This window comes from Emys orbicularis, chromosome 11 (genome assembly GCF_028017835.1).
Source record: "Emys orbicularis isolate rEmyOrb1 chromosome 11, rEmyOrb1.hap1, whole genome shotgun sequence".
NCBI lineage: Eukaryota > Metazoa > Chordata > Testudines > Emydidae > Emys > Emys orbicularis.
This window is the reverse complement of record NC_088693.1, coordinates 60,591,028-60,663,116: the sequence shown is the minus strand read 5'-3', so window position 1 is coordinate 60,663,116 and position 72,089 is coordinate 60,591,028. Positions and strand designations below refer to the sequence as shown.

The following is a 72,089-nucleotide window of genomic DNA, read 5'->3' as shown; positions in this document are numbered from 1 at the left end:
GATGAAATCTTGAGTAAAAAGGGAGGGGGGAATTTTTGCAAATATTTTTTCCAATCTTTTCGCCAGCACCAACCCCAAGTTTCTGCATTTTAATTTTTAAAATATCAACTGTTTCGCAAAAACAACAACAATAAAGCATCTCCTACTTTATCTAAATGACTTCTTCACCAATGTGTTGCTAAGCCTGAGCGAAAAATGTTAACGTTGCATTTTTAGTAGAAGAAACTGCAAGTAGATAGACATCTTTCTTGCTAAGCGTTTTCCTTTTGTCTGCAATTTTAAATGGCCGTGATATTAGCCCTCTTTTTATGATTTTCAAATGACAGCAACAAAGTTGTCTTGTAAAAATACAGAAATAAAAGGCCTGATTCTCATTGACACTAAATTCTTTCCTACACACGAAAGCTGTACCGCTTCAGCTATCCCAGTACAGTTAAAACCATATAATCCCCCTGTGTGTGGGTGTAATTAGACTGGTATAAATGTGCTTTATACCATGTAGCTACCCTCGTGTGGGCAGGGAAATAACAACATTGGTCTGTCAGTTATACCAGTATAACTGCGTCCGCACTAGGGGCTGTACTGGTATCACTCTTGGTTTAAAAAAAAAAAAAAAAAAGTTGCATCCCTATTTAAAAACAAAATTTAGGTGAGATCAGGCCTTAGGTAGGGTGACCAGATGTCCCGATTTTATAGGGACAGTCCCAATTTTGGGGTCTTTTTCTTATATAGGGTCCTATTACTCCCCACCCTCGTCCTGGTTTTTCACATTTGCTGTCTGGTCACCCTAGGCCTTAGGCCAGACTGTTCTGGCAGGGTAAAGGGACCTTAAAGCGAATCCAAATGTAATTGACACTCACTTTAAGGCAACCTTACAATGACAGGTTTTAGTGTAAATGAGAATGGGAGCCAATACATTTTGTCTTGTTGAGCTAATGAGATCCTGTGGGGCTGGCTGCCTACATATGGTGAGTATGGGTACTTGGAAAATGTTGCTTCTATACTGAATGCCCTTCATAAAACTCTTGAAGCTGTGCAAAGTGGTCGCCTTCTGGGAAATGGGGTGTAGAGCATTTTACAGTACATGCCTGCAGTGACTCAGAGCAGCTCCCCGTACCAACTGTAACCATCTTCACTCATTTGACTGTTTAATCATTTTCTAGCTGCATTACTTTAAAACCATTCCTCCTTCTCTCCCCCAGTTTTCTCTCTTCTGCGTTTTCCTTTTGTTCATTTCAAAATGTACCTTATCTTCAGAAATATCAAGTTCTCACTGTGATAGAATCAAATCGTGCCATCCTGTGTGGTGAGATCAGCTAGGAAGATCGAAATGGTTAAATATGCTTGCTCATGACCAGAATTACTGGCACTGCTCGGCATACAGCGCTCTGACAATTATTTTGTCAGCAAAAAAAAGTGATGAGCCAGCAACCCCCCTAATGGCTGCAGAATGTGAGCAGCAGCAAATAAGTGCGTTCTGCTGAGGACAAACCAACGAGCCACGCTGAGGACACTGCTCAGCAGGTGAGGCTGCAGAGCACAATTAAATGAGCCAGGCTGAGGCCTGGTGTTCGGCTGAAGTCAAATGAGCCTCACCTGCGAACACCAGGGCTTTGTTTGGCCTAATATATTAGCTTTGCTCTGTAGTTTTATAAGCACATCTGTTCAGCACTGCACAGGAGGGATTCTTACGTGGGGGTTGGGACTGCAGGTGAGTCACCAGAGGGTGGCCGAGGAATTGTTATAAAAACAGTTTAAAAAACAAAACAACCCAGCAGCTGTTAAAATTCAGTGGCTGCAAGCTAATGGGAGGGATGAAGAAGCTGTGCTCCCTCCTCCACTTGATGCTGCTCTCCTATGTCCCTACTGATGCTCCTTATTTCACTGCTGAGTGCACCCCCATGACTGCACCAGAGTCAGTGTCATGGACAGGCAGGGGGAACCAACTGCTCACAGCCTCCACCAGCCCCTTGCAATGCTCAAGTGACACATCCAGAGCCCACCTAGTAGCACCCTCACACCATCCACCAACAATCTACTAGACCCGTCAGCTGATCTTAAAGAGCAACACCCCTGCCTCTTGCTTGTAGTATTTCCACTTGCCACTTCCATTTGGAGCGCCAAACTCTCCATCTACTTGCCTGCATTTCTATAGTGCCTATATGACCAGCTTCTAGGCTATAATGGGCTGGTCTTTCTTTGGAACTCATATCATTCCTAAAGCCCTTCACAATAATAGGTGTACATCCAGTGTTTACCTTTTTTCCCCTTTGTTTGAAAGGAAGGACACTGCACACATCATAGTTGGCTTGTCTGGATTACTATGCCCCTTCTAGCCAAGTGCCTCAATTGTTTCTTGGAAATCATCATCTGTGGTTGCCCAAGTGCCACGTTCATTGGGGTCCCTTGCAGACTTCTGCCACAGTAAACATGTTTTATGGAAAATATTGTGTAGCACAGGAGTTGATCTGCAGTAACTCTTTTATAGGTAGAACTGTGCTACTTACCTGCAACAATTCCTTAAACAATTGTTACATGTTTTCTTCTCATTTATAATTTCAAGTTTTGTGTGAAAAGTATTCCACCAAATGAAATAGCTGGCACCGAGTCAAGAAAATGGACAGCTGATTCCAATGCACTTCTACAAAGCTGCATTCCTTTCTGGTTTGCTGAAGTTCAGGACATATCCATCCTCTTGTCCAATTACCTGAAGCAATGCAGGAATCCTGCAGTAAGACAACAACGGCTTCTTCCCACCTGGGCCATTTGTGTTCACTTCAGGTGCCCTGTGAAGCTCAACCAGTCAATCAGCAAATAGCTTTGGACAGAGTCCTATCTTGGCGTGCAGCTGAACTGCTCTCAGCCCATGTCTGGGCGGGGAAGGACTCCTCGTGTGGCATAAAGCTCCCCTTTGTACTCTGCAGGCCTGATCCCAGCAGCTTGAGGGCAGCTCTTAGTCAATAGACCCAAAGGGCCCAAACTGCATCTGAGTAGAGCTGTATAGCATCATCCTGGTCGCACTTGTGTCCTAGCAGCAGGGGAAGGCATAGGGACTGCTGAGCTGGCCGCATGTCACCAGAAGAATCCCACTGTACCTGAGTGGTCCTCCAGCGGGTTGAGATTTACAGCCAGAATCTGCCGATGGTGTGGCACTGAGTATCCCCAGCACAGCAGAGGATCTGACCCTCTGTGTCCAAGCTGTTGTTATACACAGTGTGCAACTGTCAGGACTTCCTCAGTATCCATCGGATTAAAAAATCGACAACAGCATCACCTGCATCATCATTTATTTAGCAGCAGAAAATGATTATAGTGGTACATTACATTGACATTAGCTCTTAATCATCCTTTTATCTCATTAAATGTCTGGCTATTGCTGTATTTATTCCGGTGTGACCCCAGAGAAGAGAAGCTGTAAAATGTCTGAGCTTTGTGATGATACCCAAGAATAGAGAAAAGACCCTGATTTGCAACTACACAGAGCAAAAGAATCTTGTCAGTCATGTGTATAGCACATTCTATGTGAAAAACAAGACAATCAGACAGGGTTAGAAGATGCCTTGAGCTATTGCTTGAGTCATCCACATTTTGTTTGTATTTAAGTCTTTCAGGGCTTTGGCTCTCCAGTACACAGTGAATATATATTTAATTTATTGTGCATGTCATTTAATACTAAACATATGATCTATGATATGGCTGAGCTGAGGAAACTGAGATGGCTCCAGAGATAAATCAATGGAACGAACCTTTGAAATTGAAATTTATTTCTCGATAGTTGGATGACTCGGCACTGGAGATTTACTGGGCTTTGACCTCAGCGGCCTCAAGCAATTATTCCAGTATTTAAGTATAGGAAAATGCTACATTCACTCCGACAGCAGAAAGATGAAGACAGGGCCAATTTGGCAAGTACTGTGAAATATATATCTTGATTTTAGTAAGGCTTTGACACAGTTCTGCATGACATTCTCATAAGCAAACTAGAGAAATGTGGTCTAGATGAAATTACTCACGAGGTGGTAGACAGTATCCAAAAATAGTTATCAATGGTTCACTGGCAAAATCAGAGGGCATATCCAATGGGGTCCTGCAGAAGTCAGCCCTGGGTCCCGTATTAATCAATCTTTTCATGAATGACCTGGATAATGAAGTGGAAGTGTATGCTTATAAAATCCCCATCTGACACCAAGCTGGGTGGGGTTGCAGGCACTTTGGAGGACAGGATTAAAATTCAAAACAACCTTGACAAATTGGAGAATTGGTCTGAATTCAACAAGATGAAAGTGCAAACTACTTCACTTAGGAAGGAAAAATCAAATGCAAAATGAGGACTATCTGGCTAGGTGGTAGTACTGCTAAAAGGATCTGGAGGTTATAGTGGATCACAAATTTAACATGAGTCAATAATATGATGCAATTGTGAAAAAGGCTAATATCATTTTGGGGTGTATTAACAGGACGTAATTCAACCTCGGTAGTGGTGCAGCCTCAGCTGGAGTACTGTGTCCAATTCTGGGTGCCACACTTTAGGAAAGATGTGAATAAATTGAAGAGAGTCCAGAGGAGAGCAACAAAATTGATAAAAGGGTTGGAAAACATGACCTATGAGAAAAGGTTAAAAACTGGCCATGTATAGTTTTGAACAAAGAAGACTGAGAGGGGGGGAAGCTGATAACAATCTTCAAATATGTTAAGGGCAGTGATCAGTTGTTCCCCATGTCCACTGAATGTAGCACAAGACATAATGGGCTTAATCTGCAGCAAGGCAGATCTAGGTTACATACTAGGAAAAACTTTCTAACTATAAGGGAATAGGCTCCCAAGGTAGGTTGTTGAATCCCCATCATTGGAGGTTTTTAAGAACAGGTTAGACAAACACCGGTCCGGGATGGTCTGGGATTACTTGGTCCTGTCTCATCGCAGCGGGCTGGATTTGACGACCTCTTGAGGTCCCTTCCAGCCCTACATTTCTATGACTCTGTGATAAGTAATAGCGATGTAGAGCTTGGGACGGGAACATCTTCCAGAGGCTGGTCAAGATAACTGTACATGACCAGTTTGTACATATGCAGCATTACACGGTTGACACCAGAGGCTGAATTCTGCTGGATCTATTTGCAACCATAGAAGGGTGATGGGGGGAGAGGTGAATGGTAACCACTCAAAGGATTCCAGAGCCATTGTGCCAGCATAGTACAGGATGGTTCAGGGCAACTAGAGGAGCATGCTGGGGACTCACCTTCCTGCTGCTTTATAAAGGATCAGTGTTTCCCCCCCCCCGCCGCCCCACATCTGTTTGGAGCAGCTGTCAGTAAGGATGTGGGGTGTTGCCGAGGGGCCGAAGTTCATCCTCCATTTTGGAAAGTGGGGCTTGGGATGGCAGGAAGCTTCAGTCTGCAGTCAACACCAGGCTCTGGCTGTGGTTGTACTAGTGTTAGGTAGAGTATAAATGAAAACAATGTGTTAAATACAAGTCCTCTGTGCCTTAATGAGGAGACCAACACAGCCCCTCCTGCCAACCACAACTGATAGTAGTTAGACAACCAGTGACCTGGCTACATCCCTAAGTCATCAGCCCATCCCACTTGCAGCTGTGACAGACTGGTCAGGGTAGTATCTGGTCCCCTCTCACCTAGCACACTTCTAGTGCTGCCTTTCTAGTGCTGGGGGAAAGGCTCCGTGCACCCCTTTCTCCCTACCCATCATATTAGTGCCCCATGGAATAAATCCCAGTATCATCAAATTTCATATCGTACATTATATTATTAACCTTTCCCCAACATTATACCATAGCATGAATATCACAATTTCAGAGTGCAATCATGAAACAAGAGCACACAGAAACGCACACCCCAGCATTAATGATTCATAATTCTACTGCTGAACTTATTTCTAGTACAGTTCGTTCTCTAGCAAACTTCATCAAGAGGGAAATGTGCATCATACATTTTCTATTCCATATTGCTTACTTTCATGGCAGGCCCCTCCCAGCTGCCATGTCAATGCACACATATAGATGATAGTCTCATTTTCACTGAGCTATGAGTTGAAATATTCATGAAACCCAGAACTGGGGCCCACAAGGCTCACTCTGTTGGAGCTGCATAAGTCCAGTCCTTCAATTTCATTCTCCACTGCACAATTAGACAAGTGGACGAAATAGTGCACTTCGTTATTCATACAGCAACAGTGTCATTGGGCCAACTTCTTCTCTGTTGCCTTGGTGAAATTTCAGTATAAAAATCAAAGATGTTACTCCAGATTTACACTGATATAACAGAGCAGATTCTGGCCTGGAGGCTCTAATATGTCAAACTGAGCTGAGTTAAATCATCCTTGGAAGGAAATAAGCTGTCAGATAAGTGTGCAAGCCAATAGAGGACTGCTTTTAAGGCCATGTTCAGACAGGACCTACTTCTCCTAGGAAAGTGTAGTCAATCCCAACCCCTTAAAGCAGTCTAATTTTCTAATAACTGTGTGGGTCATGTTCCTGGGGGTCTTTGAACAATGGCTGAAGTGGGGACACCAAGAACAGGTGTAAGAGGGACTGAAGAGGTAATGGGCAATGTTTGAACTGAAGTGAAAGATGGGAAAGATTTATTGTCCTGGGAGATGAGCTCAGTCATCACCCCTCTGGGGAGGCCTGAGTCTCCTCTCACCCTGGTGGAAATCAGGAGTAACTCTACTGACGCCATAGGACTTGCACTGGTGGATGTAAAACCTGGTGTAAGATTAAAACTAACTTGGCTACGTCTACATGTGCTGAAATCACATCTCTGATTGCCGTGTACATATACCCTCAGTGTCAGTGGCAAAAATACTCTGCGTTCACAGCCTCACTTGTCAAAATGTAATGCACAACTGTGACCAATAGATGGTGCAAGGTGGCTGTAAATAAATGTGCTAATCAGACCGAGTATAAGGGCAATACACCGAAAGTGCAGCTGGTGTTACGTCAGTGAAATACAATATAAAATCCTATTACTGTCCATGGTTGTATTTACAGAGATCCCCTAGGTACTTACAACGTTTCATACAATAACGTTTTTCTTTGCATTGATACAAGATAGCACCTTTTGTCCAATGATCTCATAACATTTTACAGATATTAATTCATTAAGCCCCATACCACCCCCATGAGTTTGGTGGTCTCCCGTTTTTACTAATGGTGATTGGAGGCCTGGGGATTAAGTGAAGGCCCCGAGGTCATTCAGTAAGTCTGTGGCAGAGAAGTGACCAGAAGGCAAATCTCTTGTCTCACTGTTCTAGAATTTAACCACAAGATCATTCTTCCTCTCCCTTCATTAACATTAAGATGAAGAAATTAATCCTTGGGAATATGTCCAGTGGCTTGTGTCACAGATCCTAGCAATCCACTAGGACTGCTACAAGGGGAATCCAAGCCTCTTCTGCTCTAGATCCCTAGGTGTTCCAGGCCCCTGGAGCCTGAATGGAGGCACTGCCTCAGTCTTGGGGTCCCTAACCACACTTTCTGAGTGCAGACCTCCTATCTGGCATCCCCCTCTGAATGTTGGACCCTGCTGTCCAGCTACCTAGCCCCTCTGAGTGCAACACTGACCTTTCTTCTTCCCAGGTACTTAAACACACCCTCTCCCAGAACTCCACCCCAAAGGTATGAAGCTTCGGGTTACAGTTTATCTCTTCTAGGAGCACACAATAGTAGTAAAGCAGTCAACGCACACACTTCTCACAGTCTAACACCTTTATGCTCTTTTATACTTAATCAATAAAGAACAGGAGAGTACAGATCATACTCAACAATAAATGCCACGCTCATCCCTTTCTATCTCACCCCTTCCTTGGGAATCCTTAGGAAGTCAGGACCATCAGTGTCCCCTGCCTCATGCAGACTATCACGTGGTGCCTGGTCTCTCCCTCATGGACGGAAGAAAATGACTCCTGAATGGACCAGCTTCTGCTCTTTTAAAACCTCCAACCCCATGCATCAGGTGTCCTGCCCTTGCCAGCTTTCCCACATGAGCACAAACTCCTGCCAGGTGACTGTTGCTAAGGTGACTTCCCTCGGGCTAATCCAGTTCCCGTGGGTAGGGAGCCCATCCTTTGTCTAGAGCAATTACATTCAATAGTCAAAGCACTGAACTTCAACAACTCTCCTGTTATGTTTTGCCACCACCCTCCGAAAACTCAAGCCTACACAGAAGACAGACCAGAGAGAAGGCAAAAGGCTGCACATTCACAATGGAGTTTGAAATCTGATATAGATACATAGGATTCACAATCTCATTCAGAAGTCCTACAGAGGTATCCCCAGATCATCACAGCTTTGAGAGAAGGAGAGAAGAACTCAGTTCTCCCGATCCTTGAAGGACAAGAGCATGGAAGGGTGGGAGAGATGAGTTGTCAGATGTGGTGAGACCATGCCACCTGGATGCAAGGATGGGCTGGTGGTCAGTGGCTCACCACCACTTATTAAAAGGACAAAGAGTGGAAATTATGTGTAATGCCTTTATGCCAGGTTTGGACTGTCAAGGAAATTCATGAAAATCCAGAGTTTTTCTTCCTATGAACCCCAAATATACCCAGAGTTTTCTGGAGTACATTGATTTTACCAAACTGAAATCATTGAGGAGAAAAACTTCATCTCTGTGATTACAAATGTACATTTCTTATTTAATTTCCAGTAGTTTATGTTTCTGTTCAAGAACTCAGCCTAAAGTTTTTGTCCAGTTATGCTGCGGAAGAATATGAGGTTTCAAGAAAAAAAATTGATCTGGCGAATTAAAAACAAAAACAAAAAAGCTTCCTTCAACTTAAATCAACCTGCCTTGTGTAGAGTGACTTACAATTATTGAAGAAGTCAAAAGATCATGGATATTGGTGCATGCAGGGAACAATTTAAAAAGACAATGGTTCTCATTTCATTCTGAAGGCAATGTGAGGTCTCCAGAATGGCACAGGAGAATAGCTAAAATTCAGGACAGTATTTTGGATATTTGCATTTCCTGTATTCTTAATAGAATCCACGCTTAACTCTTGAAGCATTTTTTTTCTGAATCACCCTACACCGCACAGGCCGCCCATGTGCAGAAGCTCAGTTTGTTTTATAATTCTAAGAGGGTTTTTTTCTTTTAACATTTCATAACCAAAAGTACATCAGCAACACAATAGTTTCTGCCTTTCAACCAAATGTCATGTTGCCTGAGCCTTTTATTTCTGTATTTAAAAGGTCACCAGAGCAAAATCTGGTATATTTTGACCTTTTTTTTCCCCTCCAAACATTTCTGTGTTACCAAATTTAGCAACTGAAATTAGCAACTGACCAGACCAGAACCCCCACTCTGAACAAAGTAAAGGCATCCTCCACATTTTCCAGTTGGACTCTATGTCTAGAGCAGATCAACCAAACCCATGGAGCCAGACAATGTCGAGATTTTGGATTCTGGATCTCAGTTTTGCATTTAGGTACCATTTCTATCCCAAATGATTAAGCGATAGTCAGAACCCTACTTAGTTCCCTAGGCAATACAAATGTTGCATTTATAATCTATTGACTGAGAGTAAAGAGAGTAAGTACAAGTTTTATCTGTGTCCTTCCCACCCTAGATTACTAGGCCAACACCCTAGAGACTAGATTACTGGGCCAACACCTTAAACTCATCTGGGTATTGTAGTTAGTGCAGAATGGTTAGCACCAGATGAGCAATGTTTCCCACAGAGAACAGATTTAAAAATTTTATTAAAGTTAATGTTTAAAATTAAGTATACACAAGTTAAGAGGGAAGGTACTGTACATCTGGGGTCCGGCTTGAGTTATGAGGGATGACAGGTATCAGTTACAAGGATCACGAGATACATACATATCACATAACCAGCATAGACCCAGATTGGGGTGTGGGAATTTTTAAAGCGTCAGTGGATAAGTGGGCTCGGGTACGCTACCCATGGAATGTATAAAGAGTCCAAGTCAGTATCAGTGTAGCGAATAAGTACATAGGTGTGTTGCGTCCCTTGGTTCGTCAGGGAAGGAAGTGGGTTATTTCCCTGGTCGGTGGTCTTGATTACTCAACGTGGTATTGACGGTGTCCCGTGATGTGTTCCATATAGATGTCTCTGGACCACCTGATGGTGTCGGACACCATGAGCTGTCTCATGAGCCGGGCGTAGCGTCGCCCAACTCCACATGCTCTCAGTACTGGCTCGTTGTGGGGGTCCCATGAGCCCAGGGCTCCCACGATCAGGGCTTGTATCTGGACCTCGTAGCCCTGCGCTCTCAGGATGTCGGCCAGCGGGGTATACTTCAACGCCTTCTGTGCTCAGGCTTCGTGGAAGGCCGGTGACCTGTTTTCAAATGGCACCGTGAAGTCTACCATGAGGACCTTCTTCTTTTCTGCGTCCATCACGACGATGTCGGGTCGCAGTCGGCTGTCTATCCTGGGGATGGCGGAGTCGACAGTGATCTTCCCCAGAGACGGCGGGATGGCTTTCACTACACTGGTGCTTCAACTGCTGCACTGTCAGCTGATTTCCTGGGTAGTTTATGTGATTTTGTCCTGTAAAACACTACATTACTTGTCTATATTACTGGCTGGATTGACGGGCAGTGATCGATCCAGCGGGGGTCAATTTATCGCGTCTAGTCTAGACACGATAAATCGACCACCGAGCACTCTCCCGTCGACTCCGGTACTCCACCAGGGCGAGAGGCGCAGACGGAGTCGATGGGGGAGTGTCAGCCATCGACTTACCACAGTGAAGACACCGCGGTAAGTAGATCTAAGTCGATCCCCTACCCTAGTGTAGACCAGGCTTTAGGGTCTGATCCACAGCCCACTGAAGCAGGCTAAATGATTTGGGTCCTGGCTATTTGACAGATACATCTCCGTTTGTGTAACATCTGTAGACCATCTAAGTCCTGTGGGAGAGCAGTGGTGACAAGGCATTCTTGCTGTGGACCCCTTAGCTGCTAGACTTGATTTCTGCCTTGGCTTGCCAGACCAGCATTGGTGGCCTTCAGGAGCAGGCTACAAAAGCCACATGTTCTGCCAGGCTTTTCCTGAGCTGACTGGGGGAGATGTTTGGGTGTAGCTGGGACTTGGGGCTGGAGTTTGGAGGCACTCCATTTTGGGCTAGGAAGAAAATTTTCTAAATGTTATGGAGCAGATCCTCAGCTGCTGTAAATCAGCACAGTTCCGTGGAGTACCTCAGCTCCGTTCTCTGATGTCAATGGTGTAAATCCAGGAGCAGCTCCAGTTCGTCAGTGGCGCTATTTTGATTTACACCACAGTGGGGTCTGTCCCCTCCCCCCTGTTTTAAGTTGACTTGTGGGGGTGTTTTAAGGAGATTGTGTAATGCATACTGGGGCTGTATCTGCCCTTCGAGAAAGGTCATTAGCATTTTGATTTGTTTGGATAATTGCATGTTTTTATGCTGTGAAAGTGCCCACAGCGCTGGTTGATAGGCGGAGTTAAAAACTGCATTAAATAATTACACAACCACTATAACAGAGCAGATGTGCTGCTATGGTTACAAGTCAGCTGGCATTTCCATTATAAAAATCTTATTCTGGGGACTGACTAGCCCAACCCATACCCAAATACATCTTGGCTGAAGGGTGCAGGTTACCCATTCAGGGGCTTCTCGATGCTACAATCTCTTCACTGCTTGTCAGTTTGGCATTTGAACATCCAAAATAGTTTCTATCCAGGTTCAGACATTTTTAAAAATCAACTTCTAGATAAAAACAATTTAAATGACAATAAATGTAGTTAGTCACTGATGTGGGCAAGTCATATTTGTTGTTAAAAAAAGATATGTTCTCTTTTGATGTCATGGAGACAGGATGAATTTAGCAGAGGGAATTACGTGTTTGGAAAGGGGCAGGTGATTAGGCAGCTACTCTAATCTGCCCCTTCCCCTGGGTCATGCCTGCTCCATCCAGCCTTTTCATCTCTGCCAATCTGGCTCTATGCAAGTCAACCAAAAGCTTACACCCGTGATGAGCCCTTGTCCTGATAGCTAAATTCCCAAACTCATAGTTCTGAATGACAGTAGATAGGAGCTTCCTCTTAGAGACCCTCTGATGAGGGGGGAAAGGCCCATCACCACTCTGATCATTGGGAGCGGGAGCTGTACAGTCACCATGTTAGTTGCTGGGGGAAGGCACGTCTAGTCACCACTCTCTAGCTAACAAGAGAAACCCCTGCCCCTTTACAGGACGGGGTCAGCAGTGATGTTTCTCTTGTCCATGCCCAAGTCATTTTTGGTTTTCAGCCCAACGTTAGAGATGAGGCCAGTAGGGGCCATGAAGTGGGTTTAAGCCCAAGGAGCTGTAAGTTCTCATATCGACCACTCAGCCCTAGCAGGAGAGACAGGGATGAACCAAGTGTAAGGTGACGTGAGGAAGTTCTTCCTCTGGCAGCTCTCCGTATCTATCCTGTGCCCATTAGTGTGGTACTTCAGTCACCTTATCCTGTGTAAACCATAGCTGGAGATAGCATGACGTGCTTAATTAAAGCTATTTTCAAAAGCAATTCCTAGATGCTGAAATATGTCTGAATATATCAGTGAAAATCTACAGTAGCAGACACACCAGTGCAGCTTGGGTGACTACACAACGTGAATGGGAAAATGCAGAAGTGGATAGGTATATGGTCGTTGCTGGTTGGTAACAAAAGAACAATGGATTTCTAAACAGTCAACCACTAACCAACAAGGGAGTGGATCATACGCTACAATAATACACTAAAAAATGCAAACAGTCCTTACATGAGTATAGGTTTCCACTTTAGCTTTAAAATAACGCAGAAACTTCCATTTGCCTTCTATCATAATTTATGTCCCTCCTTTCTTTCCTTCCTCATTTTCATATGAATGGAGATCCAGAATCAGGCCCTCCACTAAAATAAAGTGACTTCAGGCTGTGCTCTCAAAGACTTCTTAAATAAGAGCATCTGCAAATGATTTTCTCTATTCAGCAGGGAAATACAGGATGATCCAGCATTTAAGCCCCAGCTGGGCCTCTCTCAGGGTACATAAGGAAACTCACCAGTTTTTAAGAGAGTCAATGTCCTGATGACTTACTTAATTATTTAGATGCTGTGCCCAGATCTATCCCTTTAGCTCCTTGTATGGTGCAGTGGTTGGCTCTGATTGGTGCCTGTCTTATTTAAATCATTTTCAGTTGCTTGTCAGTTGGGAATCAGAAGTCCATATTGATTCATGTTTTGTTGCTTCACAGTATCTGACCCTTTGAAAAGTGTATTTTTTCCTCTGCTTCTGTTGTGGATGAAGTTTATTCTTCGGACACAGATGCTCTGTATGGATTTTTCCACTCTCTGTTAACAGTTTTATATTTTCTCAGGGCCCATACAGTAGCCAAATGGGTACTGATGGGCCATGTGGTTTATTTCACTCAGAGGTTAGTGTGTTTTGGGACCTCATCTTCACCTGTATATGCAGTACTTACCAAAGAATGCTCTACATCCGTGGTTGTCAAACTGAGGTATGTGTACCCTACGGGTACGTGAGCACTCGTAACAGCGGACAACACATTTTTATTTAGTAAGAGTTGCCAATCTAATCATAGGTATATTATGACCCTATTTCAGATGGGGTATGCAGTAGATTACATTATTTGGAAAGGGGTATACAGCCTAAAAAGTTTGAAAACCACTGCTCTACATCAAGTGGGTCGCTCACTTTTTTAGTAGAGAATTTGGATTGGAGAAGAAGGAATTGTTTGTCAGGCTCTGTGATTTATATTTTATAACCCAATTAGTGAGATCACATCGTGGTGTAAACAAATTGGAATTACCACTCAACATTATAGTGAAGAACCTACATGGAACAGAATAGGTTGCAGGGCACTGCTACTTGGTATTTTTCAGACTCTTCTTCCTGCGATATCAACACTTGCAAATGTAGAGCACAGGGCATTGTACCTTCTGTTTTAATTCAGCATCACAGCAGCTGATCTCCTTATACTGTTGAAAATATTTGAGAGCACAGTCGTGTGAGTGGATACTGATGGGCTGGAAGAAAGATGTGTTCCTCACAGTGGTTGCTCCAAAGAGGGGAAGTAATTTGAAAGAAAAGATTTTTGAATAACTGAGCGTCACTGAGACAACATATCTGATACTGAATTAACAAGAGCCTATTGGCAAGGTTCCCTATCACCGAAAATAGAAGCTAATTAAGCAGCAGCCTCTTCTACGGATGAGTTCTGTTATGAGACAATGGATAACAACATGAGTTAGAGACTACAGAACATAATGCCATTAAGATTCATTATTCCCCAGTGAAGCCTGCAACAAAGGGGACTGTTGCTATCAGAACACTCTATTAAGAAGAATCGCTTATAATGGCCCAACAGATAGGCCATGGGCACTGCTGAATGAAGTCAATACAATCCTAAAATTAAGTTCCTTGTAGGGCATGGTGGAAACACAGACCTAAATACTGCCCTTCGGTCAAAACCCTGCAATTCTTTGGAATTCAGCCTGGCTTGTGAAGAAAGGAAAATTCAATCAAATTTCCCCATCTGCGACAGTGGTGCAGATCTATTAACAGTTATCCATTTACCTCTACATACAATTTAGCTGAGGAGCAGGAGGCAAGGAAGGGAAACAGGTTTATTTCAGCATTGAGCTGCTTTGATTCTTTTCCAAATGTTTGCCCTCAGATTTCCTGGCACTTGCTGTATCAGACAACAGCTTAATCCTGGATTTTTTACGTTACGCCTAGAAACTAGTTTAACAACCTCCAAACCACAGATGACTTTCCTGAAAAATCTCACAGCAGCCTAGCAACTGGAGAGGGATAGCTCAGTGATTTGAGCATTGGCTTGCTAAACATAGGGTTGTGAGTTCAATCCTTGAGGGGGCCATTTAGGGATCTGGGGCAAAAATCTGTCAGGGACAATACTTGGTCCTGCTAGTGAAGGCAGGGGGCTGGACTCAATGACCCTTTAAGGTCCCTTCCAGTTCTATGAGATAGGTATATCTCCATATATTTATTTCCATCTTTAAGTACAGGACTGTCTTCTTTGCTCACAGGTGACTGCTCAATATGAAAAAAAAAAAAATTCCAGAAGTGAACAATGAAGCAATGAAAAAGTTAATGGAAGTGCAAATGGGAGAATGTCTAACCAATGAACCAGAAGCTTGAGGAATTCTTCTACAGAATGCTAGATATGGAGGGAAAAAATAATTACTATGGAAAAACATGGAACCTAAAGTCTAAATTTTGCACTCATTTACATCACTGTAAATCCTAAATAACTCCACGGATGTCGGGAGTTATTCCAGTTTTACAGTGATGTAACTGAGGCCTGGTCTACTCCTGAAGTTTAGGTCAGCCTAGCTACTGGCTGACGGCTGTGAAAAATTTCACACTCTGTGTGATACAACTAGGTCGACCCCACTGTAAACATGATGGAGGAATTCTTCCATCGACCTAGCTAGCGCCTCTCTAGGGGGTGGATTTACTACAGGGATGCAAAAACCCCTTCCGTTAATGTACTGTGTATGCTACAGTGTCATGGCTGCAGCTTTGCCTCCATAGCGCTTGTACTGTATACACATGCTGAGAGATGGATTGGGCCCCCCGTCCTATGGATTTCAAGTTAAACTTTGACTTGGCTGAAAAATCAGTGAGCTCAGTGAGAATCAATAAAGGAATTAGACATTTTCTGCACATATTCATTCCCTACTTTCTTATTCTCTACCCCCAATTAAAAAAACAATCCAACAATACATACAACTATTATTATTAATCATCTCTATTACAGTTGTGCCTAAGGGACAATCAAGAACAGGGCCACACTGTGCTACACAGAACAGCAAACAGTTCCTCCCCGAAAGAGCTTACAGTCCTAATAGACAAGAGGCCCCCAGGGCGGGGGGAAGGGATAGAACACACCAGCAGAGTGAACAATGGGTGGCAGCAAATAGCAGCTAATTCTATATTTGGGGGCAGGATGTGTGTGGAGAGGTTACTTAGGAGATCAGTTAAATGGAAAGAAAAGGGAAGGAAAGGCGGGGTGTGGAGGCCAGGGCAGGGGAGAAGAGGAGCAGGTGTGAAGTGAAGCAGAAAGTGAAGTGACTTGAGGGGGGGCAGGGAGTTGGAGCAAACAGCCAATCAGCGCAGGGCAGAGAAAGTCAGGTCAAAACTGTGGAAAGTTCTCTGACTGGTCACAGGTCCCTGCTTTGGCTGCTTCTGCTCCTACCAGCTGGACTCTCTGGCTGACTCCTTTCTGCAGCCTCCCCCCCAAGGCCACAAGAGGGTGGGGAGGGGAAGCACCACCTGGATCCTAGTGCCCTCAGAGAGTGGATGGGTCGCCCCTGAGCATCTCTGCATCCAAGGAGTACTGGGGGAAGAAGTGGAGGGCCCCCCACCATGCGCCCCCTCCCCCACCAAACTGCTTTGGCGGTTTCTGTTCCTATTGGCTGAAGTCAAAGCCATGCCAATTCTTCCCCGAGCTCATGTGCTTCTATGTCATTTCCCCATCCCCTACCCTTTGTCTGTTCGTCTTTTAGACTGGAAGCTCTTCAGGGCAGGGATTGTCACTTTCCATGTCTGTCCAGTGCCTGGCACAATGGGGCCCCAATCCCCCTCGAGTCATTGGGTGCCACCATAATATAAACATTTACTGCTAATAATAATTTATTTGGTTAAAATTAGAATCTGCCGTTACGCTAATTCTAAGCGCTCCATGGTACGCCTCCTGATGAAGAACAAAAGATGATCAGTAGCTGAGGGGCGGGAGTCATTTCATCCATGGTGGAGTCCTACACACTTAAGTGCATGGTGGAGGTTTTATGCCTCCCTGTGAAGCATCCAGGAAACAGGATACTACTCCAGATGGACCATTGATCTGTGCAGCTACATCAACCCCACTGGTTTGATGTGGAAAATCTCATGGTTGTGGGCCTCCAAGACTGAGACTGCCGAGGATAGTGACGGGGAGGGGTTATTTACAAAAGGGCTGACTGAAACATTGGGATAACGTGTCCCCTCATACATGATTGTTCCATTAGACATGGCCAGGCTTGTCCCACTCAGATCAGCAGTTGCTGAGAACAGCGTTCATTATTTGTTCAGGGTGGAGTCCTTGCACTTAGAAAAGCCAAGAGAAATGGGGAGAACCTACTGTTGTGACTAAAGTCCTCATAGACTCTGATGACTGACTGTGCATTGTAGCTTAAAAAGTAAAGAGGGAGAAATCTGGGGATCATTTAGAGTGAGATCATAGGTCCGTTTTTATATATTGTCCATAGATATGAATTATGTATGGGGCCACACAGTTCACAGACACTCTAGCTATGCTCTGCCTCTTTCTGGCCAATTCCCTGTTGCTGGGGGGAGCACCACTGACTGAGAATGGGCAAACCCAGCTATTCCTGTAGCACGCCAAGAGAGCATCTACTAGCATGCAGTTCCTCCATGGATTGCCTCAGAGGACACAATGTGATTCTGCTGCTTTTCAGGGCTGTGAGCCTTATGCAGTCGGGTGCAGGATTTTCCCCTTATTCGGCAGCTGGCAAAGTGTCGGTTTATGATGGATCAATAGCACTGTTCCCTCTTGCCTTGGAGATACATTTGACTGTTGTATGGCACATATGTTTGGACCATTAAATCACCCCCTAGCATCCCCCCTAAATTACTGATGCTGCAAATGTGCTCTGGGGCAATGGCTTTCGTGAACTTTGCCCCTCTGCTAGCGGCAGTCTAGAATGCTGCTGTACTGGATGAAATCAGTGAGAGGGGATTCACGTGGGGTTTCCGGGGCTTGAAGTTAGGTACATGGGTTACATAATGCTCTGCTCAGATTGCTCTTTTGGCTTTCCTTTGAGGCTGCCTAGTGTAGCAATAAAAATAAAGTAACGAAGTTAAAAGAAGCTGCGGTGAGACTAAAGCAGTTAAGGCCAGATGTGTTTTAAGTGGTAAATAAGAGGCCCACCGAAAGGGAAGTAAAAATAGCAGAGAGGAACTCAAAGTTTTTTGTGTTTCCATTGCATCTGCTGCAACAACACAAGTGCATGTTCTGATCATACGTTTTCCTTGCATGGTTCTTAGTGCAGGAATAAAACTGATGTTAGTTTTGAAAGGGAGAGACAGCCTGATCCAAAGCCAATTAAATTATTAGTTGTATGGTAGTCGTTCCTAGAGGCTGGGACCTTACTGTGCTAGGTGCTGTGTAAACACAGAGTAAGAGACCCTACCTCAAAGACCGTACAGTCTAAATAAACGAGACAGATGGGAAGGGAAACAGAGAGGTGAAGGGACTTGCCCAAGGCCACACAGCAGTTCAGTGGCAGAGCTGGGAATAAAACCCAAGTTTGCTGACTCTCAGTCCAGTGCCCTGTCCACTACAAGAACATAAGAATGGCCTTACTGGGTCAGACCAAAGGTCCATCTAGCCCAGTATCCTGTCTTCTGATAGTGGCCAATACCAGGTGTCCCATAGGGAATGAACAGAACAGATAATCATCAAGTGATCCATCCCGTCACCCATTCCCAGCTTCTGGCAAAGAGAGGCTAGGGACACCATCCCTGCCCATCCTGGCTAATAGCCACTGATAGACCTATCCTCCATGAATTTATCTAGTTCTTTTTTGAACCCTGTTATAGTCTTGGCCTTCACAACATCCTCTGGCAAGGAGTTCCACAGACTGTGCATTGTGTGAAAAAATACTTCCTTGTGTTTGTTTTAAACCTGCTGCCTATTAATTTCATTTGGTGACCCCTAGTTCTTGTGTTATGAGAAGGAGTAAAGAACACTTCCTTATTTACTTTCTCCACACCAGTCATGGTTTTATAGACCTCAATCATATCCCCCCTTAGTAATCACTTTTCCAAGCTGAAAAGTCCCAGTCTTATTAATCTCTCCTCATACGGAAGCTGTTCCATACCCCTACTCTGATAAGTCTTTCCATTGACTTTAATGAGCTTTTGGATCAGGCTGATAATGAGAAAACTACTAAATGGTACAAGTTGCATAGGGCCAGGTATTAAGCTACGTGAGAATATGACTGTCTGTACAGTAACAGAGGAGGTAGTGCTCATTCTAGATGAGGGATCGGCAACCTTTGGCATGCGGCCTGTCAGGGAAATCCACTGGCGGGCCGGGACGGTTTGTTTAACTGCAGCGTCCGCAGGTTTGGCCGATCGCAGCTCCCACTGGCCGCGGTTCACCATTCCAGGCCAATGGGGGCTGCGGGAAGCGGCATGGGCCGAGGGATGTGCTGGCCACCACTTCCCACAGCCCCCATTGGCCTGGAACAGCAAACCACGGCCAGTGGGAGCTGCGATCAGCCGAACCTGTGGACGCTGCAGGTAAACAAATCATCCCGGCTCGCCAGCAGCTTTCCCTGACGGGCCACATGCCAAAGGTTGCCGATCCCTGTTCTAGATGATGACATTGGGACCTTCTGGGTTTGTTGGTCAATATCCAGTGTGTATATTTGCAAGAAATCTGTGACTATTTAGAAAATTTCACTCAACCATGGGATTCTTTTTGGTATGCAAATGCATCCAGGTTGAGTTCCCCAGGACACAGACAGTGAGCATACACACAGGGACACACTCACTGTTCACCTGTGTGCACACACGCACTGCACACGAGGACTAAAACAGATTAATATATTCAATTCTTCGGCTCCTAAGCCAGGCACATCTCCTTTCCCGCCCTCCCTGCTCTTTTTCAGGAAGCATCTTCCTGATCCTTTCCAAACAGGTTCTACGGACAGTCAGTCTTGGCATGTTCCAGGCGCTGTGGCACAGACACATTCTGACTCAGACCTTTGAATTTCTATTGTCTGCACTTTACCACTCTCTCAGAACAGAGGACACCACAATGCCCACTTACTTGCCCACTAACTTCTTCACTCCCACTGGAGCCACTGTGTGTAGTCTCATTTATAAATTAAGACATGCTGCCAGGGTGTCTCTTATGGCAACCCAGAGTTGTCTAATGAATGACAGAGAACTATACGCCTGTGTAGCTGTGGATCATGTGCAATGAATATTATCACAAGACCTACCCCCAGGAACACAAATGAATTCTGTTATGAATTATTCTGTGGGAGTCAAAGGGGATTTTCTTGGGCTTCCCTCCCACTTCCCCTCACTGACACCTGTGTTACTTGCTATAATTTGCATGTGTGTTAACATCACATTGCTCCAAGCCTGGAACAGCTTTCCATGTCTCATCCTCCAAGGGTCCTCAAGAACCTACAAATGAGGCCCAGTCCATCTGTGCCTTCATGATTGTCACAAAAGTACATTTAGAAGCGGAGGGAAATCAATCTCTGCAACAATCCAGGTGGTAATTCTGTGCATGGGGTGAAATGAGGAACATACAGAGCAGGAAGGCAGCACTGGAGTTCTGTAGGGGGCATCTGGGAAGACCACCCTCAAGTTGTGAGCTATGGCAAAGGAAGGGAAACAGCAGTAGTGTGCTGAGTGGGCTTGCCAGGATCAGGCCACAGATCTGTCCCTTTCCTTTGAGGCGGATAGCTCACCCCTGGGGAGCATTGAAGCCGTGTGATCTAATAGATGGGGCATTGGACTGGGTCTTGAGAGGCCTGGGTCCTATTCCTTCCCGTTGTCCTGCCCTGTGACCTTGGGTGAGTCACGTCCTCTCTCTTTCCCCTTCCACCCTTCTGTCTGTCTTGTCTGTGTGTGCGACAAGCTCTTTGGGACAGGGATAGAGTCGGGGTCTTACTATGTGTATGTACAGTACGGGGTGCTAAGCTGGGCTGAAGCACGTTCTAGGTGCTGCTGTACCACAAATAATTATTGACGAGTCCAGTCTGACCAGACTGCAATGGGTTCACTGATCTGAGGGGAAAGAGGAAGGATAACTTAAGAGATGTCACCCAAATCACTGTTCATAGTGACAATGAGTCACCTAGGCAGCTCTTTGGGCCCCCTCTTCTTGCAGAGTCCCTGCTCCAATTCCAAACCCCAACCCCAGTCTCCCTCCAGAGAGTTAGGCCTGATGTCCCTCCATACTTCCTTCCCCTCTCTCTTGTGCCTCCCTATTTTTTGCAGTTGGGCTACTTGCAAGCCAGATATTAACACTAGAAAGGAGTCGTTTGGTTTCCAGGAAGAACACGCAGCCAGTCCTGGAGTAGATCTAACCATAAGGTTCTAATCTGACAATGTGACCAAGGATTTGAGAGCAGATAGAGGCTCACACCATGCAAACCAGATCCAGACTGGTTAACCTACCGCCGTTTGTGTCTGACATTTTGATTTGTGCCGATTGCTCGTTGAAAGTGCTGAGTGCTGGCTTGTTGACCTAGACGAGCAAACCAACGTTTACATGAAGGAGAAAAACGCTCTACGGAAACGTCGCCCACAGTCCTACAAAGACTTATGCACATGTTTCTCCTGGGAGTAAACCCAATGGGATTCCTTCCATTCAGTGAAGTCACACATTTGTAGAAACCATTGCAGGAGCAGGTTCTGAGTGAGTATTGAACAAGAGTGTTATGTGCAGCCACCCAGGAAAAGTAGTGATGGTGGTGACGGTGATTTTTTTAGGAAAACTTCATCATCTGGAAGGTGAAATCCAGATAATCGGCTTGGTGAAAGGGATTATTGAGGCACTATGTTTGCTGGGTCTAAACCTGGGGATCAAGAGAAGCATAAAAGTAATCCTTGTTTCTTGATGAGGATGAATCATTTGATGGTTCTAAATGAACCACAGGAAATTCCTTCCCCTAAACTACAATAAAAAAGAAATTGACACCAGCCTTTCCATTTTGCTAAGGATAAAAGGGAGACTGATGTCAATATGCCTCAAAACAGGGGTACAGAGAATTCGGCAAATTTGGGGGTGGGAGACAAGAGGAATCCTCTTTTAAAATACTGACACTATAAATTCACTGTTTTTCAATCATCTGGTACTTCTCCAGTCTAAAAGTTGGTGGCAATCTAGGGGAAATAAGCAGTAAAGGTAAGTCAAACGTCATGAATTTTGTGGCATTTGAGACCAAATGTACATATTGTGGCTGATGTTTGGAATCCAAAATGGTGAATTAACAAGGGCTTCTCTTCTCCCTCATATGCACACGCTAACACTGGGGGAGGCGGCGAGAAGGCCCACAACTCCATGTGTGCACACATGTGCAAATAGGTAAGTAAAGAACCCATCATTAGTGCTCAGAGTAAATGCTATTCCTGAATTCTCCCAAATGTGACAGGTCCGTGCTCCGAATTATGAGATTTATATGTATCCATACTATTCAAATCTGATTCTTGGACAGCAAATATTTTGGCTTCATTTAAGTCCAGGCCCGTAGTCCTAATTAATTTAAGATCTATTATAAAAAGTAAACATATATGGAAAGGTATCGGAGACCTGAAAAGGTAAAAGAGAATTATTTCCTAAATAGTAAACATTTTTTAAAAATCCTTCTTAAACTATTTATGGGAACCTTAATTTGTTATCATATTTATGCAGAAGGCAAATTTTAAGTGTGTGTAAATATATAAAGACTCCCTCCCTCACAAGTCTCTGAGGATTCATAACCATCAGTAAGGCCTTGTGTTGTAGTGCATTGACCCATTGCTTCCAGTCCCTGCTAAATAGCTGAATAACAGTCTGAACAGAATGTTTTTTCTATAAATTGATTGCACTGGAGATAGCTTTTCTTGCTGCAAATCCTCATAGATCAGCAGGAGTGAAGGGGGAAGAAAAATCAAATTCCACGTTGTGGGAGCCAACACATTCTGGAGATTCACAAATGACCTTGACATTCTGCAGTTGTGCTAGCACTTGCTGTTGCTCAAGTCTCTCTATCCCAGTAAGGTAAAGCGGGCAAATCCAGGGACTAAATTCAGTGCCGTAGGTCAGAGAAGGGAAGGAAATTGCATGAACTAAACAAGACCATTTAGTCTTCACTGATCTTTGATACTGATACTTTCCTTTTGGAAACAGAACCTCTTTTTGCAGGTGACACCCACACATCCCCTTTCGTTACCGACGATGACAATAGCAGCGATAAACCACTGGAGCTCATGCTGCTTCACTTAATCTTTGTGTGTCATCATCACCGTACAAAGCCACAACAATAGGAAAACAAAGCTGTTTGCTGCTGCTCGTTTCTAACTGACATTTCCCCACAGACCGTGTGTTTTGTGTAACCTATGGACTCTTTTAACTTATTTTTGTGACTGCTTTGCGTCTTTCACAGTAGGTAGGTTCAGAAGCACAGTTCTGTGGTGTTGCTGCAGATACATCCTCTATTTATATTCTGTCCTCATTTTGCCTCTCTGCCTCCATGACTTAAAATCAGGCTACAGAATTACAACAGAACGTGATTAATTTAAAAATCATTTTAAAAAGGAAGAGTCTGGTAAAAATGAAACCAAAAAAAATCAGTAAGAAGAAAGGGCAGAAATAAACTTGCCTCCAAAAATATGGCATGTTTATTTTAAGTCTGCATATGTGTGTTTGTAAGCAAAAATAACCCGCTCCGGAGATATCCATCCAGATTTTTAGAGGTATTTAGGTGCTTGCCGCTGCAGATAAGTATCCAGTGGGATTTTCAAAAGTGCCTACTCTCCTAACTCCTATTAAAAACAAATAGAAGTTAGATGCCTAGGCACTTCCGAAAATCCAGTGAGGCACCTATCTGCATCTTCAGATGTTTAAATACCTATACAACTCCAGCACTTCCCTTCCAAAGGCCTCGCTTTAATAGACAACACTCACTTGACCTGAAGCTCAGGATAACTGATTTGCCCAGCTGCTTGAGACCAGCTTTATAGTTCTTTGGCTGAAACCAAAAGAGGTGGAGCTAATTGGCTCCCTCCACCTCTTCAGGCAGGTGTTTCCCGCAAGGTTGGGGTTTTGTAACTTTTATATACATCTTATTTTTGTTTGCTTGCTTGTTTTCACCATTAAAAACAATTTGCTGTCTTAGCCTCATCTCACCGGAAGGAAGGGGCTGGTGACACCAGCCACCCTGGGAAGACAAAGACAACAGGCAAACCAAAGAAAACAACACACAGCCAAACACTGTGCACCTTCCCCTGTCTCAGTGGGAAAGTGCCCTGCTGCATTCCAACCACACAGGGTGCTGAGGAGGGCTCTCATTTGAAATCAGCAGTACTCCCAAGCCCACACAGGTGATCTAAGATGGCTACCACCACCAAGTACAGTTGGTTTCTCATGGGTGTATAGGAGCCCCATAGAGGTAAAATGTACTCCTTGAGGTAAGAAGGTTTCTTTTTTGTAGCATAGTGGCTGGAGAAAGAAAGAAAAGCCTGCCTTATAGTGTGCATCTTACAGTTGATTTGTTCTTCTCTATCCCCAGAAGGATTGCTATAAGGTTTCAGTTACATGTTTTTTAATATTAGATACCTTTCTGCATTAACCCTTTACTAGCTCTCCCCTGCCCAGTGGTGGACTGCACCCTCATAAAAAACATAGGCTGGACTCAAATAACGTCAGCTAGAAAACTCTATTTTTTCCCCTTCCTAGCTATCCAAATAAGTATCTTCATGATATCTTTTTTTGGCATTACTTCAGCATGCTGCTAATGAGGAAAGAGCAAACAGGGTAAATGCTCCCAAAGTCAACATTCTGCCCTGGACTTCAGCCCATGTCTCTGTCCACCAGGAGCAGATGAACTGCTCAAGTAAAGAAACAAATTTCCTCTCTGCAGCCAATTTTCATGTGTCTGGGGAAGGCTGAGAAGACCAAGAACAGTTCAGCTGAATTTCAACAATCTACCTTATCACTTTCATGAGCAAAAATTCAGCTCCGAGCCTGACCACTGGTGCTGGAGATTAATGTAGCCCGAAGGTTGTCATGGACAGCAAGTATAGTAGAAGCACTAGTTTATTTTGACTCACAACAGGGAGAGCTAATTTAATGGGGCACTGGCAAGGCTTGTTGGGCTTAAATTTAGACCTCTCATCTTTCTTTTCCTTGGCAAGCTGGGCTGCGTACATTGCCTCATCCCCTGCACTGTCCCTTCCATTTTTGTTAGCCAGCAAATGAATGATATTCACAACAGCCCCATCAGAGAGAGGGCTGGTTCAGTGTGTATTCATTCACCTAGCTGCTGGCTTCGTCAAAGGTGGGTTAGCGAGCTGACAGAATGGGGATTTATCCCAGGTGCAGCTCTTGTTATGAAACGCTTCAGAATGGGGATTGTTATCAATATCGGAGCTGCATTTTCAGTTTATGCATCAAACCTGCTGTTTGAAAGCATCCTAGGCCTCCTGTCATATTCCAGGCATCCCCTGCCTTATACGTGAGTAGGCTAGTGTATGTCTAATTAGATACAAAAATCACATAAAAAGAACTTTATTCAGATTGTAAAGTTAAGGAAGTGCCAGATTTACAGTTGTCCATGCAATCTTCACTCTGCCCCCTTGTGCACTCATCTTGTGCCGCCTGAGTGAGCAGGTGCCTGTGGAAAAAATAGCATGTGATCATGTAATTAAAGACTGTATCATAATCATATGCATAGGGGGCAGGATGAAGGGTGCCCAGGCAACTGTAAACTTGGCATTTCCTAAATTTCAGTTCTTGACTCTGCGACTGTAAATGTTCTTTAACATATTTTTAATATAATTTCCTAGGGCTTTGCTATTTTAAAGGAACAGGTCAAACAACTTCTATTTGTTCTGCCTATAACATTGAGGTCAATATGGGAACGTCTACAAGCTGTACTGTTGCAAGTTGTTTGTTTGCTTCCTTGTTTTGGTATTATGGTATCATCCCGAGGCCGTATTGTGCTAGGAGCCATACAAACGTAATGCCAGCCCTGCCCAGAAGCATATGCAATGTTGTCCTTGGTTATGAAATGTGCATGAAAAAGCAGCTTCTGTAAGCGTTCCAACCTGTGAGAATGTATCAGCCTGATCCAAAATCGGGTTTTTTAGAAACAAAAGGCCAAGTAGGAAAAAGCCACATAATGATATAATAACTAGAAAAACAGCTGTCTTTGAAAACTGTCAGCCACTTCAATGGTCAAATAAAACAAATAAGACTAACTTGATTTCTCCCCCCTCCCCCAGTACTGAGTTATTATTTGTAGGCTTATGAACCCTGGCAGGAGAGCTATGTTTCATCTTTAATTTTAAAAAATGTACAAAGAACTAGTGCCCTGAGCTTGGAATGCATGTAAAAACATGAATGACACCGTTAGGCTTTTTTATCCCTCTGATAATGGGTTTACATGAAATTGGCAGCCTCCTAGTACCTCATCAGTCGAATTGGCCACATCAGACTATCCGTGCGCCCTTCAGGCTGGAATAACAACACACTATAATGTGATGCTCTAACACAAAGTTCTTAACTGTGAAAATCAATCCACTTGCATCCAGATAAGCAGTTTTCAATGTTTCCTTCCCTTTGTACCAATAAAACTCTAAATAAGGCTTGCAAGTTGCTCTTCTGTATTGTTTTCCAAACTCATTTCTGGTCACTGACGGAGAAGAATAATAGCCCAGTATTGTACTTCCTACCATAGTCTGCTTTCTGGTTATAGTAAGTAACTAACAAAATCACACCTCTATCAGTGATTCATCTTGAATAAACTTTTTCCAGTAGCGCAGCAAAAAACCTTGCAAAAGTGGAAAGATTTCATCTTTAGCTTTGAAGTAGATTTGTGTGTGTTTCCTCATACTCCCCTTTCTTACTGACATTTGTCAATAACAAACTTGCTACTCACAGGCAGGGTAGCTCCAGCTGCAGGGGCTAATCTCTATAGATTTAACAATTTTGCAATGATCCAAAACCTATAGTGGACTGAAAGGTAAACAGATGAAAGGCAACAAGGGAAGCCATGCAGAGTGTGCGGCTGCTGAGGATCAGTAGTTTAGGGAGACTCAAAATCAGAAAGGGTGCAGCATAGCAGAGGGATGGGGGGGAAATCTGAATTTTTCAAACCTAAAACAAATGCATCTCAAACTTCTGCAAGGCTTCAGTCTTCAAAGGCTACCTGGAACCTAAAACTGGAGAGAACTATTAGTCACATGGCTATCTTTGCCACGAAATCAATGATATCTGAGTGGCTTATACAGAAAAACATAAAACGGAACTTTCATTATGCTGGAAAAGGTTAGCAAGTTGGGTGGGCAGTTGAACTACAGAGCTTTGCATAGCAATTAATGAAAGTAAAAGAGCCAGTACATTAAGTAGATTAGGCAGAGACTAAATGATTTAGCCAACATGTGAAGACAGTGTTGGCAGTCCTAGAAGAAACAACAGAAATTCTGGAGCATCTGTTAATGGTGAAGAATGTCAGGATTCTTGGGATTCAAATGGTTAGCGAAGATCTGGACCTTTTGACTTGGCAATCTAGACAATCCCCATTCTGAAGGTTCAGGGTACCTATGGAGATACCACAAGTCATCTCATCACAATAGTATGATAAAGAGAGAATCCATAGAACAGCAAGAACCAAGAAAGATATTTCACTGATTTCTGATAGGGTTTCCATAGGTGTGTGGGTTGACGGAGCAGGCAAGGAGCCTTCCTCCCATTCCCTATGTCCTCCTATGGGTAGAAATGACAATTTCAGCCCGTGTTCATTTAACATTGAAATCCAAGTTCCAGAGGGGTGTTCTTGGGGGGAGGGGGAGGAAACTAGTGAAATTGCAGTCTAGCTCACTGGCATATGTGATTGAATTTCAACCTCTCTGCAGGGCAGATGACCCTGTTCCCACTGCCCTCTTCTCTGGCCTGTTATCCAGTCCTGGGCAGCACAGCAGGGAGCATTCTCTTTTTGCCTCTTCAGGTGACTTGCTGAATGTAGGACCAGTAGAAGCAATGACTGCCCTGGAATCGGTTAGGAGTACATATAAACCAGGAGATACTAGTCCCCATTCAAAATAGCCCTTTAGTGCCCGGCACATCACCAGTGGTCGATAAAACTGGTATTTCAACCACACAAAATGCATTCTCAACAGCCTGTAATTTATGGCACCACAATACTTTACTATTATGTTGATGTCCTTTTCAACACAACATCAGGGTTAATGCACTTTCCTTCCTGCTCCTCCCCACACATGTACACTTTTGTTGCGTCCTCCTTATTTGTGCCCCTTTTTTGGTCACCCACACGAATTAACGTTTGTTTGGAAACGGGCCCATAGCGTTCCAGCGTGTAAATAGAATACTACGCTGCTACTGTCTGTACATGTAAACTGAAACCCGATGAAGTGTTAGGGGAGAGAAAACAAATAATATTAACAATTGCATTAAAAAGTAATACTTGTCTATTACTGTCAGGCCTTACAAAGTATTCAAAGTTTAATTTACAGCGTCTATTTAACAGTTTTAAAAGAAGATTATAAAAGTACAATAAAAACTCTGAGGCATGTGGACACAATGACATATACACGCTTCTCACGTCTGGAAATGCATATGCAGTTTTAAACCAGAAATTTTTGCCCCTGTGTATTATTGCTTTCTGTACATATTTGTCTGCTATACTTGAGCCAGAGTATAAGACGTTCTTTTCACAGTATATTCTAATTGCAGCACTCTGTTAAATTACAGGATGAAGTACTTGGCAGTGACTTGTGGCTCAGAAGGCCACTAAGAAGATGCAGTCAGTGATTATATGATAATATCCATAAAATTACCATGGAGGACTCACTCATGAGTTCTGCTGCAAGCTGCTGCAGGGGAGTAAGGAATCCCCTTATTCCGCTGCATAGGCCACCCAAATTGCTAGGCCCTACACGGTGGGGCAAGTAGTTGCCACTGGGCTGCGGTTCCCCCCATCCATGCAGGTAGGCAGGGAGTGGTCAGGCTGCGAAGGCAGAGGCAGGGGGTGGCTCCACCCCTCCCAAGGTACCAGCCAGTGCACTGAGAGAAAGTAGGCTGCGGCAGCAAAAGGAGTGGCACAGCTCACTTCTCCCATGGCACAAGGAAGAAGCAGGGACCAGACTGTGACTTCAGCATCTCAGCACAGTTCCTGCCTTGCCTTGCTCCTGGGACAATGGAGTTACGTGCTTCCTGCCATGGATACAATCCAGCCCAGGAAGGGAAGAAGGAAAAGACCCATTGGGTCTTCCTATGCACTCCCTTATTAGCACAAAATTTAGGAATTTAGCACAAAATTATTCCTTGGGGTATATTCAAGCACTTAACCCTATATAGTTTTAAATTAGACAGGATGGAATTAAGTCTGATCAGGAATCTTCTGTCAGAATGATTTTCTGACAGGAAATGCAATTTCTGCAAAAAAAATAATTTTTGTAGGAAAATTTCAGTTTTCCTGAATTTCTGATTTTTTTCCTTCCCTTTGGAAACCCAAATCAAAATATTTAGATTAGGGTTGGTTCAACCTAAATTGGAATATTTCTATTTATTAAACTGACCAGAAATGTTTCATTTTGCGTCAGTTCAACATTAAACTGCATTTCCCTGTTTTGCTGCATTGGCTCATGGGACTCAGCGTTTGCCTCCAGCCCCCGACCTCCCCCACATGGGTTGGACTCCCTGGCCTGACTATATTTCCCATGATGCAACACTGTCTCCTCTCTGACCAAGCTGAGTAGTCTGTCATGGGACTCACATTACTGCTGTTGTATCATGGGAGATGTAGTCCAGCCAGGGTGCCTGGTCCATAGTTGAGAACAAGGGCATCAGACTCCTGAACTGAATTCCAATGAGGCAATGTGGCTCTGTAAGGAAATGCAGTTTAATGCTGAACTGATTTAAAACTATGCATTTCCAGTCAGATCAACAAAATTAAATGAAACATTTTGAGTCAGGAATGTCAAAACATTGCATTTCTATTGAAAATGTTGACTTGGACTATTTCTCCATTTCTGAATCAAATTTTTTTGGAATTTCTGTTCTGTGAAAAAATTTGATATTTCAAATTTTTTTCCTTCTTATATGGCTGGTGTGTAGATATAGAGCAACAACTATAATTTTACATTTAGGTGGTTGTCAGGTAATTGCATCAAGAGTGGCGGGGTATATTGCTGTGATGCCTCCTTTGTATTTCTGAATCAGGCATTGAGTTGTTATATGTTCCATGGTATGTTCTGGGTGACCGCAGTCGCACACTGGAGAGTTTTTAATGTTCCATTTGTGCATCAAGTATCCGCATCTGCCATGGTTTGTGTGGAGGTGGCTTAGGGTTGCCCATAAGCTTCGTGGGAGATCGAAGCCAGGGATCTTTTTGTTCTGGTTCAAGATAAAAACAAATGTAGAATTATCAGAATTTTCGCACGGACAGAAATTCTGTCCTTTGCTCAGCTCTAGAAGGATTGGAGGGAACTGATAAAGGAACCTCTTCTTCTAAGCTTGGGAATAGCTTTTGTGTTGAGCTGACCCTACTGCAGTTTTGGAATCATCATTAAAAGAAACATGCCACATGAAAATCACTGAACGAGTTTTATTCTAGCCCTTGTTTTACTCCTCCATGGAACATGCCTAGAGAAAAGTCTATATAAGAACAGTAAGCCCCAGTTAGAGCCTGATCCTTCAAGGTACTGAACATTGCCTGCAAAGTGCTGAGAGCTTTCAGTTCCTCTTGACTGCAATGGGAGTTGAGGTCACTCAGCCTCTCCAATGATAGGGTGTTTAGGAGCAAATTTTCAAATGATCTGATCACTCAACACTGTGGCCAGATTTTGAAAAAAGCTCACCTGCTATTTAGGCACCAGACTACATGGGCAGATTTTCAGGAGAGCTCAGCATGCTGTATGCACACTGGGTTCTCAGCGCAGCTAAAAATCTGGCCCCGATTGTGTGTGCTGAGCACTCAAAAATCTGGCCCACTTTTGAAAATCTGCCCTCAATAAGCTCTAATGAGGATTTTCTCACCTGCTTCTCCTATGACTTTGGCCAAGTCCTGGTGTTTCCTTGTTGTAGGCCAACATAATTCAAAAGGGTTCTCTTCGTGATGACTGCAGATCTTTCTTCATCCCCTGTTGTTCCAGACCTGCCTTGCAGATTGATTGCTTTCTCACTGTATGAAATTGTTTCATAGGGGGTCCTCTCCCCCTACAAATATTACACAGTTACCAATTTAAGAACTTAAGAATTGCACATTTAATGTATAGGGGATTTTGAGTGTCCCGGATCTGTCATTACAGCCCATCTATGGAATAATCTAATAGTCCACATGGCTCACTGCTGACTTTTCCCTACAGCTGAAACCCTCTCCTATTCTTTTAAGCATATGTTTGGAACTTGAAACTGGGTTCTTCTCTTTGAAGTGAGAGGGGACCAATTTTTGCATCAACAGTTTGCTTGGTCCCATATTTAATGGTAACCAATTAAGGCTGTATTTCAGAGATTTATAATTCTTCAAGTTAAACATACTTCTAACTAGAAATTAATGTTCAATATAAGGCAAAAGTGATTGGGAAAGATCGGTAGTTGCAACGGTGAACAATATACCCTGTACTGGATCCAGTGTTATCTTTCCCCCTTACCCACCATCAAGCTTGAACATGAGTTGTAGCTAGTTTTCAGCCATCATAGAAAACAACCTACTTTTACACAGCGTCAATTAAAGTTTGACCGGTATTTGCTATGATGTCATCAAATATAACAGATATGACAAACTAATGGCAGGCTGTCCTTTCACGTCCAAGTGCACGTGGCAGAGTAAAAGCACACCAGGGGTATTAGCAGCTTGGTAAGCAGATAGTCATGGTTCCCAAGAGCGGTATTCCGTGTGTATCCGAGTTGGTGCGTAGGGTTGGTAATGCTTGTTCTTTGGGCCAGGAGGATGGCGTGGCGTCATGTTCATGTAGTCACTCGTCAAGATTCTGTTCTTCTTGTTTTTCCACTATAGGGGGGAAGTATGAAAACATTTCTGCAATTAGATTTTCCTCCATAGGCTAAATAATTTTTAAAAAGGCTTTGTGCATGGAGTCCAGAGTGTTTCTTAAAGCTGGGCTCATAATGAATAAAGGGCTTGATTCGTTTTTCCTCCTTTCCAATTAATAAATTGTCCAAGCAGGTCATGCTATTATCAAACATATTCACCACTCAGAATTATTCCCCAAGGCTTTTTCAGGAAAGCCCTGAAGCAAGTGCTTAAAGTTAAATAAATTAATCTAAAAACCAGCATGAGTAGTCAGATAAAATGTTCTGCGAAATTTGCCCTCCTCGCCTGTCAGTGGCCCAGCAGCCCACCTGCAGAGAAAGCTATGGTATTAGAGAGTTCTCCTGGTAGCAGGGCCGGCTCCAGGGTTTTGGCCGCCCCAAGCAGCCAAAAAAAAAAAAAGCAGCGATCGCGATCTGCGGCGGCAATTTGGCGGGAGGTCCTTCGCTCCCAGGCGGAGTGAGGGACCGTCCGCCGAATTGCCGCCGAATACCTGGACGTGCCGCCCCTCTCCGGAGCTGCTGCTCCAAGCACCTGTTTGACAAGCTGGTGCCTGGAGCCGGCCCTGTCTGGTAGTGAATGCTGTAAACTAAGATTGTGTTCTACTTCTCTTCTAACCACCTTCTTAGCTGGAGGAATGACTCAGCAGAAGTAAAGCAAGTGCAGTCAGCAAGGGGTTTTCCTAGCTTCTAACTAGAATTTTTTAAAAAAATAGCTAATGTCAACAAAATAAGAGTGGCAGAAAACGCCTCCTGCCTGTATGTAACTGTGCAGCCCTGTCCTCCATCTCCCAAACAATCTGCAGTCTGCTGGTTGAGGGAAGCAGAGATGAGGTTATTCTCATCTATCTGGCCCTGAGCACTGTACCTCACACTCATTAATGGACTTTTGCCTCACAGTAATCCTGTGCAGTAGGAAAGCACTATCCCCATTTTGCAGATAGCAAACTGAGGCACAGGGTAGATTACGTGACTTGCCTGAAGTCAGAGAGGAAGTCTGTGGCTGAGCACGCAACTGAACCCATGGCTTCTGCAGTCTAGCTCCGTGTCCTATCCTCTAGACCATTATTCCTACCTAAATTAATCTCTTGTGAATTAGTGACTGTGCAGTGGGCCTCCCCTCTGTCACAATTCTATGGTTGTAACTTGCTAAAACATCTTTTTGCTGAAATTTCTTGCATTTGAAATATTTTCAACAGCTTGAGCAAAGTCTGTATTTTTTACTTTAGTAAGGACAAAAGTATAATTTTTCCAAAACACTTGTGAATCTTCTTGTGTGTGCATGCATGTGCCCACACACACAAACACAATTCAGTCTGCTCAGGTTTCCAAATGGCTAGTCCTCGCTGAAGGCCAGTCTACAGAACAATTTGCCTGAAAAGCATGTAAAGTGTGTAGGTTTGCCTATTTATATATACATATATGAGAGAGGCCTTAAATCTGGAGTTATAAGCAACTCAGCTGAGCAGTAAATGTCAGTTCTATGGAATAACATACATGAAGGTTAGTTACATATTTTATGCTGGTATTTCACCGTGGAGTTCCACAGTTGTCCTTTGGACTCTGCAGTAATTGAAGTGCACAATTGAAGGCAGTAGGAAGATTGGGGTTTCAGAGTTCTAATCTCTTTTTTTTTTTTTTTAAACCCACTCTTATAAATATAATGTTAGGAGATTATTTTCACCTCTTTGAAGTGAAGAAATGTTAAATTTCAAATAGTGACAGGCCCAGATGGAATATTTTGGATTACTGCTTTACTGCTACATAATATTTTAGAATACGGTGAGTGCAATTCTACCCTCAGATATGCATGTGTTCGTCTGACTGGTCTGGATGGGAGTTGTATAGATATCCTTGGAGGTGCAAAATTGTGTTAGCTATGTGTCACAGCGAGGAGTTAAGGTTACTATAACAACTTTAATATTTTCTGACTTTAAAATGGTGACCAAGTTTCATTCATTCAAATTTGCAAAAATAAATTATATTACTTATAAACTATGCAGTGTGTATATAAATGATTAGATACATACGTGTGTGCTTGTACATGTATATAATCTATAACATAGATATATACATCTGTGTGTGGATAGACAAATGTACAATTTTAAAATCCTCTAGCTAAGTCTGAGTTATTTTTGGCTTATAGAAATATTTAACTAGCATGAATAAATGCCTCACTGTACAAAGATGAAGGTGTAGGACTGATGGTTTTGGAGAGCAAAGAACTTTTTCTTAACAGAGGTCAAAAACTGTGTAAGAACACAGTTTCAGCTAGGTCAAACCCTAATTCATTCTATCATTGTGGACAGCTTTTTTGTACCCATAATCTTTATTAGCCAGCTCGATTTACATCCAACAGCATTGTAAGTATGTCAGCACTCTGAATACATGTTATTCAGAGGATACCAGCAGCAGGTAAAAATGGATGAAGCCAGCACAACACAGAATCAGAATGCTACACTGCCGTTCTCCGTAGGAGTGCATGTCATCTTAGTAAGAATCTGTATCTGAGACGTAAGAGAGAGAAAATCCAAACAATAGAGAGAAAATTATTCAGACTCGAAATTATGGATCTGAAATGACAGTATTTCATCAAGGCATAGATGCTGCATAGCAATTTCACCTATTAGTTGTACCATTTAAGCTTTCCTATGACAAAATCGGAGCAAATCTCTTCAATGGGGCTGGGGGAGAAGAGAGCATTCGCTGGTTTTAAATTTGTTAATGGCAATGCCTGATCCAGCTTGCATATCATTGCAATGAACTTTGTGCCTCTGTATGACAATGATGATGCAATTTAGAGACCTTGACTGGCAATGGGACTGGGTTTCTGTACTCAAATGTAGGGTTTAATCTAAAGGAGGGGTCAGGGAATTGCAGCCAGGTTACCTTGTAATTAGTTGAAAATATATATTTTAAAAGAGAGAGAGACTGGAAGGAGGAGAGTTCCCCTATATATTCACTATTCAAGCCTGCACATGAGTTAAATATTCTAGCTGTACTCTATACAATATGGGGATCATACCCCCCACACACATCCATGCACAGAAGAGGAAGTCTGCTGCCTCCACATCTGCATCTCCTTTCTCCCAGGCCCTGCAGATCTGCGTATCCAATCAGGCAGAAGAGGATGGTGTCAGGGGTCCCCTTTTTGCTCCATAGTTATTTGTAAAGAAAAGATTCTGAGACTGCGTTATCTTTCCTATGCTGCCCACTCCATGGTGGAGATTCCTCCTGTTTTAGAACAACTTACAGCAAGGGTAGTGGCCAGGGGGAGTCCAGTGGAGTCAGACTACCAGGGAAGGTGGGGAAGAGGGAGAGTTGCTGCGGAGGCAAAATGAAGCCCTATGGAAGGGCTTGGCTAACTGCTGAGCCAGAGGACCTGTGCATATTGTAGGTGAGCTCCATGGTCTGTCGCATCCTTCTAGAGAATAATCTAGGAAGTAGTTTACAAGGGGCTTCTTGCTGTTTTCCTGCCTCTGCCCCCTCTCCTGTTGGTTTTATTATGCGAGGGGACAGTCCAACCCAGTGTTACTAGGGGCGGACAGTGAGAGAGCCTGGAGTTCTGACACAATCAGATCTCCTACTAACGCCCCAGTGAGAGTCCTGCCAGGGTTAGGACTCTGGTATGGAGCCTTGACTCCCTACCTGGTTACTGATGTGAGTGCAACGGGCAGTCAGCTTTTGTTTCCTGTGAATGGATGAGCATAAGCAACCAGAGTGAAGAACCATTGCTGTTCTCAAACTGGAGATGGCAATAACTGTGGAAGGTGACTGTATAAGTCGGGCAAAAGCTGGTGGGTGGAAGGGTGGGGGTGTACCTGAGTCACATAAAGCAAGGAAAAAAACTCATTTCTTACCCAGCAGATAACAAACACCGCAGTTATTAGCACACTGTAGAAAGCCAGAAATCCAAGAGTCACCATCAGAGCCCAAAAGGGTGTTGGAGATTGAAATATTGGTGGTTGGCAGAGCATCTCTTAAAGAAATAGAATAGAAAAAACGTCAGAGAACATAAAAGCCATAACTTTAATTCCATTTATTGACTCCTTGCTCCAACACTCTTCTGTAAATTCTATGGCCATCAGAGGAAAATGGCAGGTTGCTAGACCCATTATTTGGGGGAAGAGGAATTTTGCCTTTCACTGAGAAATAGTCATTAGGTACCTGACAGGGAACCTCAATGCTGTGAGCTCTAACATTAAGGTGCACATGTAAGGAAAAGGATATTGGACAATTATAATTTTGTGTCGTACCTTTCACATGAATGACAGTCCCATTGCTCTTGTCGTTGGAGATGTAAGGAGGTGGAAACATGACCTCAATTTTGCAGAAGTAAATATCTGTTTGGTCAGTATTCAGCTTCCAAAGACTGAAATTCACTTCCTTTTTATGGCTATCAACTGTAACAAGGCAGTTGAAATCTTTATTTGAATGATGGTTATGGAAGGAACCATTCCAGGAAACAGAGCAGACTTCAACCGCTCTGTCTGCTCCTTTATTCAGTGATGCTCTGAATTCGTTCCCAGTTCCATTATAGGCATATTTGCAAGCCAAGGTAGCATTTTCATTACATGCCATGATTCGAGGCGGCTGTTCCACTAAAATCTTGTTTTCTGGGAGGGAGGATGGAAAAAAACACTTATTTATAAAATACGTTATATGATTTTTAAAAAAATCACGTCCTGCTGGTGCAATTGCTCAAAATACCGGTACCCACAGAGACTGTGTATCTACCAGTGTGATCAAGGGTGTGTTCATTCTGAATTGGATTGCAAGTGTGACATTTAATACTGAAGCTCTAACTTCTGTCCCAGTTGTAGACACACCAGTGTATTCATTCCTTCGCATCGAGTGTCCTAGTGACACCACTAAGTTGAAATATGTATTTAATATCTAGCTTAGCAATCAACAAAAAAAGAGGACCACCGTTATACATATGCCTGCTGTTCCAAGAACAACCTTATTAAAAGGCAAATAGCTTGATGGTGTAACTGACCCCAGTTGGGCCATCACTGGAATTTGACCCTAATGCCTTTAGCATGGCATGAGCCTCTACAACTTGAGCTAAAAGAAATTCCTCTAGCTAGCTGCTGTCGTAACTTCTTAACCTCTTATGTGGACCAGCCATAAGATAGTGACAAAGACTTAAATCTATGGCATTTATCACACTAATGGCCCGAAGATACACTTCCTACAAAGGCAGAATCCTACTTGATCTGATTAGCCTGATACATAAGAACGATGTGTTTTCTGTCCCCCATGTCACTGGGGTCTCTCTGTACTACCAGGTGCCAAAAGAAGTTGAATCGCTGAAATGGACTGCATAGAAGGCTGCTTATTTAAGGGGAGTAGTCTTTCCCAAGTGAGACCTTAATCTCCTTTGGAGAGCAGAGAAAAGAAGTGAGAGGGGGAACGACTCTCCCCAACAGCAAAACCTTCACAACAGTGCAGGTGTGTGACCACACAAGTCTTTGTGCAGATCTTTTACACGAGGCCTTTGTGGGCTCTATCTGGCCGAGCCATGGGCACAGTCACAGGGGATGCTGAGGGGGAAACTGTTTCTGCCTCAGTTTATGTCCCCCTCCAATTTTCTGCTTCAAAACCTGTTATCCTTCTCCTCAACATCTTAAAAGGGCTATGGAATAAATGGAGTGGGGCAAAGGTCCTAGCTAAGCTAGTGGGAGTCTAGAAGACCTTATCCCCACTCCTCAGATGACTGACTGGAAGAACAGAAGTGGGTGGAGCACCAGTGGCTTAGCAGAAGAAGGGGTTCAGAAACTGCTCTCAGGAACTCTCTGCTCACTGGCCTAACAGCAATTGGAAAGCATCTGTTGAAAAGGATATGGGGAGCAACCGGAGATGGGGAGGAAGCATTGGGGGAGGGGTAGAGCAAACATGGGGGACTTGGACGGAGAGAAACACATGCAGAGGAATCTAGGAAAGGAAAGGGCATGTTGGCCAGTAACTGATCTGGGCGGGCAACAGAGACAACCCACCAACTGGAGTCTTGAATATATGTAAGATGGGGGCATCCCTACAGCCAGCATTAGTTCTTTGATTGCCAACTTAACTCACTACTGCAGAAGCTAGCCACTCTCCAACTGTTTGCTAGCCTCTGGTTCTTTGTGTTCTCTGAGGAAGAAGAAAGAGAGCAGGCATTGCATAGTGGCTTTGCAGAGCCCTCTCTCTAGCAAGAGAAGAAAGCAAGGGAGAGGAAGATTCCAGTCATTTCTCCTGGGGCCCCTGGCTGCAGCTTGACTAGCACCGTGCATACTAGTGCGGGGGAGACAAACTTGTACATATTGCTGCAAACTTTGCCTACTTTCCTGTGTCAGCAAAACCCAGGAGGCCCTGCCCCAAGGAGAGCGAGAAACTAACTCAGAGTAGGGAGTCCCCGTAGGCTGGCAGAAAGTGGTCCAGATTTTGGATTCCGTCCCATTGTCCCAAGACAGCTGAGAGCACTATTTGGCTGTCTAAGGCCTTGTCTCCACTAGGGGAAAAAAATGTTTGGTTCATTTGCCTGCTTTTGAAATGTGTTAGCTAATCCATTTTAATTAAGTGCTGTTTGTAAAAGGTTTTAGCATTGACTGTAGCCTGAGTTTAACACCTTTTCCAAACATGGTAGCCGAATGTGGTTCAACCTAGCAAGAAAATCAATACATGACCTGGGCTGGAGTGTGCAAGACACTAGCAGAATTGTTTTATATTTATCACGTTTGGGGCCTACGAGTCCTACCGGGAGTGAGTGTTGCCTAGTTTTTAGATAACTGGAGAACGAGGAGTTGTGGGTAACATGTTCTTATTGGGAGTAGAATTGCAGTAGTGCCTAGAGGCCAGGGTCCCGTCTTGCTCCGTGCTGTACGCATGCATAACAAAGAGCTGCTTCCTGCCCCAGCGAGCTCCCCATCTAAGTGTCCTTGATCAGAAACTTCCAAAAACATTAGCCGATTAGAGAAACGCCTGCAACGCTGTCACAAACACTTCTGAAGAAAAACCAGATCCTTTTGGCCAGCCCTGCTTAGGGGCAAAGGGGAACCCTCTGAAGTGTCATCACTGTGGCAAGCCCCTCAAGGCATTGTTTAGATTCTTCTAGGGAGCCCAATAACCTTCCACGGTGCTTTGCTGCCATAGGCTGGTTTCTAATCTCAGATGTGCGGTATGTAGCACCAAGTATCTTAAACTCCCCTATTCAACTGCAGTATCGGATCATTTTTGCACCCGCAGCGATGTGTTGCTGACAATATGAGATTAAAATCTATTGGCCTTTCTACCCAAAATTATTTCCTGCTTTCTTGGCCATGCCGCCAAATCTGTGAGCCCTCCAATGCTGATTAGATGTTAGCATAGGTTCTTGTTCTTCGTTAGCCAAGCATATGGAATACAAGATGCCTTAATAGCATGAGCAAAGTGTATTTCATGGGTCAGTGAATGAGGACTGTTTACAGATGTTTTGTTCAAGCTGAGAACCAGGCTTAGCTTTGTCAGGTGGCTCCACTCTATTAAATCACACCACCACCTAAACAGATTGGGCGGTTTTGTTTTTCATTATGGGGAACAAATTATTCCTCGTGAAAGCTATGTGCATGGATGGGGGCATAATGGAAGCAAGCATTGTGTGACCTCAGCATGCAGCCCTACCAAAGCACCCGAGTCCCGGCCTCCAGCAAGGCCTCTTATCCCTCTCTCGTGGTTCTGTCTGTTGGAGAAAATCAGTCATGCCAAAATGTATATTCGGCCCACAAGAGAATAAGATTAGCCCATCAAGCTCCTGTGTCACCTGTGACCAGAACAGGATTGGAATAAATCCTCAACAGGAGCTGAATCTGGGCGAGTAAATAGAATTTGAACCTAGGTCTCTAAGAGGCTGGTGTACTAACACACTGCACAAGCATAGTTCAAGTTTATCTTGCATTCATGAAAACACTTTTCTTGTAAATGGCACTTGGGCTTTGTTAAAATGGTAAAACATTGAAACATTTAGTAGGTGTTTCCATTTGTGAATTGTTTCCCATAAGTAGGGCTATGCGTGCTATTTCCAAAGGCTATGTTCCGTTGTAAGTGCTACATAATAATAATAATGTAGCACTTACAATTATCATAATAATGGTATGACTGCACCTGGCCTTACCCAGCCCAGAAAACAACAGTTATGCAAAATCACTATCTACAATTTCATAAAAGTCTTGCAGTCTGGGGTGGAACCATTCTCTGTAGCAAATTAAGCACATGCATAAGCTTTTGCAGGATCGGGCCTTCGGTTTTATAAGCAACTGTTGCACTGTGTAAGATCCCTTGTCATAAAACATTTCACACCACATTCTTCATATTAAATTTATATTATAATAGAATTTAGGACTTTTCATCACGAAAAAATCTTAACCATACTTAATAACTGTAAAACACTGACGTTCTGATCTCATACACCTTACGCAAGTAAAACTCCATTGAAGTCATTGTGACCCAGGAAGAGAACCAGTGAAAACATAAAAGTAAGGAAGAATAATTGTTTTTCCAAAATTTTCCATGCATAGCCAGCAAGTGATTAAAAACGTCCTACGCTTGATTGGTAGACCAGAGAAGCAAATAATTGTATTCCCTCTTTTCCCCCATACAGTACAGATATTGAAAACAATAGTTGTTTTGCCTTTGTTAGGAATATGGGATGAGGTTTTGAACAGCTAAACTGTCGTTCTGCATTAACATAATAGAGAAAAGGCCCATTTGAACGCCTTGGGAAGGGAGGAAACTGAAGAGGGCTAAAAAACCTATAAACAGAAACATACACAGATATGGTACCAAAAAAAAAGCAATTCTGACTTAAGGCTACCAATTTGTGCTGTTCAGCTACTTCCAGTCTTTTTCAAGATGCTTAGAAAGGTCTTTTCTCTGTTACTTTTTTTTTTAATTGGCTAATTCAACCAGCTGTCTGTGATATGCAGCTTCCCCTGAAATGAAACAGCCTACTCTGATCCACTTCTCCTGATCATGAGACACTCGTGCCCTTGCTAATCTCCCCTTCCTTACATTAAGTACTGTATGGAGAAAGGTAATAAATGCCAGGAGATACACTACTGCTTTAGTTAAACGCAATTTCTTAATTTGCAGGGCCCAGGTGTCTGTTTAACTTGTTCGGAGAAGAGGAAATGTGTTGATGTCATCCTAGTGTCTGGTAAACCACTGCTCACCGTGCATACACACCAGAGATCATTCTATGTACTAGTAACCTGGGTGGGTTACAGGTCAGTATTTAACCCATAAAAACTATGAGCCAGCAGATTTCCTGTAGTACAAGGGTGGGGAGAACCCACCTGTATTGGTTATGAAACACACACTGCAGACAGAATAATCTAGCTGCCTCTTAGATTACAGTAAAATAATTACTCAGCCAGAAAGACAAGTAAGAAAAAAGTACCTTTTTGTCAACACTAATGCAAAGATTGTGGTTCAGGTCAACATACAGAGTTCTCTGAGATAGTGTTATAATACGATAATCATGGGACAGTCTTGTTGGCCTTAGTCAGGCAATGTTCTCATTGCCTTTACGACCATTTGGATTATATAAGGACTGCAGCATTTGGCTCAACAATAATAATGTCCATTTATTAAGCATCTCTGATCTGAGGATCTAAATGTAAAGACAAGGCGGATAAGAACCCTATGGCAAACGCTCATTTAAGCTCTCATCCTGCAAGCTCGTATACATGTGCTTAACTTTACATTTGAGTAGTCCCACTGAAACCAATGGGACTGCTCAAGTATTTAAAGTTAAGCAAGCATGCAAGTGTCTGTAGGATCCGGACCACCGGCAGTGTGTCAGAGTATCATTAATATATACTGCAGTTCAAAGGGTTTGCTTAAAGCTGCTGGCACCTCATTGATTATTTCCCCCTCTCCTCCTTCTCCCCCCCCCCCCCCACTGTTCACCTACTCCTGCTGCTTATCCCCACTCCTAGAGTAATAATCATCTGTTTGTGACAACCCCATTGCCTGCTGTGGAAATAATTATGATGTTACAAACAGAGAATTAGAACTTCAGGAGAGGAATAAGGAGCAGAAGCTGATGGATTCTGAAGCAATATCGATCTTGATTTCATGCAAATTACAATATTCTTAACCAGGGAAAAGAATTGCAGAAAAATGTAAGAACTGTTTCTAACTCCTTTTTTCTAATTCTTCTGTCAGGCAACAGCAGCAATGTAAGAATGGTCTACATGTGACTAGTTCTGTTAGGGGGACAGGTTTCTGTTCATCTCTTTTCCTGTAAATATACAAATGCTGACATTTAGAGAAGAGCTGACAACATGAATTCACAGGCCAATGATTTCAGCAATACTTTGACTTGAGATTATCCTAGCAAAAACGATCATCCCCTGCCTTGCTTTGCATTCTAATGTGTCCCCTTGAAAGATGTGGCAATTATGAAGCTACTAAAACTGCATAGGAGAGGTGATAACAAGACATAGAGTAAGCTAAAGAAAGAACAACTGAAGATTTAAAATATTCAGTAACATTTTAAGCTTCCCAAATAGACATGTTTTTGTTTTCAGAGGGAAATTGATTATTCAGTAGGTAGCAATAGATTATTTTTAAAAAAACCAACCATCAACAACCCATTGATTGTCCTAAAAAAAACCAACCCTCTATTTTTATCCATTTTACATATTTGTTAATTCTCACTAAGTATACTTAGGGCTAAGTCCTGCAGCCCTTTATACAGGGTGAACTTTCAATAGAATATAGGGCTGCACATTGGAAACTCTGGAGGTTACAGAAATATATACACTAAGAGAAGTGGAGTCATCAAAACAGTTTAGATTTAAAATAAAGAGAACCCACCAAGGTAGCAGTGGTATGTTCAAAACTATGATATAGTATGATAGTAGTATGATATATGCCAGGGAACAAATCCTGACTCCAAAACATACCTAAAGAATAGTCAAATAAAAAAGCTCTTAGGCTCCAATTTGGAGAAGATTGTGATTAAAAAAACAAAACAAAACAAAAATCCATTTTATCAGCCTTCAGTAACTAGTCACCTACATCGAAATGCATTCTCCTGCATCTTAATGATGGTCCAGAAAAGTAAATGGAAAAGATCAAAATGGTTTACCTGTTACTTCAGCAGCTTGAATGAAGCTGAGAGCAGCGAGTATCCAGAATATCATGATGATAATGGTGGGCTGCAAATGTAGATGCCACCCCCACAAAGAAATCTGAAGACTGAACCACAAGCCAACCTGGTGGGGCTAGACTGTTCAGTCAGTCACACATTCTCTCTCTCCTCTCCTTTCCCCCTCAGGAGCACTTGATCTACATACTGACTGAAACCACTGTGATGGCAACATTTCAAACCGGAAGTTAAGTTGTTTGATGACTTCAGCTTTTTATCTTTAGGAAGTCTCGTCTCTGTTGCTTAAAAGAAAAGTTTGTCCTTGGTAAAACTCTATTATGCTAAAGGAAATGAAAGCCCACCTTCCAACATTCAATAGCATGCCCCTTTTGGCTAGCCAGTGTTTGGATGGGCACTTGTAGATCTGTTTCTGTTATGAGCAGAACTGGATGAAACAAGTCAGGTATATACACTTTGATGCAATCCTGTTTATTTATAAAGACTGTACCCAAAGTCCCGTCTCCCTGAACATAGTCGATTAAAACAAACAGCAGGTCATTCCCTTGCTTACTATTTCCAAGTCTGTCCCTCCAGTCAGTTGTGTGCCGAGAAGCTCTGTCTCTCTGCCCCTTTCAAGGCCACAATAACAACTTGCTGGATTCCTGCCTCTAATGCACACAGCTTGCCAACAATGCCCTAGCATCTGGGTTTGCAACCAGTTTAAAAGGAACCCTCTTACAGCTGAGCCTGGCTCAGGCTTTGCTAGATGACCCTGTGCCTATGGTAGTAGCCTCCTATTGTTTCCAGCTATAATGCCATAAAGGAGTATTTAACTGCTCCTTCCATTTAATCTGAAGTAAGGATCTGTGATTGTCTAATAGATCAAAGACCTGCTTGGTGGCAGCCATTAATACCCTCCAGCATAATAGTAGCATGGTCAGGCTGCTTGAGATCTTTAATATTAAACTATTTCCTGCACAGAAAAAGAACAAATCACAGAGCCAAAATCTACTATGGATGAATGTGTATGGCTCTCATTGACATCTATAGGAGGTGAACATCTGTATCCATGGGTAGAGTTTGGCCTATGGTGCCTTGACTTCCCTCTCAAAACGCCATCAGAATGGATTCCAAGCTACAATATGTCACTATTTAAGGAAAGAGAGAGAGAGAGAGATTATATTTTGGCAAAAAGTAATATCGTGCTATGCCGTTTCTCTTAATCAAACTGATTCCTGAGTTCATATTAAACTTTACATTAAGCAGCTGACCTAGCATGCGTTCTACCATCCTCCATAAAGAATGTCTGAAGTTCCTTAGATGTGAATTTTGGAGTGTGGAACTGGGACTGCCGGGGTTAACCCCTCAGTGTGGGCTGACAAAGCCACACCCCCATGGCCCTACTGGGCATGCTCGAAGTGCAACACCAGTATAAGAGGGAGCAGCCTGGCTCCATCTGGGCTGACCGCTGTAGGGGAAGGAGGTGTGCTGCCGGCTCCTGCTGAAAGGCCACCGGCACTTCATGACACAGAGGCCAGCCAGCTGACAGCAACCCTCAAACCCCAGATTTTCTGAAAAATTGGGTTGTGGATTTTTCACTTTTGATAGCTGCTGGGGATGATAGTTCAACAGCGCTGCTTTGGTCTATAGGTAGCATGCACCCAAGATCTTTGGGACGAGACACTTCATTCAGAGCCTTCTCTAGCACACACACACACACACACACACAGGTAAGGCCACACCCAGCTGCAGATGGACACAGAGACACTTAGGTTAGCTCTGTGCGGGGGGAATCAGCTCAGGGAATGCCCAGCACTCATGTGCACACCTCCTTTGTTGATCATGTGTTACAAGCTAACTGGAACTGTAATTTGAGCTCAGAGTTTCTAACACCATTGAACATCTTAATGAATTCTTGGTCTCCCTAAATGCCTCGTTAACCAATATTGGTCTGGTCTCGCAAAACTGTGCCATCCTATGACTGGTACAGGCAGATGAGCCTGCACACTTTTTATCAGACCCCAAACGCGTCAAAGTACTGTACACATGATGTTGCCTGGGTATTGGATACTTTCTATACTTGGAATCAATGCAGACATAGGTGATTTAACCTATAATGGCTCCAACGCTGATGGAATTGACCCCTTTGTCAAAATCAGATTTGGATTATGTTGTTTAACACAACATTCTGCTTTTATCTTAATCTTCCACAAAGCTCAAGTCTCTCTCTTGTGCACACTGGGTAAAATGGTGCCATTTAGGCACATCCCTAAGTGCGGGAATGTTGGTGAACCCCTTGGTGAGTGCAGGACGGGGTTGTGCCTTGGAAAGTACAATCCCTTCCCTGGTGCACAGTGGGAATGCACAGCCTGCGCCTTCTGCTGTTGGCTGCGGTTCAGCCACGGCCTTGCACCTACCTGCCCTCTTTTCTGTGCCCCTCATGACTCTTGGGATGGGGAGAGCATGGGGAACAGACCTTGAACAATCCTGAGTACAGGGACTGTAGTTGTCCCTGGCGCTTTGTGGAGGGGCGGGGGGGGAGGGGAGGTGAAAGTAATGGGGTGGGGGAGTAAGGCTCCTTGTCCCATTCCCCATTTTCCATTCCCCACCTTCCCCACCTCCCGCAGGAGCACTCAGAAGGGTCAGGGCCAATCTGGCGCATAGTGTTGGCTCTAAGTGCACTGTTACCAAATTGTGTTTGAGACAGTCCCTATGCAATTTGAGAAACTGCATCCATAGCGTGCAGGCCCATTTTAACTACCCAATGTATTATTTTCTCGGTGCTGACCAGCAATTCTGGTGCTGCCTTTTCCAAGTCCTCGTGTTCTGCAGTGAGGTATTTAGTGCTGCCTAATGGCTTTCTGTTTGATCCCTGCAGTGGAGTCCAGTGTAAAGGGCATGCTCTTCAGCAAGCGTGCAGAGTCCTCACTACCAACCCGTCTAGCTTTTAACAGGAGCACAAATCACTGTTCTGTTTCCAAGGACATACATCTTGCATTGGCTCCCTTTATCCTCCAAACTGGGACCATGCTGTTCTAATCAGTGGTTTTTAAACTGTTTACTTCTAAACACTTTAGAAACTTCCCTTTGTCACTTCAGCTCTATGGTCCTTCTCCACAGCCAAGGCTGAAGGAGCAGAGGGGTAGGGGTGGAGGTGGGGGTGACAGTTGTATGAGAGCTCAGGGCTCCTAGCTCAGGACAAACCACAGAAAAAATGGGAATTTTGCTATTGACTTCAGGGGCCCCTGTCTTTTTCTTTGAGTAATTCCATGAAACATAAAATACCACTCCATATGTTCAGCACAAAGCTGAAAATGCTGTTCATTTTCATCAGAAAAGTCCTCTGCTACACCAATAATGGCTGGGACTGGATTTTTTGGCAACTTTCTGATTTTCCTCTCTTGTGGATGTGGTCCACTGTGATTCCTCTGAGACTAAATCAGGCACCTTTTAAACAATCCCAAGAAATCCTAGCCAGAGAACCACTTTACCCATTGTGTGAAGAAGAATCAGGAAGCACTGACTTGGGATGTCCTCCAATGTTCAACTTCTATAAAGCCCAGAACACAAACTCCAAAAATGCAGTCTAATCAGTTTAGAATCCAGCATTACAATAAATGGAGAGGTTCCCCTTGACTTCAGTGGGAGTCGCCCTGCACCCTAGCAGCTCTCAACATGCATTTCTACATGCTCTGTTCTCAGACTAATAAAAACCCAGGGGCTTCCTAGAACATTAGTTGTGACCTTATATTAGCATTAGCTTGTCCTACACAGGTCAATCCAATAGGAAAACAGCAGGTCATCCAGATTCCCATATAACTTATGTGCATAGACTGTGAAATCATTGACTTTTCAGTTACTGATCTAAACTATAATACTGTGCAAAGAATATATTTAATATTGTCTTATGGAATCCACCTCCACCATATCATGATATGGATCATACGTGTCTGAGCTGTTGTTCATGTGGACCTTATTCCGTTTATTTTGTTTAGTTGGCTAGTGCTCCGCTGATCAAGTAGATGGGCTCATTACACCACCTAAAGAGCTCAAAACAACTTCATTCTTTCTAAGCGACTATAAAGAGCTATTTGGTGTGAATAGTGCTAGAGGCCACTTGTTAGTACTTAACCTTTCTTTTGCCTAAAAATCCTCAGTAGAAGGAGTGTGTGAATGTAACCACGCACTTTTTGAGAGAGAGAAAATGCATAATAATATGGTGCGCTATAAAGAGTTTGATGAAGGGTCACATTATTCATGAGGCACTGTATGAACTATGCAGGTCATCCCCCCAAGGTATTCACTCAATATGCGAGCTTGCTTTTACGGAGCACTTTTCATCTGTTGGGCTCAGAAGCATTTTACAAAGAGGAGTACATATAATTATTCCCATTTTACAGAGTGGGAGACAGGCAGAGTGACCATGGACAAGTCACCTCCCCAGTGTCAGAGCCAAGAATACAGCCCTGATCTCCTGTGTTCCGGCCCACTCCCCTCTCCACGAGCTACAGTGGCTTCCAGTAAAACCATTGTAGCACACCATTATAAATATATTGTGTACACACATATTTTACAGGGGGGAAATGTAACTAAATGTTTCAAAGTCCTTAAATGTATTGGGGTTATCTTTGCATTCTTCTATCTGTATAGAGCCTTCAAAGAGAGGAAAAATGGAAATATATTAAAACACCTTTGAAATGTACCTGAAATGGTACAATGTAAGTTTGGTACAATGGTACAATGCAAGTTTGATAGGTAGGGCTAGATGCAAGTGTTATATGTCCCAATGGAAAGGGAATTTCCCCTTTTAAAAAAAGTTCCTGTTTCTAGACTTTGTGATATCAAGACCTTAAGTCTGTCACTGTCCAGGACTTAAATGCTAGCCTCAAACCAGTGTATTTTTGAGGGGGAATTTGGGAGAAGAATTCCACATCTGGGGAAAGAAGCATTTCTCTAGCAGGCTGATTAATCTTAAATGGTGGTGGCTATTTCTTCCCTATGGATGATGTGTATGTTTAAAAACTCCTGAAATAAAATGCATACTCTACTCTAAATGTTCCAAGATAAGAAGGGTTTCAGATTAAGGGGAAGAGCTTCATTTCTCTTTAGCCAATCGTCAGAATGTTGTCTGTCAATAGTAGGGTGATCAGATGTCCCGATTTTATAGGGACAGTCCTGATTTTTGGGTCTTTTTCTTATATAGGCTCATATTACCCCCCACCCCCGTCCCGATTTTTCACACTTGCTCTCTGGTCATCCTAGTCAATAGTGCAATCTGGGCCTTGTTTCACTTCAGTAGAGAAGGTGAAGCAGGACCAGAACTTCAGCCAGAACAAACCTGCGTAGCTCCATTAATGTCAAACGAGCTATGCCAATTTACATCAGCTGAGGATCTGGCCCTTAGCATCTGCTGAGTGAAGACAGTTTTGATAAGAATCCCCTGCTCGTGTCCCCAAGATGGGAGCTGCCTCTGTTTTGATGCTAATAACATATTCAGTGTTTGTGGGAGAAAACTGAGTCAATTTTTACAAAATCAGGACACTCCAGCAATTCTTGAGATAGCTGCTTTGCCTGAGGTAGGGTACAGGACAACAGTTGGGAACAAAGTGCTGTCTAAACAACAGGGAAATGGCAATTGAGAGGTACTGTACCAAAGATTAGTCATGCTCCACAGTGCCCGGGGCCTATGGAAACCCCATTATAAAGCCCAGATAGTATTTCATTTCTACACCCTTCCTTCCCTCTTTTACCTGTATAAAAACAAATAAATTAAGTACAAAAAAAGTTACTGCAACAATAAATTTAAAGAAAGAGTAACATTTTCAAAAGCACCAATGGCCCAGAGCCTCAAAGGAATTTAGCTGTCCAATACCCATTGACATCAAGAGTAAAATTTTCAGAAGCAACTTAAGTATTCATGAGCCTAAATCCCACTGGCTTGCAATGAGAGGTAGCCTCCACGGTGCCAGTTACTTTTGAAAATGGACCTTAGGCTCCTGAGTCACTCAGGCACTTTTAAAAATCTGACCCGTTCTCAGGGTATGTCAAGGTTAAGGTTTTTATAGTAGTCCTGAATTATCCACACTGCATAAATACAGGGGCAGGGCCTCAGCTGGCGTGAACTGTCAGAGCTCCGCTGGCTTCAGTCAGGGCCAGCCCTAGACCAAATGGCACCCCAGGCGAGGAGCGTCTTTGGCACCCCCAAATGCATTTGTTAAACTTTGGAATACCTTATTTTGTATTGCATTTGTAGCCCATTTCACAACTTTGATGCACAAATTACATGCATCATTTATTCCTGTCATATAAGACGATAAATTTGCATGCTAGGATCTGTAAATCTGTATTCATTCATGCAATATATAAGTAAAATGTAGTTCTCAGAAAGTCTGGAAGGTTCCATGAGATTCTACAAAGGTCCAGAACATTGTAGGAGGTTAGTGAAAAATGAATCCACATACAGAACACCTGGAACATTTTACTTCAAACATTCTATTTTCCCTTTTATCACTAACAACAAAAACAGCATCCTAAACCCAGCACCCCACCCCACCCCAGCCCAGCACCCCAGGGGGTCACCTAGGTCACCTGCCCCTAAGTCCAACCCTGGCTTCAGTGGAACTATGACTGTACATCAGCTGAGGATTTGGCCCATAATGTTTTGATTATGAAGGTGTTAAATGCATACCTTCTTATCTCTTGGGTTTCCTGATTTTTTTTTTTTATATATACAGCACCCATCTGACAGACCTTCCCTATTCAGTTCTCCCCCTATTTACAAACTCAGGAGCAAACAGTCCTCTTTATGAAGTCAGAATTTATTGTGCAATACAATTACCGTCCCCTTTAAGGAAATATCTGTGGAGCTGCTAAACAGCCCAGCCTAATAATACAGTGGAACATAGTCCTTGGGATTACCTCATGCTGAGTGTCCCTCACAGGAAGTGATTATTTTGGTTGACACTAATAAAGAGTAACTTGTAGAATAAGCACTTTCATGTGATTTCTTCACCTGAAGACAGTGGCTTCCATAGGCCTGGGCAAACCTAGACGATGTCCAAAATCAACAACTTTCTGCCAAAAGAATGACCTTTTCTCAGACTGTGGTTTTGCCAAAGCCAGCCTGCAGTGTCATTCTCTGCCAAAATTCGATGAGAAACAGAAGTTTCATTGTTTTTCTGTTGCAAAAAAAAAAAAAAAAAATACTGAGTCATAGTAAATTAGAAATGTTTTCTGGGATGGAATATTAAACATTATAAATATGCTAGCAACAGCTTCAAATATTTCCACTCAGGAACCAGTGACCAAAATTCTGGGAAGTACTTCTTAATTTTAAACTAGACGCTTCTTAGAAAAATGAATCCTGCCTTAACTCACCATATAAACATTTCTTTCAAAATATTCCTTAGAGGAGAGTGTATAAAAATAAACCCTACCACCCTGAACAAGCTGGATGGTTTGGGGAATCCATACTAGTTTTTAAAAAGCATCATACACACCATTTTAAAAGTGCCTTCCTTTCAAGGCGCTCAAAGCATTTCACATGCATTAGTTAAAACCCAGATGACATGGGAATGTGCATAATAGAATTACCAAGTCAGATAGGTAGGTTCACAACACCTCTGAAAGGCGGCAAGACACTGTTAGGATGAGAAACCCAGGTCTCCTGATTCCCAGGCTTGGTCTACACGACCAACTTATGCCGGTATAACTATGCACTCAGGGGTGTGGAAATTCACACCCCTACACGACGTAGTTATATCGACCTAACCCCCGGTGTAAACAGCGCTATGTTGCTGGTAAGGCTTCTCCCGTTGACATAGCTACCACCCCTCAGGGAAGCTTGCCCGTCGGTGTAGGTAGCATCTTCACTAAACACTACAGCTGCACCACTGCAGCGCTGTATGTGTAAACAAGCCCTCCGTCTTCCATTCTAGACCGTGCTGCCTCTTTATAATGTTTAAAAAATTAAGTGTCCTGTTTCTAAACACAAGCGAACCTGTATTATTTGCCCTTGTTTTGTCAAATTCTCGGATTAAGTTTTAGTCAAATGTCCATGGTTAGTTGCTTATGGAGTTTGTATTTTGTGTTCTATTCAATTAAAATCTTAATTTTTTTTTCCAAAGTACCCTGCAGAGATGAGACAAATTAGTAAGCAGCAGCACTGGTTTAATAATAGAAGAAAGTGATTCATGACTATATTCATGATTAGAGCTCTCTGCTGGTGGTCTGGGGTCATGTTTATTTGAGGATTTCAATTGCCAGTATATTTATGAATTCTAAACATTTTGTAAATTTTAACACAAATTATTATTCACCTGGTAACTCATAACAGAGATGCATTAGCAGCTGCTCATTAGCTGATATGCTTCATTTGTTATACTCCTGTTTTAAAAGTTTCAGCCATTCAATCAGAGAGCAGAAACAATAGCATGTGAATTAGGCGACCCGCTATACACCATTGGGGAAAATAAACAAACAAGGGTATTTGCAAAGACAACAGTTTATGAACAACCCATCAGTTGAGGTGTATGTATATAAGCTGTTTGGTGAAAACTCACGATTAACTCATAGAAATCAGGATGAATTTATGATCAATTTGGATGTTGTTGTTGGCATCCTTTTGTCTGCGAGAGACGGTAGGAATTGGAGCTATGATCAATTCATGAGTAGAAAAAGTGGGATAAATTAGTCTGATCAACCAATAATTCAACTAACTCTGGCAAATAGAGGTATATACAGAAAATATAATCTACTACAAAGATGACTATAACACATCCCTCTTCTTCTCAATAGCAAGAGAAGAGAAGAGAGTAAGGAAGGCAACCCTGGATCAATAACTCCAATACCTTCGAGTCTCTCTATGACAGCTATGTAGTAAAACAAAACCTCTAGTAGCTCTGCACTAAAAGAAAGGGGAATAAGTATTTAGTGCTTTCCTTGACCTGTATCGAGTGAAAGTACAATCCTTCTTTTCTAATATTTCCAATTGGCTCTGATTTGTAAAGAGTTTTTAACTGGTGTCTTTTTCTTTGATATTTACACTTCTGCTCTTGGCTTTTCTTTTTAGCCCTGAGCATATGTTGCATTTTGGTTTTCTTATGTTTCCACATTTATTTTCTTTAAAACTATTGTTGAGCCCAAACTAATGTCAGGGGGAAGGATCCAGCATCAGGATTGGAGAAACAGAAGCCCATTAACTTGCCAATAGAAGGAAAGGGGATAGATGTGCATTAATTCTCGCCACCACTTAGCAATAAGCATAGCCGGGCTAAGAAGTGTAAAGAATAATAATCTGTGTGCATGAAGCAAGACATCAGAGTGCAGGGCAGGGTGGGGCAGTTCAAAGAATTAAAATCAGAGGGTAAAAAGTGTTGGGATTTTAAAAAATATTAACGGTTTCTCCAGAAATAACATTTCGAGTACATAAAAAAGAATTAGAATTCCTCAATCTAGATCCAGGTCAGGTCCACACCTGGGGTGAGTTTAGATCCAGGTTTTTGCCTTAGGCCTATCTTTGTAAGGCTTAAATAGCCCTTGGCTAACTAGGTGGAAGTGTGCAAACAGTTTGGTATTCAGACACTGAGGGCCAGGATTATTTGGGATCTGGTCTGGTAAACCACAGTGCCGCATACATCTGTCAAGAGACCTATCCTGTCATACTAAACAAACTAAGGACCTATTTTCTCATCAATGAATGTGTGTAGTTCATTTCTTGCTTACTGAGAATTACAGTCAGGAATTCAGATGAGCATCTACCTCTATGACACATTACACTGGGAATCACATGAGAAGAAAATCTCGCTTGAGATTACCTTCACTGCCATAGACAATCCTAGCCAGAAAAACTATATAGTCTTCTTTCCTCATTTCATCGAGCTAAACTTGGTTCCAGTCCTAGATAGACAATGGAAGCAAAATAAACATATTGATGCCAAAGATAAATCTGAGTTTTAGATTTGGATCTGTACTTCTCCAAAGTTTGTGGGTGTTCAGGTCCAGTGCAATGCATGCAGTTTTAAGAACACTGGTGAGTGCGTGCGGTGACAGCAGTACCTTTTAGAAAGTGATGCTGGAAGGGTGTAGTTGTAGATGATTATTTTGTTGGTACTTTTTTTACTTGCGGTTGTTCCATTTGGCATCGTAGTTAAATGAAGACATGATTCACTGACTGAATTTTGATAACTTCCAGGGTTTGGGTTTGACCTATTATGAAGGTAGAAACAAGCTGCAAAATTTGATCAATTTCTAATCCACACAATTCAGAAACTTTAAAAAGGGCTGAGTTTGGTTTTAGAAACTGGTGACTTCTTATTCTTTCAAAACTGGCTCACCCTTGCTTTTTGCATACACACAAACTCACATCCCACGTCCTGTTGTTTAGATTTTGAATGCTTTCTTTGCTATTCAGCACCAACTGTGCTCAGATGGACTAAACTTTCAGAAAGATGTGCTTGTATTGCACATATGCAAATAGTAACTGCCTGCTACTGCCTCTCAGGGAGGTGGATTAACTACAGTGACATGAGAACCACTCCCATCAATGTAGAGTGTCTACACTGAAGCACTACAGCACTTGCCTGGGTGATACATTTTTTAAGAGGTGATGCTAAATACCAAATGTCACAGTTACAGGATGAACTGCACTTTAGACTCCCATATAGTCCCTCTTAAGACCACCTCTTATGGGACAGGCCTGGCTCCCTGTACCTGCCTCTGGGCAGAAGCATGCAGTGCAACAGCTCTGGGACTGAGTGTCTGGGCTGCAGTCCCCGATTCCCAGCCATGGTAATCCAGCTGCATGTGTTCCGTGTGAGTCCTTTCACTCCATGGACCTGTGACCAGCGAGGTGGTTAAAGGGACTCAAAAATAGCACCTTCAGACCAAATCATTCTTTATTCATTCCCCAAAGGTACAAAGCGCATAGAGCAAAGGGTAAAACCATTAAAACGTCTATATGCATGGGTCTTACACTTCGATCTTTCCTTGCTTCCTTTTGTAAGTTCCCCGCAGCTCAGCTAACTACCATCTCTGGCTGGGAGAAACTGACTGTCCTTGCAGCATGCTGTCTGTCTGCGTGTTCCCTTGCCAGCATGTCAGTTTTCTCTGAGATGCCCTGGGCAGCCTAAGGCAACTCACTCACCCCCCTCCTTTTTCTAGGCCCAGGATCCTATAATGATTTGATGTTTCCTTTGATCTCTCCCCCTTCTCAGCCTTGGCAAAACCAGCAAAGGTTGGGCTTGAGGAGTCACCTCTTCATGGCTATAAGCCTGGCTCCTCTTCTCCTTATTATTATTTGTATTATTGTAGCACCTAGGAGCTCTACTCATGCACCAGGACCCCACTGTGCTAGGCGCTGCACAAACATAGAACAAAAAAACACAGTCTCTGCCCCAAAGAGCTTACAATCTAAGTATAAGACAAGAGACAACAGATGGATGCAGACAGACCAACAGGGGAGTTTAGCTTGATAAAGAGATAAGTAACAGAAAATGTGCTATCCCAGGCCAGGTAGAGATGACTATGTTCTGGAGAGGTTTTGTGGTGGTGTTACAATTACATATTCATATTCTTTTTTCTTAGGTAGTAATGATTTTTGGATACAATAGATTGGTTCACAAGTGGGCACCACTGTTAAATGGATAAAACATAATGATGGGCAGATACCATGTCTGCAATCCTTTTATGGGCAGGGCCGGCTCCAGCTCTTTTGCCGCCCCGAGCGGCGAAGGGGTAGAAAAAAAAGATAAAGCCGCGATCGGCGGCAATCCAGCGGCAGCTCTACCGCGCCACTTCATTCTTCGGCAGCAATTTGGCAGCTGGTCCTTCCCTCCGAGAGGGACTGAGGGACCCGCCGCCGAATTGCCGAAGACCTGGACGTGCCGCCCCTTTCCATTGGCTGCCCCAAGCACCTGCTTTCTGAGCTAGTGCCTGGAGCCGGCCCTGTTTATGGGTAAAGTATACTTGTGTCACTGTTGTATTTTGACAGCTGTTACTTAAAAAGTAACCCTTTACGGATAGAACAAGAAGCAATAGGTTTAAACTGCAGCAAGGGAGGTTTAGGTTGGACATTAGGAAAAAGTTCCTAACTGTCAGGGTGGTTAAACACTGGAATAAATTGCCTAGGGAGGTTGTGGAATCTCCATCTCTGGAGATATTTAAGAGTAGGTTAGATAAATGTCTATCCGGGATGGTCTAGACAGTATTTGGTGCTGCCATGAGGGCAGGGGACTGGACTCATTGACCTCTCGAGGTATCGTCTAGTCCTAGAATCTATGAATAGTGGGTATGGGCAGAATCCTGCCCATTGAGGAACCAATGAACAGATTTTCCTTTGAACGGCCATAGATCATGCACTGCAAATTACTCAAGTGATGGATAACATTAAAAATGCTACTTTTCATCACATACAATGACTGTAATGTAGCACCTGCTGAAGGCTGGAATGTTTTGATGAAGACTAGAGAGACAAGGTGGCTGAGGTAATATCTCTGATTGGACCAACTTCTGTTGGTGAGAGACACAAGCTTTTGAACTTACACAGAGCTCTTTTTCACATCTGGGAAACCTCTGATGAAGGGTGACCTTTGCCCTATCTTTTGTGATCAAGGGTGGATTTCTACTAGGTACTGTACTAGATCTTAGGGGTGCGTGCTAAGGAATGAGATAAACACACTGGATGTTAGCTGCTGCTTTTCTCAGTGTGATACTATCCATTACAAATGTCAAACATTTGGTGGTGAGAAGGTGTGAGTCAATCATCACAAACAATGCAGGAGGGAAACTATTACATGTGCTGAGTCCGTGGTAAAAAAAGTTAATTACTGCTTCCCCATGAAATTATTGAGAGCCTGACCACAAAGGGATGCAATAGCATTTTCATTAGTTGCCATGGTATTCAGTGAGTTACTACATACTTACTGTCAATTAAATAGTAATGGGCAAACATCAAAAGGTTTGACTAAATAGCCTAATGCTGTTTGTTCAAATACACCCAGGGCGTTTTCATCTGGAAGTCTTACGGGAATAGCCTTTATTCTGTGATTTCCAGTACTTTTGGGGTTTAGTGGCCTAAAACCAGTGATCACAGCTGTGCTTGTGGTATTTTGGTACTTCTCGCAGCTCAGGCTGAAATGAGGAAGTGTGCAGAAGAGCACAGAAGTGCGAACATGAGAACATAAGAATGGCCGTACTGGGTCAGTTCAAAGGTCCATCTAGCCCAGTATCCTGTCTTCCGACAGTGGCCAATGCCAGGTGTCCCAGAGGGAATGAACAGAACAGGTAATCATCAATTCTCTGTCGCTCATTCCCAGCTTCTGGCAAACAGAGGCTAGGGAAACCATCCCTCCCCATCCTGGCTAATAGCCATTGATGGACCTATCCTCCATGGATTTATCTAGTGCTTTTTTGAACCCTGTTATAGTCTTGGCCTTCACAACATCCTCTGGCAAGGAGTTCCACAGATTGTGCGTTGTGTAAAGAAATACTTCCTTTTGTTTGTTTTAAACCTGCTGCCTATTAATTTCATTTGGTGACCCCTAGTTCTTGTGTTATGAGAAGGAGTAAAAAACACTTCCTTATTTACTTTCTCCTCACCAGTCATGGTTTTATAGACCTCTATTATATCCCCCCTTAGTCATCTCTTTTCCAAACCAAAAAGTCCCAATCTTATTAATCTCTCCTCATATGGAAGCCATTCCATACCCCTAATCATTTTTGTTGCCCTTTTCTGAACCTTTTCCAATTCCAATATAACTTTTTTGAGATGGGGTGACCACATCTGCACGCAGTATTCAAGATGTGGGCGTACCATGGATTTATATAGAGGCAATATGATATTTTCTGTTTTATTATCTATCCCTTTCCTTGATTCTATCCCTTGATTCCCAACATTCTGTTTGCTTTTTTGACTGCCACTGCACATTGAATGGATGTTTTCAGAGAACTATCCACAGTGACTCCAAGATCTCTTTCTTGAGTGGTAACAGCTAATTTAGACCCCAACATTGTATATGTATAGTTGGGATTATGTTTTCCAATGTGCATTACTTTGCATTTATCAACATTGAATTTCATCTGCCGTTTTGTTTCACAGTCACTCCGTTTTGAGAGATCCTTTTGTAGCTCTTCGCAGTCTGCTGGGACTTAACTATCTTGAGTAGTTTTGTATCTTCTGCAAATTTTACCACCTCACTGTTTACCCCTTTTTCCAGATCATTTATGAATATGTTAAATAGGATTGGGCCCAATACAGACCCCTGGGGGACACCACTATTTACCACTCTCCATTCTGAAAACTGACCATTTATTCCTACCCCTTGTTTCCTGTCTTTTAACCAGTTACCAATCCATGAGAGGACCTTCCCTCTTATTCCATGACAGCTTACTTTGCTTAAGAGCCTTTGGTGAGGGACCTTGTCAAAGGCTTTATGAAAATCTAAGTACATTATATCCACTGGCTCCCCCTTGTCCACATGCTTGTTGGCGCCCTCAAAGAATTCTAGCAGATTGGTGAGGCATAATTTCCTTTACAAAAACCATGTTGACTCTGCCCCAATATATATATACATATATACAGGTAAGGGGCATGATGACAATATATACAGAATTCAGTGTAGTTACACTAGGGGTGAGTTAGACTCATTGTCCTGCCCTCTCCGAGGAAAACAGATGCCCCTTTTAAACTGCACTTATTGTTAAGGAGGCAGGCATTTATTGAAGCAAGGTAATCACTAATATATGTAGGAAAAACAAAGCTCCACCAACTCATCTTCCAGATGTGGGGCTGACCTGGGTACACTCTGCAATGATATGTGATGGGAAATATCAGGACGAGAAACAAAAGAGGCAATCGGGGAAACAGAACAAGCAGAGTTTAATGGTCCAACATGGCATATACTGCCATATCCTTCCACTTAGTCGTCGATTGACTTTGGGGGCGGGGAGTTGTAAATTTTGCCCTAAGTGTGAAGACTTTAGCTCTGTACTTATATGCTCAGGGTCAAATCCTGTAGGCCTCACTCCCATCTGAGGATTACTTGTTGCAGAGAGTGCCCCTCTCTTCAGCAATCGTTCTTTTTCCTGAAGGAGAACCTACTGAGGTTCTCCTAGACGCCTCCCTTTGATGCATGTTCACACATTATTACCCACGGGGAACTACGGCTACTGCAAAGTACACAGCTTTACTTGTCGATAATGAGATAAGCATCTTGTCCTTTTTGGAAAAGAGTGTCTGATCTCCTCTGTTCCTCTCTGCCCCCCATCAGCTGCCTTTACCAGTTCCATTAAGTACAATGGGGCTCCCGTTGATATTGTTTTCAATCAGATACAGTGGGACCTTTACTCACTGCTGTATATTGGCTCTGATGTACCTTACTGTCACTTTGAGATGCCCTCAGTCTCCCCTGTGAAAGTACAGACCAAAGCAGCACTAGAGAGTTTGGCATATCAGTGACTCAATCGCCAGCACAAAGAAAGGCCTGTCCCTTAATGCTTCCAACTACTGTGATTCCAGGACCATTCTTTATTTCTTTAGCTTTGTTTTTTGTTGTTGTTTTGTGTTCTGTTTGGGTGTGTTAGAGCCTGGCCTAGTTTTGTGGTACACGTTCTCACTAATAATATGGAGAGACAAGCGTGTGCCATTATTAGATAGTTGGGAAAATAGTAATGAAATGTTTTAAATTAAAAATAAATACATGTTCACGCAAGTTTTACTGTGTATTCTGGGCAAAGGCTCAGCTCTGTTTTAATTTTAGGCAGACTAATTCCCCTGTCCTGACAAACAGCCTGGAGTAATTTGTGCAGAGATCTCAGTAAACACAGTAACTCAAGTTGCCATTATGCAAAAATGGACCCCAGCTTCAGTATGTTATCTGTCTGGACAACGCTAATGAACCCAGAGCTCCAAGGTATGAATAGGCTTGTGCTGTAAGGAGAAAGCCAAGAAAAAAAGAGCATTTTTCCCCTAATCTCCAGACTGTATGATAAGGGCAATTGATCTATGACCCTTGAATGATGCAGAATTTTGCAGAATCCAAACTATAAGAACTTTTATGACCCAATTTTAAAGCAAACCACAATTCCGTATATCGCATTAGAAACCATAATACTGCAAGTCCTTTAAGACTTGACACTTTATTCACATTGCTCTAGGAAAGTGGTCTGTGGACTACATAAAATAAATTCTAGTTCTAGCCAGGACCTATGGCGGGAAAGAGAATGCCAAAATAGAATAAGCATATTCAAAAGAAATGTGTGACCCTGCTGAAGACAGGGAATGCTGGTTATCACTGGAGTGAGCCTGTTCTTATGGGAGTTTCATTCCAATTTTGTAGGCCCAAGAGGTTTGGAAAGTTCAGGTAAGTATCCCCACTGGGAATGCTCCTCCAAACCTTTCATTCTACCTAACTTGAATGATTCCTGTCTGCTCCCTCCCCAGGAGATTGCTTCTCCCTGATTTTCACTGTCACATTCAGCCCTGTACTCCTTCTATCTCAAAACTTCAACCGCAGTTCAGAAGCCCAAACCCTTACCCAAGTTGGCCACAGCACTGTTCCAACCTTTGGAAAAAGGAAAAAAAATCTAGAAATCTCATTGGGTTCACAGACTGAGGCTGTGGAAGCTGTAAGGGCTAACCCACTAAGCCAGTTACAGAGAGGGCCTTTTCCTTCTTTTCACCATTTCAGGTTTGGGGCTTACTAGAGAAAAGATAACACCTGCAGAAGATCGTTCAAAGGTTGGAGTTTCCCATTGAGTTTGTGCTTTGACCAAGCCATGACTGGAACCTGTGCCAAAGGTAAAGTATAGAGCCATCTCTATAATCACAAGGTTATCAAACACCTAAAACTGCCCAGTCAATCCTCCTTGATTAGCTGAACGTTCAGACTTTACCCTCTGATATGAGTTGACATCTTGGAATGAAAAATCCAACACACTATTTCATAGAATCATAGAAGATTAGGGGTGGAAGAGACCTCAGGAGATCATCTAGTCCAACCCCCTGCTCGAAGCAGGACAAACACCAACTAAAACATCCCAGCCAGGGCTTTGTCACGCCGGGCCTTAAAAACCTCTAAGGATGGAGAGTCCACCACCTCCCTAGGGAACCCATTCCAGTGCTTCACTACCCTCCTAGTGAAATAGTTATTCCTAATATCCAACCTAAACCTTCCCCACTGCAACTTGAGACCATTGCTCTTTGTTTTGTCATCTACCACCACTGAGAACAGCTGAGCTCCATCCTCTTTAGAACCCCCCTTCAGGTAGTTGAAGGCTGCTATCAAATCCCCCCTCACTTTTCTCTTCTGCAGACTAAATAAGCCCAGTTCCCAGGGCCAGCTCCAGACACCAGCTGAGCAAGCAGGTGCTTGGGGCGGCCAAGGGGAAGGGGCGGCACATCGGGCTCTTCGGCAGCAATTCGGCGGAGGGTCCCTCGGTCTCTCTCGGAGGGAAGGACCTGCCGCTGAATTGCCGCCGAAGAAGAAAGTGGCGTGGCTGAGCTGCCGTGGATCACGATCGCTACTTTTTTTTTTTTTTCCCCGCCGCTTGGGGCGGCAAAAACCCTGGAGCCGGCCCTGCCAGTTCCCTCAGCCTCTCCTCATAAATCATATGCCCCAGCCCCCTAATCATTTTCATTGCCCTCCACTGGACTCTCTCCAATTTGTCCACATCCTTTCTGTAGTGGGGAGCCCAAAACTGGACTCAATACTATTTGTTTGTCACTATTTGGTGTTGTGGTGTTCTGAATTTTAAATTAAAAAGAAAACACCCATAAAGTCAGTGATACTTTAATATACTCATAAGGGTTCTTCCACTTGTGGTGTTATGAGGCCCTTTCATTCATGGTTTGGAAGATGCCAGCAATCGCTTACCAAATACCATGAGCCACAAGTGTTGCCCAAACAGCTCCCTAAAGTATTTTATATGACCGGAAAATAGAAAGGTGGGGAAGGAGCTCCTAAATGAAATATATTGGTGGTTGTTTTCCTTTGTATCCAGTGATGCCCCATGGAAGCTAATGTTTGATAGATACCATCTGTGGAGACTGAAATGCTTGTCTTGGCAAGTGATGCCAGTTTGATCATGTGTAGGCAGGTCTTGGGGAATCTTGTCCTGAAGAAATAACTTTCTTGAGGTGGGCTGGGTTCCTTTGTAAATAGTGGAGGTTTGCTGCGAGTCAGTTTGTCTTCAAAGATGCAAGTCACTTGGGAACTGTGAGATGACAAGCTTCGCTGAATTTTTATTATTATTTTCTGCAGTAGCATCCAAGGGCTGCAACTAGGATGGGGGCTCCGTTGTGTAAGGTTTTGTACAAACACAAAAAATGACTGCATCCCTGCCCCAGCTGGTCCAAAATGTAATTTAGGATGTCACTCTGTCTGGAGTGGCTCACAACCATTGGTGCCAACCTCAGGGCAGACACCCCAAACTCATTGTGTGTTCTATCATTAGATTTCACCAACCCAGTAACAAATGTGAACTCCTGACGCACTATAACAGGCTTACCATGGAGTCACACCCAGTCCCCTGGGGTACTCCAGTCTCTCTTGCCTCACAGGCTAGCTGGACTTACTGATACTTGCTCGTCATTCACCAAAGTTCACAAAACATTCAGGTTGCTTCCAGTCCCAAGAGACCAGTCTCTTACCCCAGGTCAATTTGTATCTCAGATCCCACACAAAAGACAAGACTGGTAGCCAATCCTATAGTAAACTAATGAAGTGTTTATTAACTAGGAAAAAGACATGAGATTTATTTACAGGTTACAGCAGGCAACATATATACACAAATGAGTTACAGTCTCTGGTTCCAAAAAGTGACAGAGTTGTAGTAATCTGTCAGCAATGAATATCTCTTAGGGCTGGTCTACACTAGGGGCGGGGATCGAGTCGAAGTATCTTGGATCGAATTACCTGGGGTCCAGACAGGGCGGGATCGACGGCCGCGGCTCCCCCGTCGACTGCGCTACCGCCGCTCGCTCTGGTGGAGTTCCGGAGTCGACGGTGAGCGCATTCGGGGATCAATATAGCTTAACGAGACGCGATATATCGATCCCGGATAAATCGATTGCTACCCGCAGATACGGCGGGTAGTGAAGACGTACCCTTAGGGCTAACCCAGGTTGACCATGGGGATCACTGCTTTTGTTTTTTAGTTTTAGACCTTTGAGAGTCCAAACAGCAAAAGAGAGTGAAAAAAATTCTTGTGTCACTGTTTTATCCCTTTCTTCTAGCATTCAAGCTGATGGGACAGGCTTTCTTGCATGTAGCACCTTGATGGGGCCATTAACTAAAACTTTGTATCGTGATGTTCCACAATGACCCATTTAGTTTTGATAGTCAGTCTTGATGGGTGGAGGAACCATTCCTCCGTACTAGGTTCACGGATTCAAAGCAAGCATTTTTACAGTTATAAAGCAAAATTACATATCACCTTACAGCACCGAATACAGACATTACAAGTGAAATCAATGCATGCAGCAACTTACAAGCATTCCACAGAATTTAAATACATTCTTATAAGTCTAATACCTAACCTGAACAATACTAACATACAGCTGATTTCCAGCTATGAATTTGTCCGTGCTCAGCTGACGCCTAAAGCCTTGGCAAGAGCTGGCCCCTGGTCTGCCAGCCTCACATAGGACATTATGCAGTGACTATTATAAATAACAAAATAACAGAGGGAGGGAACGGCGCAGGGCAGAAGTAATGAGATCATGTGGTTATACCGTTTTACAACATGTACAGCTTAATGGTTCCAAATCACTTAATTTTTTTTATCTCTTTAAAAATTTCCTGTCCTCTCTTTCCCCCCAGAAAATGTGACCTTCGGTTCACTGGCTGCTACTCTTATATAGCTAGCTGGGTTTATATAAACTGTCCCCAACTGCCTGTCCACCTAGCATTTATTAATTTCTTTTTAAAAATATCACTAAACTATCCCTGCAATTCCCTTAGATGATCGGTCTCTGTCCAACTGGAAAATCCCAAGGAACCAATTTAAACCTAATTATAATTAACAGTAATGACTGCTGCATAATGGGGATGGTAATAAGGATGATTTAACGGTGTTCTGTGAGGCTCAGTCTCACTGAGCCAAGTTCTGTCTCTTTCACCAAATCGTCTTTCAAACCCTCCTGTGACTCTGATACAGACAAAGAATAACTGAATTGCTTCACCACTGTTTGTGTGTGGAAGGAACAAACAGCCATCCAGAAAATGTGTTCATAAAGGGGCCCCCATGCCACATGAATCACAGCTGCCCCTACCTTTGGTACTAGGCAAACAGCTGGCTGAGTCCTCATCTCAGTACAGAGTGCTGTGTCCAGCTCCATGGACCTGTCCACACCTCTCCGGACAGCAACGTTGCTATTAAAACTACCTTCTGTTTAATCTGGAATTCCTGTTAATTGGGACAAAAGGCAGTCTGCAAGGGTATCCCGGTGATTAAAAGGATTGTACTATGTGTAGTGTCAATATAAAAAAAATGAGGATAGGAATTAGTCATAAGGATTCCGCATAGGCTTGTGTATGTGTCTCAACGCACAAGCTTATTAAAACCAACACCAGACTGTAACAAGGAAACAGTGAAAAAGCAAAAAGATAGATACTTATTTTTTCCTTTTTAATGACTTGTCCTGATCTCTGCCCTAAATTGGCAACCCAATAGAGGCATGTGTTTGATCCTGTGACAGTGTCACCACACTAGTAAATAACGAGAGTCACACATCTAGTCCAGTCCCCTGCACACATGGCAGGACTAATACTTAGATCATGAGTGCAGGGGCCTGGACTAGATGACCTGCCGAGATCCCTTCCAGTCTTACGATTCTATGATTCTCTGTGAAACCAGTACATTTATTTAATACAAACAAATGTGAATGGAATGTTTTTTTCCTTCATTGGGCAAGGAGGTTAGACTTGTCTAAAACTGCCTCCTTTGTATGACTGATTCTCCAAGTTGGCAACTTAAACATGGAAGACAGGTTTTATTTTAAAGAACTTACCCAGTGGAACAGTGAACGTTTCCTTTTCAGCTTGAAAACAGAGACCTTAGGGGTAGCTCTTAGTACAGATTATTGGGGAATTAGGTCTCAAAAAAGGTAACCTTTTGTTACTGTAGGTACCTTCAAACACAATCATAACGGCTGATCTTTCTGATATTTTTTCTGCAATAACATAACACATTTTTATTAAGCCCTGCAAAAGTATGACTGTCTACAAACAAATAAGTTCATCCTTAGCATAGCCATTCTCCTTGTAATCTCTTTGTTTGCTATTATCATACAGTAAAGTACTCATGTGTACTTATTGTCTCTCCTCCAGAAATCTAACTGAAGTAAGGAGAGTGCAGGTTAACCAACATGCCTTAATGACATCCTCCTTTAACATCACTTCCTCTGGTGCAGTCAGCCTACAGAACTTAAAACAAAATGAACAGTAGTGAGCTCAGGAAGTCCCACTACAGCTTTGTGAGATGGAAAATTAACTTGCCAAGAAGTATTCTACATGTACAATATAGTGCCACGGCTCAGGGTAATTTATCTTTTCAGATCAATGAGTTACTATTTTAGGCACCTCTTATAAAGGGCAACACAAATGCAGCTCAGATCTTTAACTAGTGGTGGTTTCATATTTTTAAATATTTAAGGGAAGAAGAATGGGCTTGTGATCAAAGCAGGGGACTAGGAGTTAAGAAGCCTGGAGTCTATTTCTAGCTCTAACACAGGCTTCCTGTATGTTCTTGAACTAACTGCATGATCTCTTGGAGGATAATTCTTACTTAATGCACACTGGTGTTGCGAGGCTTAATTCATGAATATTTGTCAAGCGTCTTGAAATCCTCAGATAGACGACACTATAGAATTACAAAGTGCTGTCTCAAGTGTAATATTGGCTGGGTTGACAGGCTAAAAATGTACCCTCCCCAAACCATAACACTCTTTGTAAATGTCATCCTGATAATGAAAAAACTACTTGGCCGGCCCAGAATGTATTGTTAAAATGTCATCTAATCTACTGGGATCACTACCATGGTTGATTCAGGGGAATTGTTTTAGAGCAGGGGTCTGTGTGCATAAGTTGCAGTGTTCTGCCTCCGTCCAGCAGGTAAGATAGTCAGTTCAGCATGAAGAGAATATATCTTGCAGATTTGATTTACACAAACATTTGGAAAAATGTGAACATTTCAGGGAAATGACTAGTCCTTGGCTTAATTGAAATCAAATACATTTTCAGAGGCTAACATCTGGGGGGAGGAGGGGTTGTCTTTTTAATGCTTAGGAAGGTGGGGGACAGATATAGCTTTCTGAGCTGTTAATTTTTGAGGGTTTTTTTTATTATTTAATTAATGGAAATATCCTATCTCCTAGAACTGGAAGGGACAGGTCATTGAGTCCAGCCCCCTGCCTTCACTAGCAGGACCAAGTACTGATTTTGCCCCAGATCCCTAAGTGGTCCCCTCAAGGATTGAACTCATAACCCTGGGTTTAGCAGGCCAATGCTCAAACCACTGAGCTATCCCTCCCCCCGGAGGGAGTTATAATACAAGAATTGGAATATTTAGTTTCTGGAGAGGAGGAGGGTGCCTTTATGCTGGATGTGTTGTCTAATCCTGATAACTCACTGAAGTTTATTATTATTAGTTTATTTACTTACTTACTTAGCGCTATAAGTGTGCTCAGCTCTGTATGAACAGAAAGGATGGCACAGACCCTGCCCAAAGGCACTTGCAATTTTGAATCAGGCATAGAAAACCCAGTGCAGACGCGCCATACATTTGGATGACGATCCTAAGCCCTGATTCTAAGCTGTGTGGCCCCGGTATACTGGCTCCAATACGTTAGAGGGGCTGTAAACCAATGGAACCCCCCCACCCAGCAATACCCTAGATGTAAGGGGCTTTGGTGGTGTACAGCCGCCCACTCCTACACTGCTCTCCCTCACAGCTCCAGCATATGAGGACCCAGTCAGGGAGGATGTGGTGATTTGGGGAATCTGTCTGTAAAACTTATGCATTCCGGCTGATGTTATGAAGTAGTGATAAAATTGTTGTCTCAGGGAATGCCTCTGTGGGGATGTGGAATCCACCATTTGCTGACAAGGGCTGCATCACATCCTCTCAGCACAAAGGGCGATTGTTAGAACTTAATGGCTGCCTATTCTAATGGAAGTATCCTGGGACAACTGGTCAGCTGAGGATGAGGAGAATCAGTTTTCTCCTACCTCTCTGCTGGGGGCTGGTGTTTGGAGTGTGATAGGTATAGCACAGAAATAGAACACAGCACATAGAAACCAAGGTGTTGATGCTAGTCTTTAAAACCACAGAGGCTGGGTGGGTCAGGGGGAAGACTCAGAGAGCCACACAGGAAGTGTTGTGGGCAGGAGGCAGGAAGAGAGGAGATGCTTTTAAAGCAGGGGGTGATGTAGGGGTGTCTTAAATATAGGACCAGCCAAGGTCAAAGCAAGCTGACCTGGAGCAGAAAGACTGAGAGAGAGACTCCATGATTCAGATGACAAGCCATGAGCTGCAGGAGAAAGATCCCAGATACCTAGGGAGGCCAGCCACTCATCTGGTATTGAACCAGACAACCCTCTTTTTGGGTAGTTTGTCCCTGCCTGGTACTGAGACAAAACCAAATTTGGTTTTGTTCAATATCGGATGGGAAACGCCATTTTGAGGAGCGCCCCCTCCGAGCCTGCCCTTGCATACACAGTGCATGAGTGGTCACGCTGACAGATGCAGGACAGCACGCTCCTCAAAATGGCATCTCCTGTGTTGGTGTGGCCTTGAACTCACTGTGTATGTGAGGTCACACCGGCAGGAACAGGGTCATGCTGGCGGAAGCAGGCCTAGGCCATTCCCAGAAGTGCCAGAATGTCTGATATTCTGAGAATGCACAAATGGCCACCCTATGGATACCTCAGAGGTCCCTGAGAATGCTCCAAAGTGGTGAGGAAACTGAGGCATGGAAATGTGTGTAGGACTTATTATTATTTCTAGATGAGAATTTCTAGTAGTATCCAAGGAAACAGTAACTTGTTTTAGAGTCCTGGGCAAAGTCTGGGTGTGTTATTTCTGTGCTATACCTATCACATACCCTAGACAAGTGAGCCTGACCCCAGAGCACCCACACGTGTGGAATCCTGGGATAGGGTGTGTCTAACCTACTGGGACATTTGGGAGATCAGTACCGTTCCTGGGAACATATGGGGGCCTGTGCTCAGGAAATGTGCCAGAGCAGCCAAGGGAGAAAACAGAGCTGCAGCCCGCTTAGGCCAAGAGCTCCTGGGTCCTGTGGATTGGGACCCAACATGGCAGCCAGGAGACTGTCCAGTTAGGGCCACCAGGGCTGTGACAGAGGGAGGGAGTGTGTCAGGAGAGGAAGACCATGTAGTCAAGCCATGCTGCACTGTGGCTATTCTTCACTACTACATGGGGGTAGTACAGTGGGGGCCATGGGGGCCATGGCAGGCAGCCATATATTAGAGCAATCCCTGGGGACAGAATCCTGAGCTGCTCCTACGTACACCTGGGACTGGAACAGTCTCTGGTTACCTTCAAAATCCAGGTTCCCATAGGGCTGATATAATGCCCTCTTGACACACACACCCCTCAAACTGCACTGAGTTTGGCTCAGAATCAGGGCCCTAATCTTTAATGTGTGTGCATGCAGTGGTCACTGTTTTACAAAAGGAGAGAGAGCTGAGCTGAGCTGAGCTGTCTGAGATTCTTCAACTATTTTCTAGCCTAAGAGACCACCATGACAACCGGGTAATTTAAGGGCAATGATAGCATTGGGAAGAGCAGTGCTGTAAGACTTGTGAAATAAGTGTTTTCAGGAGACATATGTTTGGCAAATAGGTGAAAGTTTGACATCTGAGGTGGGGAGGGGGGCGGGGAGAGTTCCTAGAATAAGAGGCAACTTTTCAAAAGGTGCAAAGACAAGTGCAAAGAAGATCCAAAGGATGGAAGGAAAGATCAGGAGCAGCCTTAGCAGTGCGTGATGGAGGACAAATTGTAAATAGGTTTAGAAATGTTCAGAGTCCTGAAAGGGAGGACAAGAAGCTTGACGTGGATACAGAAAGCAAGGGGAAGCCACAGAAGAGATCCAAAGAGCAACAGGAGAAGGAAATGATGCATCAAAGAGCCTGGGAACACTCAGGTGTTCCTGTTAGCCATGATACAGTATAGATGCAGCAGACTGGTGACTGTAGATTTGCAGGGGGGGTTCAGTGCTCCAAAGGAAAACAAGATAAAAGTGAATGATGTTGGCTGTAACTTGTTTGAATTAGGGGAAGCCTTTACTTATTGTGTACCTCCTCCTTTTCTTTCTTAATTAACAATTAGCTTAGATTTTCAAAGAAATGGCAAGGCATTCCTATGGTGCACACTGAGGATATATTATTAGCATACTAACTGCAGACCCCTGTTCGTGCACTGGTTGCAGGGATCACTTAGTTACTTTATCAGTAACGTTAGGAAGTTGCATCAATCACTTGGGGATTTCTTACAAGGCCAAAGCAGTAAATCCATAGTATTTGGGCTGCCATAAATAATCTCACCGAGAGCCTTTTCAGATTCCAATTGGTACTCTCCTGAGGGTAAAAACATGTGGCATTTACACTGATAGAAAGTGAAGTAATGCTCAGGAGACCTCTGGGAAAGCACTGATACTGTGAGAAGTATGTGTGCCTCCTACACCTACATTCTTTTCATTGTCATGAGCTGTCTAGGCGTACATATGACTACTTGATCTGAGTTAACAAACAACTGATCTCTATGGGCCATTTCCTGTCCTCCTCCATGCCTCCTCACTTGGACAAAATTCCCACTGAAAGTCAATGGGAGTTCTGGTTAAGAAATCTGCAGTTTCTTCTCCCGCCTTATCTACTCTTGGTTCCCTCTTCTCTGCCCTTTCGGTATTTTCTTGTCATTCTTTAGTACGCTGTGGAGAGAGGAGAGGGGATGAAGAGAGAGAAGAAAAAGAAAATAGAAGGATGGAGCAGCAAGGGGGAGGAGTGAGAGAAAGGAGAGGACAGGAGTGGAGCTATGGCATGTGGATTAAAGTTCTCATGCTAGTTCTATCCTCCAGGGCAGGACCCAGTTTAAAACAGCCTGTCTGAAGCAATACTAGAACCAACTTTTCTGACACCGCTTTGTATGGGGATGCCCTATTGTTCTCCTTAAAATACCCTGTGCAATACATTTTGGTCCACAAAATGGGTACCTTTTGCTAATGGATACAAGTTCACAATGCAGTGCAATCCAATGGTTGACATTTACTGCCGTCTATTATAATCCTCTAGAGTCAAGAAGCAAAATCAATAAAACTATGTTAGGTGGGAATTCAGCTTGTGCATGTTTGGAAACTCAATTCCGTGTAATTTTAGAAGTGTGTGTGTGTCTGACATACTACACACTGACTTGATAAAGTTAGGATGTAACCCAAAAGGAGATGGTGGGACAGAACCAAAAAGCAGTTTAACCTTGATAATGGTGTGGATCCTGCAGAAACATGTTCTCCCCATTATAAGTGATGCATGGTGCCATTTCAGTCAAGGAAGTAGGTGGAATCCACACATGTACCTATATTTATTTCCCCATATGAGACTGACTGTAGACACAAATGTTTGTGCATGTAAATTTCTCATCCAAAGATATCTAAAATAGATCTCACCTCTATTTGCTTTTGTTCCCTACGATGGCTTTTCAATTTTGACACGATAAATGCTAACACAACTTGTCATGGTGAATATCTGATTTAATGTTTGTCCTGTAATGCAAGTGTTGATTAAATATTTTAGGAATCGGATGGCATCGCTTTAGAATTCTTGTTGTCATGGCAACCCTTTTGTGCGGTCTAATGCCTTCAGTGAACACTGTGGCTTTCTGTTTGTTTCAAGAACTGCCTAATGTTGAGCAGTGGAAACTCTAAAGAAAACAGAGAATTATAGTAACATCCAATCAAAAGAACTAATTTTTAATATTTTTCTTTTAAAAACCAGATTGATATAATTCACTGGAAAGAGGCCTGGCCATGGAGCAGATGCCTAGTCTCGCCCCAGGCTATATTCTGCTTATCTTGCTCATTGCCTCCTCAAGATGCTCCATTGTGTGGGTGACAAAGCTTTGGCCCTCATGATCAAATCTGTGACAATCACTATTCCAAGGAAGCAGAATAATCTTATTTATTAAGCCCATTCCCAAGCATCAGATGAATTATTTCCTGGCATCAAAATGAGCTGTTCCCGAATTCCACACCTGAAGAAAAGAGCTTTGTGTAAGCTCAAAAGCTTGTCTCTGTCACCAACAGAAGTTGGTCCAATAAAAAATATTACCTCATCTACTTTGTGTCTCAAACAAATTTTAGTTATTTTCCCAAACCCACAGCAGTATGGCTCAAGGTACCTCAGGATCACACAATTCTTCTGAACCTTGAAATAATCCCCCTATTTTGGACTGAACTGATAACTTCAACTTAACATATATAACAATATCTTGTATGGGAAATCTTAGCTCTCTGTTCTCTGGCTATAATTACCTTTTTAATCAAAACACACACATTAATGGTAGTGACAAAGAAAGTCGTCTTCCACACGCATCCAGTGACTGTCCTAAATCTATGTCCAGCTGTCCTTCCCACAAACAGCTCCTCAGTTTCTATTCTGAGTTTAGCCTTCTGAACAGATAAAACAACATCTATATATCAATATACTGCTGCAATGCCCTTCCAGATGTCCGATTTCTGAAAGTATGTCTTGTGTTACTTCTTTCTGAATAAATCTCTTGGCCAAGATTTTTCAAAAAACAATTGATTTGAGTGCCTAACTAAGCACATCTTTAAAAGCCTCACTTTCAGATAATGCTGAGTATCTGCCCTCTGAAATTTGGACCCCTCTAAGGTGTCTCAAATTGGGCTTTCAAAATCATCAGCCACTTGCGAACAATTGTGGTTGCTATGTACCCATTGACAAACAGACAGGTGTTCCTATGCCCTCGCATCTAGTGGCTCCTCCTCAGGGATACCGGCTATGGAGAAAGCTTCATTACGGGCCTCTAATAGTGTTCCACATTGTAGCTTTCACAAAGAAACAAGCAATTGAATATGTGTGTGCCCAGTATCTCCTTCCCTACATGGAGTTCAGTAAGTACCCTTACAATTCTGTCACTGAGTATTAAAAGTAGATGGTAACTCCTGTGTCCTGCCTAACTTTCCTTTTCTGAAAATGAAATACATTTTAATGTCTAAAATATTGTATAAGCTACTGCTGAGCACACAATGAGTGCAGTATTTGCCTAACAATTACCTCCCTACTAACTCATTGCTTTGTAAAGCACTTTGAGATATATTACGGAACTATACTGTGTTCTGTTCTGATTCCTTCCATCTTGGTGGTCAAATCCACTCAACTTTCCCTCCTCCCATTCATCAAACTTTATAAAGCTATTTCATGAGAGGATTGTGTAACTTACAATGTGTTAATGACTCCAAGTGGCATTACCTTGATTTAAAACTGATCTAATTAGGCCACCTTCTGGTTGATTCTGATTTAGGTTTTGTCTTGAAAAATGGAGCATTTGTACATACAGCAATGAGTCATAAAGAATCGCAGTTGCTGAGAACACTGTTGACTCATTTTTCCTTTTGTTTTTGTTTGGTTCCATGTTGTGTTTGGACCTTCTAGAGAGAACTTTAGAGAAACATGATATAGCACTTAACAGTAGCACAGTGGCTATATATGGCTCCACGCCTCACTGCAGAATCCTGCAGATGTTGGTCTCTTTCTGCAACATGGATTCTGGTTCTTCACAATTCTATAATTTGATTTGTAATGACTGGATACCATTGGACTGGGTGAGCCTTACAGACAACAATGTCATTTGACATTCAGAAACATCTGTTAGCTGAAATCAGTCCTACCACCTAACCTTTAAATTAGTAGGTCTGTGTCTGAACACCAGTGGTTTCTGCACCAACCTGGTTTAGTAACAAAGAAAATGCTAGGAAGAGGAAAATGGCATTAAAGCTTCTGTCCTGTTCCTCATTTTTTCACTATTCTTTCTTTCTTCTCCCCAGATTTTTGGGATTCATCTCTTACTATCTAGAACACAAAATATATGTTTCAATAACTTTCCCCAGAGTTTGATCCTGTCAATGTATCA

The 72,089-nt window shown here is 43.1% G+C and overlaps 1 protein-coding gene across 1 annotated transcript; it reads right to left on the bottom strand.

Annotated features, from left to right (window-relative positions):
* Positions 1-31,631: 31,631 nt before the first annotated feature.
* LOC135885871 (T-cell-specific surface glycoprotein CD28 homolog) lies at positions 31,632-43,002 on the bottom strand. Its single transcript, XM_065413780.1, has 4 exons — positions 42,924-43,002; positions 36,064-36,426; positions 35,671-35,789; positions 31,632-31,772 (listed from the first exon to the last, which is right to left on the bottom strand). Exons 1-4 carry the CDS (start codon positions 42,976-42,978, stop codon positions 31,632-31,634), a joined length of 678 nt encoding a protein of 225 aa, XP_065269852.1. The 5' UTR covers positions 42,979-43,002.
* Between the last annotated feature and the right edge of the window lie 29,087 nt (positions 43,003-72,089).

Coding starts and splice junctions, on each gene's coding strand:
- LOC135885871 (XM_065413780.1), bottom strand. CDS start 42,978: ATGATATTCTGGATACTCGCTGCTCTCAGCTTCATTCAAGCTGCTGAA. Junction 36,427..42,923: donor TCAAGCTGCTGAAGTAACAG/GTAAACCATTTT, acceptor CCTCCCTCCCAG/AAAACAAGATTTTAGTGGAA. Junction 35,790..36,063: donor TGTCATTCATGTGAAAGGTA/CGACACAAAATT, acceptor TATTTCTTTAAG/AGATGCTCTGCCAACCACCA.